The sequence below is a fragment of the Vulpes lagopus genome, chromosome 16 (genome assembly GCF_018345385.1).
Source record: "Vulpes lagopus strain Blue_001 chromosome 16, ASM1834538v1, whole genome shotgun sequence".
Classification (NCBI taxonomy): domain Eukaryota; kingdom Metazoa; phylum Chordata; class Mammalia; order Carnivora; family Canidae; genus Vulpes; species Vulpes lagopus.
The window spans coordinates 51,651,870-51,723,958 of NC_054839.1; the positions used below are offsets into that span (position 1 = coordinate 51,651,870).

Genomic DNA, 72,089 nt, shown 5'->3' on the forward strand with positions numbered 1-72,089 from the left:
TCATGGATTGTGACATCCATCACAGTTGGACACCACTTTCAGATCTGAGCTAAACAGCCAACACTTCAAAGCTCCCATGTTCTTCTCCCTTCCACTTGCCTGATGCAGACAAGCACAATGACCTTGAAGGTTACTAGTGGAGATGGTGGAGCCAGAGGGTGGAATAGAATGAGCCTGGGTCCCTGCATCACTCTTTGGAAGAGAAGCTCTTGGCCATCATGGTGGCACCAGACAAAACCACAACCAGTGGGTGAAGGGAAGAGAAAGGTGTTAGAGATGAGGAAGGGGTTGTGGACACAATGACTGAGGACAAAATGGTTGAAAGCAGTGGTCACTGAAGGGAGAGTGAAAAAAATGCCTGCTATCGTGGTGTCACCAAGGCTGGGAGGTTAATCTAATACAGCAGTTAGCAGCACCCCAGTTAAGAGAAGTTGTTTCTGTTTCTGCACTGAACTGACTCATGACAAGAGCTCTCAAGGTGAAAGTCAGAGCAAATCACTAATAATACAGGGATCCCTGGGTGGCGCAGCGGTTTGGCGCCTGTCTTTGGCCCGGGGCGCGATCCTGGAGACCCGGGATCGGGTCCCACGTCGGGCTCCCGGTGCATGGAGCCTGCTTCTCCCTCTGCCTGTGTCTCTGCCTCTCTCTCTCTCTGTGACTATCATAAATAAAATAAAAAAATTAAAAAAAAAATCACTAATAATACATAAAAACAGTATAGGCCCCAACCAAAAAGAACACATGAGCTGGCCAGAATCTACCTAAAAAGAAAGATTTGGAGTCCGTTTAAAGTTCCTGGGTGGACAAACTCAGGAATAAAATTCCTTTGATGTCACATGAACCCTGGCCCCTGTCTATCATTCCATCCTTATCCTCTTGCACCTGCCATGCACACTGAGCTCCAGAAAAAAACACAGAAAAGCCCCCAAACACACCATAGGTCTTTCTTTCATATTCCACAGAGGGGCTGGGGCTCTGTGGAATATGATGGGAAATCATCACAGATGGGAAATCATCCTTCCAGGTTCCAAGACATCCAGAGGTGGCACCCAGGGAGAAGCCTCCCCACTGGACAGATGAAAGGCCATCTTTCTCCACAGTGGACCTTGATTCCAAGAGCTGTTCCCTTTGAATGAGCTCCAGGAGCAGATGCAGATCTCAGAGACAAGTGGGCACATCCCAAGCTACAGATGTGAGGCCTGGCAACTGAACTGACAACTCAAATAGCATCTCTCATGGATGAGCCAGGCCAGCTGGTCTGTTCCACTGGCTGGTAACATCGTGCCTTAGAAACGTGCCTGCCTCTTATTTTCTGATGTGTCACAATTTACCCTTTTGTGAATGTTTCAGAACATTCTGGAGTGTAGGAGGCTAATCATCCCTCATGGTGTGACATCTGTTTGGGAAGACTGAGGGCTCAGGCCCAGAACCTCGCTACGTCATCCTGATGGCAGCCACATGGTCACCGTTGGTCCATCCACTGCCATTTCCCTTTCAATGGTTCACAAATCAAGAAGAAAGGGATAACACATTCTTCAGGCTGGCCATGTAAACAAACCCTGAGAAAGAAATACACTGTACTAAAACAGTACAAAATAAACACCAATCCATGCTCTGAGAAGATTGATGTTCTTATTGACAACAGCAAAGCCAGTAGAAGAACCATGCATCTATTTTGGTCCCACCCTTGATGAAAGATGGCCTTCATTTAAGTTTTCATTGGCTCCGAAGAAAGGGAAAGGAGCCTCAGTTTCTGCTGCTCATGTCAGTTTGTGTTTTGGCTTCAGAACATAATAAACATCAGCTCTGAGGGCCTGTCTTGGAGTTGAGGACAAAGAGAGGGGGCTTCAGCCTTTGGAACTCTTTCATGACCAAATGGCACCTGCTTAAAGAGTTCCTACTCGCAACATGTCTTATAGGGGAGAAGATAAAAACTCTGATCCCAATCAGCTTTATATCTTATCAACCCAAGGATCACTCTGAACCTAAGATTCAAAATGAAAAACTAGGATAGTAACTCTTTTTTGAAGGCAGAGCATGTGCTGTAAACTGTACAAAACACTTTCTATATATAATATCATTTAATTCACCCAACAGGGCCCAGAGGTAGGTTGTTCTATTCTATTATGCAGAGAATGACATTGGGTCTCAGAAAAATTAAGGAAACTACCTGAAGCCCTATCACTTCTAAGCAGTAGAACCAATAGTTAAATCTGGTTTTGCTTGACCCCAAATTCTGGGCTCTTACCCAGAGCTTTAATTAGTATCAGGACTCAGGACTGAGTAAAGATGCTTATAGCTCAGACGTAGAGATTGGAGAACGAACATTGAATAAGAGTGGGAGCAAGGAAAGTTTCAGGTTTGGGGAGTGCTGAAAGGTAGGTAGGCTTGATTGACACCCAGAACTAGGCCCCTCACATGGGAATTTCAGGCCAAGAGGGAATACTCATAAGGCAGAAGGTCACCTTGGCTCTCCAGACCTCTCTCTCCCCTCCACTTCCCCCAAAATAATAAAAAAGGAGGGAACTCTGAGAGCACCTTATAATACTCAGTTACCCCCTGGGGTAATTTGTGTCTACAAGGTCTCTTTTTCAAGAGGAAACTTAAAGAAACCCGACTCAAAGGTTACAAATGGATTGTATGATTCCATGAAGATAGAAAACAGATCAGTGGTTGGCAGGAGCTAGAAGATGAGAGGAGGATTTGACTACAGAAGGGCAGGAGAGCACTTTGGGGGGATGATGGAAATCTTTTACACCCTAATTGTGGTAGCCTTTATACAACCATATGTGTTTGCCAAAAATCATTTAAGTGCACACTTAAAATTGGCAGATTTTACCTCATGTAAATTACATCTCAATAAAGCTGATTTAAATATATATATTTAATAAAATAATACATATTTATACACAACTTTTTCCCCAAAGGGTACTAGCTAATGAATCCTGAGCTAGCATTTCCATTGTGTAACTGCATTGCAGTAAACCCCGGAAGCTGAATCCCTCAACTAGTTGTTCAACCTTCGCAGTAGGGAAATTTCCTGCAGGCAGCCACTGCAGGCTGCTATGCCACGTCCAGTGGGAAAAAGGTTCTGAAGGGAAATGTCAGGCAGATGCTTCTGTAACCATTGAAATAAGAAGCTGATTGTTAGGGTTATCTTGGCTTCCTGCCTTCTTTCCCAGATCTTCAGAGGTCATACTGTGTATGTGGTAAAAAAAAAAAAAAAAAAAAAAATTCATCTGGAAAGTTGCCCAGAGCCAGATTAATATAACATCACTGTTTTTAACTTGTATCTCCCACGACATACCCATCTTTATCTTCATATCTTGTTGCATTGTGAAGGCCATACCTGTCTCTATGCTCAGCCTGAAAAATACAGAATAATATTACTGAAAATACTATTTTAGCTACTGCCTGCCTCAAAAAGTGTGGCATGGCTTAAAAAAATGAGCATTTCGCTAAGACTAACTATACTAGCCTAATCTATCTATGCTTCTAGCTCCAGGTCACCTGTCCCCCTACACATTCTCTTTAATAAAAGTATTTCTCTCCCCAGTATGGCCAGTTAGTCCCTTTGCTTTATGCCCAAAACCTTCTGTTTGGGGAAGATCTGGAGGCTTCTAACCCATGTTAATTGCTCAGTTGGAAAAGGAACATAAGCCACACAAATATAGTCTAACATTGAAAATAATCAGATCAGTCATGCAAATTAATAAGTACATAAGGTCATATCCCAAAAGAAAAGAGTGCAGTCTCACACCAAAAAAAGCTGCCAGAAAGAATGGATTTTAAAGGGAAATGAAAACTAAAGAGCCAGCCCTGACTTTGGACTCCTTTAAAAGCTCCTGATGCTCTCTGCTGTGAGCTGTATGATCTCCTGGGCATTGCTGTTTGGGAGGTAGTCACACTCTGTACCGCACAACAAGGTGGGGACCAGCCTATTAAGAGGCTTTTTAATAATAAAAATAAGAATTTAAAAAAAAACCCAAAGGCAACATTTTTATCAAAACACAATTTAATCATTCATTAAAAGGGGACAATTACAGCATTGAAGGAGCCAATCCTATAGACTAGGACTTTGAACAACAAAGGGAAAGAGACCAAGACCAGATGACAAAGCCACCCAAAAGTACAGAAGCACAGAAACCTGCAGGGTTTTCAAACTGCACTGATTTACTAGACACTAACAATAGTTTTTAAAATATTTCTTCCCCGAAAAAAAAAAACTATTTTCTCACAGCTTTCAAGCTTAAACAAAGATAAAACTGCATGAAACAATTGATACAAGTGTCACATATGCTCCAAGGGCTTTATCATATAACCACATTTACTATTATATTATCTGCCATCTGATCTTCCTTTGGCCTTAGAGTCATGGAAGTGAAATTTCATGAAGAGACAAAAAATTTGTCTTTGTAATTCTGTTTTTCTTGTATCCACTCCATTTAAAAAACTGGTTAATTTTCATTAAAAGCAGGAGGTAGGAAACAAGGAGACCAGGGGGTGGGGTGGGAATCAGTTGGTAAGTTTGGTTCTAATCTTATGAGCTGCCTTGGAATAAAGTTATAAGGTAGGAGGGCTCTACTGACTCTTATATAGGTGGACAGAGGGAGCAAAGAAAAATCAAGTGCCTTATCTGCAGGTCCATCTGGGACCGATTTACAATGTACAATTTAATGCATAAAAGAGCCTTTCTTCAGAAAACTCTCAGCACTTTACAGATATCATATAAGCATGCTAAATTTACTAATCTGCTTCATATAAAACATTGTTTCAGGTGCTAGTAAGAAAAACAAAGACGGAGATTTGATTCCTCGAGGAGCTTCAGATAATAGCCTGCCTAATTGAGCCCAGGCTTTTTTCAAGTATGGATGAATTAGCCTGGCTACATGGGGGAGAACTGGTCATTGAGACACATTGGTACAAAGAATCCCCCAAAGCCCTTAATTTCCAGATGCTGCTTGGACCACCGACACCTTCCTGGGACGCATAATACCCCTAGACCTCCACATCCCATCCACCCTGAAAGAACCTTCTTTTCACTAGGGAAATGCATCTCTGGAGGCAGGCAGCTTCCAAAAGAACTCATCAAATCAGGGCAGATATCCTATGTCTCCAGAGCGTGACAGAACTATGCTCCCAAATAAGCACACTTCCAAATCCCACTCCCCACCACCACCACCACCACTCGCAGATAGCTAAATAAGTGGAAAAGACCATTTTTTTTCAAAGAACATTCTCTTCCTCTCTCACCCTAACACATTTACTTGGGTTTCTGGTTAAAGATCAGATCATAGTTCAGAAGGTAACCATCATTATAGACAAAAAGTTTCTGCTCAATAGGGTGGTAGTTAATGCTCTGCACTCTTTCCTGCATCTTCTGCATTGTAATGGCTAGTCGGCCTTCTCTCCCTGTGTTTGTGTCATAGTAGTAGAAAATCTCTTCTTCTCTGGTGTTCAGAGTGCGGGTGGCATACAGAACCCCACATATCATGAAGGCATTAGAAACAGATGGTTTATACTGCCTGGTGTACCAAGTGTTTAGCACCACAAGTGTGGTGTCGTTGAGTTTACTAATCACCATGTTACCAGTGCTGGCTTCAGTTGAATAAATCACCCACAGTCCCTGCTCATCCACAGCCAAGTCAATATCTTGCCAACCAACATTAGCATATGAAAAGCGATTATTATAGGCGGCATTAGGGAGAGTTTGAGTCACTTCAGCCCTGTTGTTACTCAGGTTAATTTTGGCAATGTTCCCAGTGTTGTACCAGTTGACATACATGTAGTTGTTATAAACTACTGTACCACCACCTTGGCCATAGGTAATCCGATAATCTCGGGCATTTATGTACAATAGCAAATCATCCAGTGTCTTGTGGAGTCTGTAATATTCCAGGGTTCTTCCATCTGTATTCAAAGGGGCCACCCAATACAGACCCCCTTCTGGATTCTGGGGAGAGTAATCCCGACCCCAGGCACCATACTTGTAGGCAAACCCTCTCCAGTTGAGCTGAACTACAGCCGGCTTGCTGACATTCATGATACCACCATGGCCACAGCTCCCTGTACAAACAAGAACATAAAAGGGCATTCTTAGATAAAAATGAATGACAAGACACAAATGGCATAGTAGCCTAAGAACCAAAAGAATCCGTAAATATATTTCTTGTCAAGGTTCAGTGACGACAGTGGTTCTGATGGAGAAAAGCCAAAGACCTCTCGGTGTCAGTCTCAATGCAGACCCGCTGTTGGCTCTAGAGAAAACAACCCTCTATATCTATGAGTAGGCTTTCCTTCTGAAAATGGAAATGCTAAAGCTGCCAATAGCCATATTCAAAAGGTTTGAGGGCCCTGAAAGAGGAAAGGAGGACTTGGTGGATTTAATAGATTTTCTTCTATCATGATAGGAAAGCATTTTGCAAATTTTTTTAAAATTTCATTCTTCTTACAGAGAAATCAAGAAAGCAAGGTCATCCCAGACCCTACTTTTTTTTCCCCATGAAGCCTGCTATTCTCTAGGATCAAGGACAATTGTGATGAAGAAGACTGTCCTGGGCAAGTGTCCATGCCCTTCACCTTTCTGCCCCTCCCGGGAACCCTAAGTGCATATCTACACCAGGTACCAGTGCTGCTCCAAGCCAATCTCAGAAGAGGAACTTTTAAATATGATATTTTAAAGATACAAATAGATGGTGGGATTTCAGCCTCGAGAAGCCATTGAAGTTATTTTAAGGCAATGTAGCCTGCTCTGTGCCCAAAGCATAGCCCGTTACACAGATCACTTGGTGACCATCTTGCCGCAGAGTTATAAGGTAGATCTCACATATTGTGCTGGGCATCAGAATGCCAGGCAAGTACTTTACCTTTCCCATCCGGACAGTGCCATCACAGTGTGTACAATCAAGTGGGACCAGACTCACTAATCCACTGAAAGCACCTTCCCTGTAATACCAGTAAATGACCCAGGCTGGGTAACTGACCCTTCACATTGCACTCTGAAATGCCTGCCAACCCAAACCATTTATGAGCTACAGAAATTAAAGAAAATTCTTCTAGGATTTCTATAATAACTATCCAGAGTTGAACACACATTTTCTGGGATCTTAATAAACCCTCTCTTGGATGACAAAGAAAATTCAACTGCAAGTACATTTGAGGTCATTTTCCCTCATCCTACTGCCTGGAGCAGAGCAGGTGAGGGAAGGAGGAACAGAACCTGAATCACTTGATCTGGCTTTGAACGCTCGGAGGGAATCAGGGAGCCGTGGAGAGCACATGATGTGAGCTGGAGCCAAAAGCAGAGCTCCAAAGAATTACCTGATTTATCATAGGGGGCGGGAGGGGGGTGGTTAAGGGGGAGCAAAGCTTTGCCTGTAAGTCTGTGCCTCTGACCTATATGGAAAGACTCATTCCTTTCCTTGCTAAATGTCCCCCCTTCTCCCCTCCTTACTCAAGGACTGCTCAGAGGTGAAACCATTACTAGAAACCCTGCTTTTATTTTTCCAATCTGCTGGGGCTTTTTGGTCCCAGAATTACATACGTGCTCCTTAAATGCTCTCATAAATCCGCAGTTGGTGGGAAAGCCAGCCAACCATACAACAGGTAGAGAAATGAAACCATTCTGTACCCAACCTCAAATAATTTTGCATATCATTAAGCAGAACACAGTCGCAGGTTTATTTTAATAATGCATGCACCATTTCATAAATAAAAAAGCAAAGTGTGTTCAGCCAAGAGACTGTTCTCCACCAAAGAAATAATAAATAAAATTATAAATTATTATTTCTTCTCCTAAAAGTGATCTCTCAGATGAATGCTTGTTTGCTTTTGTTTATGAAACAATGCATGAATTATTAAAATAAAGTTAGCGGTGTGTTCAGTTTAATGATAACAAAAACTGTTTGAGTTTCCATATGCTACAAACTGGATTTTCTAGTTAGAATATCTTCCCGAGAACTTATTTATTTAACTACATTTCACTCTGAGGATATGAAAGAAAGTCACGTTTTTCTTGCAGGTTGGAAGACTTAGGAATTGTTTGCTTAATTGAATCTTGCTTTCCTGGAAAGAAAATACCCCAAACCAACAGCAACAAACTACTTAAAGGAAAGTTATGATGCATGAACACATCCAAGCATTATCATAGGTTTAAAGATCATAAACTACTCTGTCTTGGATGTGCAAATCCTTAGATATAAAGGAACCAAAATATACTTCTCTTAAAAATGATTACTTCTACTACTGTTAATAACAGTAATAATGGCACATCATTTTCCACGCTGACCAGGAAATTAAAAATTATACCTGGTATAAATACCAAAACTGTATAAAGCCATAATCTCTGTTTCTCACTTCCCAACCATTCCTAAACATTCTCCTGTCCTTCTTTTCATACTCTTCTTCTCCTCCATGTCCTTTGGGCCATTTTTAGGGCCCTGGCTATGGTCAAAGGAGGTGTAAATAGAGGAGAGAACTGAGCATCCCTGCCAATACTATAGATGTGGCTACAGCCATGGTGGACCAGAGAAAAGGCAATGGTGGGCTTCCTCGACTCCTGATGGAAACAATACTGAAACTGACAGCCATCCCAGTGCCCTCTGTTCATCCAGCCCAGCTAGAGCCCCCAACCCCCTTCACTGCATCTACACCAAGCGTCCCCCCCCACCACCACTTATCTCATATCCCTTCCCTGCCCTCTCCTTCATCTCAAAGTCTTAGTGGTACTCCATTCCCTTCCTCAACCACCACAAGTTTACCCTAACACTGGAATCACCACTCATGCCCAACCTAATCCAAGAATGTGAAAGACCAATAAACCATTTTGCATTTTCTGGTAGAAAAGAGCATGCCACAGAAATAAGTACCCTTTTTAGCTACTTGTACTTTCAGTTACAAGCAAGGAAGCCAAGATAACATGGTGTTAATCAGGTTGGTGAGGTGTTGGAACTTTCTTGTTACTCTGGGAATCACAGGTGCACCCTTCTATCAGAGCATCTATGGAAGACTGCCTGGTACAGCGAAAATAGTGGCAGACAGATGCCAAGTCAAATCCTGACTCCAGTACTTGCTGACTATGTAACCTTCTGAGTTTCAGTTTCCTTATATCAAAAAAAAAATCATAATAGCTACTCTGTAGAACTGCTAAGAAGAAGAGAGAAGGCATATGCACGTAACCCAACAAATGGTAACTATCAGCATTATAATCACGTCATGTTAGAACTTTAAGGTTCATGTGACTATCTCTCTTCCAACATAGTGGACGTTCCTATATACATCCTGGTAGCCCTGTTTCCCAGAACAGGACCAGCCAAGTAGTGGCACCAAATTAGGATTATGGAATAAGGGAACGAAAGACTGATCAAATCTCCCATACCCAGCTTACCTTATTTATAAAATCCTAGCCCTCTACCCTGCTACACATCTTGGGTTTTCAAAAAGCCTAGTATCCACTCCACAAAACATAATGCAAGGAACCCTCTACACAAGAGTGGCCGTGGTTGGCAATCTCTTCATCATGCAATTCATTAGCTATTGCCATGGTATTCTACAAATACCCCAGGAAGCCACCAGATAAGACTTTAACATACTCTACCTTGGCTTTTAAAAGTCTCTTGGTTGTATTTGTGTGTGCAACGGAGTAGAAAGCTTTGAATTTGCATCAACAAATGTGAATTCAAATTTGTATTGCCCAATTTTTGAAATTGGGTGAAAAAAGTTAGAAGCTAGGTGCCAAACTCCAGAATTATAACCCGTAAAGATATTCTAGTTTATCTGATGGAAATGTTTACTACAAAAAAAAAAAAAGTCTTATGGCTGGTACCATTTTTTCTTAATGCTATACACAGGGGAAATTTAATCTGGGATCTATGAGTGCAGTCTCTATCTCCTACCCGGAAAACTGAACTTTGAGCAAAGAAGAGACTACAATTCGCTTGTGAGAATTAGGCAATTAACCTAGTCACAATCATAAAATGATAAAAACCAAATTGACTCTGAGTTATTGAGTATTTCTTACCCAACACTCTGCCTTTCCTAAAGCTTGGGATTTGGGCAGGTCACCCCATATCTCTCATCAACCATTTACCAAGCACCTACTATGTGTAAGCACAGAGCACAGCATCATCGCCAAGCACAAAGGCGACTCGTCCCAGAGCATGTGTGCACATCTTGCCTCTCTGCACTCATTTAGATTCAGGGGGAGATCAGAGAGAGAGTCCGTTGCTTTCAGGAAAAAAAGTTAATGAGCAGAAGGCCAATTATTTTAGATTAGAAAGTTCTATGAAATGAAGCAGAAAAGGATGCCATTTGCAGAATAAACCAAATATAAAGAATGTTTTATTGAACCCTAATGACATGTACTGGTTCTAAGACCAAGCTGACCATAGGGGTAGCACACTGCAACTGCAAGGGAGGGGCCCAGAGAACATAGAATTGCGTTAGAGCTGAGAATTGCACACGGTCTTTTGTTCTACGCAACTCTGCAGTGAAAAAAGCAGACAGGCCAGATTTTAAAGTCCCATAATAGTGAGTAACTTTAATTAAAGTCTCCACAGGCTCACAACTTTGTGGTGCCTGGGGAGTTTCCAATTCTGCATTATCAACCAATCCAAACAGAAAGAGAGCAAGTAAAAAGAAATTGATTTAAAAACATGACAAAAAGTCAGTTTAATATAAACATCATAAATATAATATGAACAAAGCTGGAGGAGGGCCAAGTGGCTTGGCCAGGATCCAGGTACAGCCAAGGTTGTGGGAAAGTGAGAGGAAATCTGGGTCCAATTTGCTTAAACAACACAGCTGGGCTGGGATGGCTCACAAAAGTCTAAGTGTGAGGACCCAGGGGAAAGTTCTAGAAAAAAAAATTCTAACAAAAATAGTCCAACAGACTCATTTGTTTTCCTTCTTAGATATACCAAGCAGTGTACTTTCTCTCCCACCACCATCTTTGAGTTACTGCCATTGGACACTCTAGGTCCTGAGATACCCGCAGAGCAAAGGGCCTTGCATTTCAGCTTCAGCTCTGCCACTAACTATCTGTGTGGCCTTCTGAAAAGCAGCATCCTCACCACCTAAGTCCCCTCCTTTGAGACATGATGGACCTGAGCCAGATGGCTTTGAATGTCCCTTCCAGTTCTAAAATGTCCTCACTCTAAGAAATGTAAAGAAAACTGTGCTGGAAAAATCTATTCCATGAGGAAAATTTCCTGTGGAGAAAGACAGAAAGAAGGGAAGGGTCGAGGGAGAGGGGAAGGAAGGATGGAAGGAAGGAAGGATGGATGGATGGATGGACGGAAGGAAGGAAGGAAGGAAGGAAGGAAGGAAGGAGGAAGCCTTGCTCAAGTGTTACCAGGAGTTGTCACTGCTTTGACCCCTGTCCTCAAAGGGTCCTGCATGGCCCAGCTGAATGAGCTCACATGTTTTTTTAATTTTTATTTATTTATGATAGTCACACAAAGAGAGAGAGAGGCAGAGACACAGGCAGAGGGAGAAGCAGGCTCCATGCACCGGGAGCCCGACGTGGGACTCGATCCCGGGTCTCCAGGATCGCGCCCTGGGCCAAAGGAAGGCACTAAACTGCTGCACCACCCAGGGATCCCTGAGCTCACATTTTCAATGCACATCAACACCACCAATCCCAGAAGGAATTTCACCTTAGCTTGTTATAGAGGACGAGACATGGCCTTTGTCCCGAACCTCCACTGTCTGTCATACTATAACAGATTGCCAAGAGCAGAGGGAGGGATGAGTCTCCTAAACAGCACCAAGAGGCTTATAACTATGGCAGTATCTAATTAAAGCCCTAAAGAAACCAGCTACCTTGACAAGGATCCAGAAACACACAGCCTAAAAGGAAACCGGTTGTGGAAGGAGGAATTAATGAAAATAACAAAAAAGAGCTGAATTATTTGATCAGAAGATATGGGCCCTTTTCAGGATGAGACACTCACAACCCGCAGAGAGAGCTTCCCTGTGCCAGGGCTACACACTGAGGCAGAGAGGCAAGCTTTAGTTCACCTGGAGGGATGTGCTCAAGCACACGAGGACCTTGCACTGCTTTTGTTCACAGCAAGGTTTTCACTTCAGTTATCATCATTAATAATAAAAACAAATTCCAGTGTATAAGTGCCAATCAGAGCTCTGTGCTTTCCCAGACTTGTTTCATTAACCCTCACAGCAACCCTGCAAAGTAGAGACCATCCTCCCATTTTATCAATGATGAGATGAAGGATCCTCTGCTGTGGCCACATAGTTTGGAAGTTCAGGGCTTTGGGGTCCCAAAGCCATACTCCTGAGCCCTACACTCCACTGTCTCCATGCATGGAGGTATTTTGGAGCACCCACCTCTATACTATACCTAGCCCCAAGGATGATCATTAATTCGAGAGTAAGAGGCCATCCCTGCCCTCAAGGAACTCACGTCTAAGAGGGATGCCAGGCCACACCCATAAGTACTGGACATGAGGGGCCATCCGTTAAATCCTCCCTGAATCTCAAGACACACTTGCAGGTGCATTTAAGGAAAGCATAAAGGAAAAATAAAGAGATGGAAGCAGGGAGGGAAAGAGAGAAGGAGGGAAGGAAGATTCAAGGCACAACCTAGCTCATCAGATACAAGAGCCAATCACCCTTGCAATCCTCAGGACAGCACTGATGCCATGCACATTCCAGAGGCTTTCCCCAGCCCCTCTGACAATAACCCCATCACCACAGAGATGTTTTTCTTGTTAGCAAATGCAAAGAGGACACATGTAATGTGTGTTGGTTTTCAACTCATCATTGGTGCTTTTCCTGTATGAGTCCCAGAACGTGATGGCAAGTGGAGCTACTAAGGGAGAGATTTCAAAGCGTAGAAGAGTAAGCTCAAAGCTGCAACAATCCCATCCTCTCTTCACCACTGCAATCCCAAATCCCTTCTCCACCCCACTCTCAGTTCCTAACTAGGCCTGGCTCAAGTGGTTAAAAAAAAAAAGAAAAAGAAAAAGAAAAAAAATGCTTTTTTCCATGCTTACCAGGAGCAGGAGGTGGTGGGGAGACAGGACCATTGTCACCTTTAGAAGCTTCACATTCCTTTAGCCGGGTCTTCAGAGCCAGGATTTCTCGGCGAATGGCAAGGACATTGTTTTTGTCTAGTGTCTCCAGCTTCTCTACCAGGAGAGTCATATTCCTTATCTAAGGAAATAAAAATTCAGAGTGACTTTATATTATTGTGCAATTTCTTTCATAAACATTCCAGGGCTGAATTTGTCATTTAGTGAAACATTGCTAGAGAATACACCCGAGATTCTTCTGAATGGTTTCATTTGGAAGAATACATTTTATGGTTTAGCGTAAACGCCTGTCACATCTCAGGCAGATGTGTGTGACAAGATGAAAATGGCAACGATTTTAACAGATTTAATAATAGAGCACAGGCTCTGTCTAAGCATCCACAAAGGTCCATTAAAGTTCATTTCTAATAACCTTCCCCTATAAACTCGTGTTTACTCATGTTGTATTTTAATTAAGTTTCTAACGAATGGTGAGGGCCAGAGTAAACCTAAAGTCTGAAATATGTAACTAGAATTCTTAATTATAGCCCACGTCATGACCTTACTAGTAAATTCTCTTTGATATGAATTACCCAACCATAACATAACTGTGATGGTCTTTATCCATAGAGCTTAAAAGGCTTCACTAAAACATACTCACAACAAACCCTTTCAGAGACAGTTGCCAGTATGTGGAGAAGTGTTCCAAGAGGGATCAAAGATCACATGATCATTCAAAAAGAGAAACAGACCTAGCAAGTCCAAAATCAGGTAAACTGTAGCTTTCGAGTCCCACGAGCATACCTCTAGAACAGAGAAGGCACTTTATCTAACTTGGCCATGGAGTTGTTCAGATTTATATCTCTCCTTCCTAGAGACATTGAAAGACCACTTGGGTCCGTTGGCTGACACCTGCTCTTCAATGAACATGTTCCCATTGCACATAACTTACTATTTAAAGAGAGATGCCCACTGAAAGCAGAACACAGGACATGCCACGTGGTCATGAGAGAGTGCAGAATTAGAAGTTGGGAGAGAGATCCTTAGCCGGGTCCTTACACCTGCCCACTGAGGAGAATTTATTTTTAAAGCTCTCAGAAATGAGCTCACACCTTACCTCCACTTCCAGCTGGTCAACAATTACTGTGCTTCCGACAAAACTGCCCTTCAGCTGTACGATCAGTTTCTCCATCTCCTTCACTTCCATCTTGATCAGCTCAAAGTCCAGTTCGGTGTAAGAAATGGTATCCTTTTCCATGATCTCTATGCGGATGGTTAGGTTGGAGAGCTTTTTTTCATACACGCTGATTAATTGGACATACTCCTTCACCTGAAAGGGAATCAAAATGCTGAAGTCAATTCCCAAAGTAATACCATACAGTCTTCCTCCACTACCAAGCCCTTGGGGACTATTTGATTGCTGCCAAACTTTTTTTTTTCTTTTTTGGTAAAGAAATGGACCAAAAATATATATTTTTTTAATCTATCTAAATGCAAACAAAAAAATTATTACAAGTGGTGGGGTGAATTTTGCACTTGCCCAGACTAAAAATTATTTTGCTTCAGAGTCATCACTCACAAAGATATTTTAATTTCCATTTTAATGTTTGAAGATATTAGGTCTCCAAACTAAATTGGCTTGAACCAGACTCCATTGGCCTCCCTCCTCCCCTCAATGCACACACCGTATCTAAATTAGGGTTTCCCAGCCTCAGCATTATTGATATTTTAGGCTAGATCATTCTTTCTTGGTAGGGGGAGGGGGCTTTCTTGTGTACTATAGGATGTTTACCAGCATTCCTGGCTGCTAGATGCCACTAACACCCACAGACCATTCAACTGTAACAACCAAAAGTGTCCCAGACATTGTTAATGTTCCCTGGGGGCAAAATCACCACCACCACCACCCTCCTTCCATTTAGAACACCGCTCTAAATCAAAGTATTTTCTAGAAGAGGGAGAAATGCACTAAAGTAGAATTCCTCCTCTCATTGTCATGTGCATTGAGTTTTGAGCCCCTCTACCTTTCACAAAGTGGCAGAAAGACCCAATTTTACCACACAATATGTGAGTGTATATGCAACTGTAAAGTGCACATTTCATTAGGCGCACTCACATTTATTCCAAGAACTGATTATTGCAATCAGACCTTTACGCATTTGTTGCATATATTTGAATGTCTGATCATTAAGCTAAAATACTTGCAAAAATTCCCTTGGTGGTTTAGTGTATAATTGGAAGCTCCAAATGGATATTTCAATAAACACATTTGGTGGTTCTTTTTGTATGTGATCTCTAAAAGAAATGCCATGGCTTTTTTAAGGACCTGCTCATTAAAAGTTACTGGTTTTACATTCTTTTTAAAAATTCGAACATAAGTGATACTTTTCCCCAAGCCATGCTAATGTCAAGTAGCTGATCCATGGTGCCGGGATGAATTCAGAGCCAGATGTTGGCCTATAATCCTCCTAATACCAAAGGCAGCCCTAACTTCTGTCATTTTAGCCCTTCCACTTAACCCCACTGTGCAAATTAGAGCAGACTCATAGGCCACAGACCTAAAGGGCTAGGGCTTCAGGCAAAGAGGATTTTAATGAAAGTTGAAAATGCAGCCGTTGGCACTGCTAGTGTATCTCCTCAGGCAACTGATGCTCACTGCCATCAGATGTGCCATCACTCGGAGGCTGATAAGGCTGGTGACATTTTGGTGGATAAGGAGGTTAGAAATATATATATATGTATATATACATATTTATATATATATATATATATATCCTAAGAAGTTACCCTCTCAAAAGTATAAACACAAATATAAGGTAGCCAAGTTTTAATTTCTATAAAAATCAAGCATAAAACCTTGCCTGTGATAAAAAAAAATAGTAATAATAAAGTGCCGATCCATTGCAGAAATGGAAGTTTGCAAAATGAATATTCTTGTTGGCATTTGGCCTTGCCAGCACTTGGAACAAATGAAACACCCTCTGCTTTCCTGGAACATGTTGGTGGCACATCGCAGCTGTTGTTCTACAAAAATGAGTGATCCAACTGTCATCTCCGCTAAATAAAATGTGGCTCTTCCAGATTCTCACTGAAAACCAAGGCATAACCTAGAGTTTGCCACCTATGAGAATGTGTGGCATGCCTGCCCTAGTTCAGCCACAAAATGAAGTCTCTAAAAATCTGTTGGGGGATAATTTGGGGTTCTTTCAGCTGGCATTTAAAGGAAAGCTCAGTGATATTCAGGAAAACTAGAATCATCCATGGAGTTATAAGAAAGCAGGAAGGAGGGGAACCTGGATGGCTCAGTCAGTTATGTGTCCAATTCTTGATTTCAGCTCATGCCATGATCTCAGGGTCATGAGATTGAGCCTCCTGTGCCAGGCTCTGAGGGGAGCATGGAGTCTGCTTAAGATTTTCTCTCTCCCTCTCTTTCTGTTTCTCCCTCCTACCCTCCCTACCGTCACGCCATTCCCCACTCACACACACACACACACACACACACACACACACACACACACACTTAAAAAAAAGGCAGGAAGGAATTTGAGGACTTTACTGACTTAAGTAGATTGTACATATAAACCCTCTTTTACATGTACAGATCTCTAGTGTTGCGATGGTGTGAGCAATTCTGAGCAATCCAGCTCTCCCTGGAAGTGCAGTGTCAGCAGAGGCAGCCTGATTTGCCCAGAGATATGCAGCAAGAATATGGGTCTAGCCCTAAGGGGACACCTCCCTGGGTCAACATCTTTACTGCAAGCTCCTTATCACTACATGCTTGAGCTTTAAAAGACTCGTCTATGCTTGCCTTCAAACCAACAACCTGACACGCAGAGCTTCCATTTTTTTGTTTGTTATGCACATACTACGTCATCGGTGGGTTCTAAGAATCAAAGTTTGTTTGAGGGTTTGTTTTTGGGTGTTATTGTTCCATACAGTAAATGTAGTCTCGTAATAGATAGGGATGCAACACGGCTGGCTATTAAGCTTAAGAATCAGTCTGGCTCATGCTTCTGCCTCAAAACCTGTGATCATAATTATGGCCAGATTATTTGACGTAAATGACTATACTCAGCAACATACTGTTACTTTAATATATCATTAACAACAAGATTAGTTGAGCTTGAATTGACTGTGAAGACATGAAATACTTTGGAGCTGGGATCCCTGGGTGGCTCAGTGGTTTAGCATCTGCCTTCAGCCCAGGGCATAATCTTGGAGTCTTGGGATCGAGTCCCACATCGGGCTCCCTGCATGAAGCCTGCTTCTCCCTCTGCCTGTGTCTCTGCCTCTCTCTCTCTCTCTCTCTCTCTCTCTCTCTCTGTGTGTGTGTGTGTGTGTGTGTGTTTGTGTGTGTGTGCGTCTCTCATGAATAAATAAACAAAATATTTTTTTAAAAAAAAGAAATACTTTGGAGCTGCAGCTACCTAAATTCAAATCTGCCTTCAGTACTTAGTAGGCAAATCACTTAATTTCTCTAAACCTTAGTTCCCTCCTCTAAACTGGGGGTAATGGTATCAAGCTTACAAGATTATTGTTATGATTAGAGATAATGCATATTAAGTGCCTCACTTAGGGGCTTCTGGCTCACTCCATCAGTAGAGCACGCAACTCTTGATCTCAAGGTTGCAAGTTTGAGCCCAACATTGTGTGTAGAGATTACTTAAAAACAATAAAATCTTTAAAAAAAAAAAAAAGTGCCTCACTATGGGATGTCTATAAACTGCAGCAATTATTAGAAAAATAGTGACTTCAAGGTTTTTTTCAATCTGATCTTTTAATTTATTATATTTCACTACATAAAACATTGTCTAATCAATGTCGTTTATTTATAAGTTGCCTAAATGTCTCCAAGACTGCCCCAACCTTCTCATGAATGAGGATCTATTAGCAAATGTGTCAGATTAAATAACTGCCCCAAAGATGGTAACCCTCCAGAGAAAGCATATCCTGAGCTGCCTTTTGTGTCATCCTCTCTTGAGTCTCGTCACAAGAGGACATATCATAAACAACGGAAAAGCATAAAATGCTTGCAGCATCTTATGCAGAGGCAGCTCCCTGTCTTGCCTCTGTACTGACAGATAATGAATCAATGTAAAGCAGTCAAAACCCTCTTCTGCTAGCCTGTCCAATCGACCATTCCCCCCCAGGCATCCAGATAAACGGTGATTTCCAAGACAACTTAGGAACAACTGTAATAATTCAATACCTGAAAATTCAAAAGCCCTCAGCTGAAGAGATAACTCTGGATTGAAGGCATTACTGACTTCCTGCATTTCTTCTTGGAGGTTGATAACAGCATGGCAGAGAGAAAAGGAACCGGAAGGATTTCGAAGACCCAAATTCCTGACCTGGCTCGCCCAGCCAAGAGAGGAATGCCCTATTTATATGTCTTGACTTTTATGAACCTCCATTTTTCCATCCCTAAAATGGGAAGAACACCAGCCTATCTGCCTTAAAAAGTTGCTTGAGAGTAGAACAGACCTGGAAGCACTTAGAAAAGCACAAAAGGAAGCTGGTTGGGTTTTCAAATAAATAAATAAAGATCGATTGATTATTTATTTATTTATTTATTTATTTGAAAGAGAGAAAGAGCATGACCAAGGGGAGGGGCAGAGGAAGAGGGAGAAGCAGACTCCCCTACTGAGCAGGGAGGCTGACATGGGGCTCAATCCCAGGGACTTGATCCCAGGACCTTGAGATCATGACATGAGCGGAAAGCATATGCTTAACTGACTGAGCCACTCAGAGACCCCAAAAGGAAGCTGTTCAAACCACTGTTGTTATTATCATCTGTCACACAGAATATATGATGCAAATCTCAACTGGCAGGTCAATTCCTTTCTTAGGCCTCAATCACAGATTCCTTTAGGACCAGCTACTGATACTTTCAGAACTAAAAGTTCTCCCATCTACTTCATACTTCCTCCCTGCTATTTATTAGCAAGGCAGATGCCACCTGCCCCCTTTAAAAGACCTGAATTAAATGTCCCATACTCTCAACCCTGACAAGCTGCACACTTCCCTGGAGCAGCATGGGGTTGCAAACTGCCCTTCACACTCCTGCCAGCAAAGAAGACATGCAAATCAGGAGCTTCCACTATTTCAAAGCAAATGACTCTAACTGAAAAGATCTTTACTTAGGATTTTCCTCCACTTGTTATGTTTTTATGCATAACTTCTTATCTGTACTTGATTATGCTGGAATAAGGCTATGAATATTAATGGTTGGAATTTATAATTTAGTGCTGTGCCTTTTCTGCTGATTAATTCAAGGACATTTTATTTCTTAAGAAGCTAGGTTCCTAGAGTAGTCAAACACATTTTTCTGGACATTCATTTAAACATAGAATATTTATCTACCAATTCAAGTTGAAAGCAGGGTCCCAGCCTCATCATAATTTTTGTCTTAAAGGATAACTGTGCTGGATGTTGAGGTAGCTAAGTTTAAATTTCTCAGGAAAACTTATTTTGAATCTTGTAGGAAAGCCAGAGCTCCTTGTAAATTAATGGAGTTGTACTAAATAATGCATAATATGATTATAGCCTTGCTTGGACTTCACCTGTGCAGAAAATGGGAGCCTTTCTAATTGATTTTTAACTTGGCTAAAAATGTAGCAGGGGTCAAAACTGGAATGCCAGGTCACATTGCTCCAGCCAGCTCAGAGAAAGGCAAACCCTGTGGGATAACTTTCTCTGGGAGAGAAAAGCCGTAATCAGGGGGTTGGAGTCAGGGTTTTTACCAAGGCTGCGTGACCTATTAGGATTGATTCAGATTCCCAGGGAAGCCTTCAGTTTCCGTGTAATGCTAGACATGTCTAATGGAATGTTCCTGCTGAGACAACAGAGGATAACACACGAGAGAGAGAATGGGATAGAGACACACACAAAGAGACAGAAGGAAGGAGGGAGGGAGGGAAGAGAGTAAACTGGAAAGACAAAATCAGAGGAAGAGAAAGGAAAAGACAAAAGGATAATAAGACAAGCTTCCAAGAGGGGAGGAGTGGAAGGAAAAGGTGAAAAAGGAGATGGGGCTTTCCAAAAGTAAGGGAGGACCAAAAGTTAACAAACAAACAAAAAACAACCCAATTAGGAAGGAAAGGGAGAGAAAGATTAGAAGGGATGGATCAGGGAAGGGGGAGTGAAGAGGAATAAGAAGGAAAATTGAAGGCGAAGGAAGAGAGAACAGAGGATAGAGGAGAGGAAAGATGTGGCAAAGCCGGGGGCGGGGGGAATGAGGAAGAAGACTTATAGGAAGAAGAAACATTGGAACCAAAACCAAATAAAAATTGCAGGGTTGGGTTTCTCAGGGGGAGCTCAAGGTTTCTTTCCAACTGCACCCGCACAATATTGAAGTGAGTTTATCCGTGGCATGCACAATCTCTCTCCATCCCATTTTCTTACTGTGCCCTCATTTTTCCTGCTATCAAGATCCCTGCAGGTGTCCTGTAAAATACATGCTAACACCCCCCTGGGACAGAAGCATGCTGGCTTTGGCACAACCAAGAAGGCTGCCGATCAAGCCCTGAATAAGAGGGGTTTTGTTTTGTCGGTTAGTTTGTTCTTATCAAGATTTGGTTGGAAGAGGAAGAAAGCAATGCTTACTTTAGAAAGCTCTTTCTCGAACTTCTGGGAGAGAACGTGGGCCGTGAGTTCCAAGCGTTCCACTCTCTGCACGGGAAAGGTGGTGTCTGGGAGCACGATGGAGCACTGGCAGGTCCCGTGGTCATCCTCGAAGCCAGTGAAATTGGAAAGCGACTGGAAATGAAAATAAGTTCAACATCAGTAATGAGTTAGGAAATGAGCTTTTTGGTAACTGGAGTGACAGAAATTGGCCTGTCAAGAGTGCTCAGAGGCAATCAAGTGGAGTTCAATCCATGAATGAACAGAAATCAGGGGCGCCTGGGTGGCACCTTCAGGGAAGCCCCTGCTTCTTGATTTTGGGTCAGGTCTTGATCTCAGGGTCATCAGATCGAGCCCCCACCAGGCTCACGCTCAGTGAGAAGTCTGCTTGAGCTGCTCTCTCTCCCTCTGCCCCTCCCCCCACACACATTTTCTCTCTCTTTCTCTCTCTCTCAAATAAATAAGTAAATCTTTAATGAATGGATGGATGGATGGATGGATGAAGGGAATCAGAGACACAAACCAAAACTCCCATGTTTCCCAGGCAGTGATTTACACTTACTTCAGCCACATTTCCACCAACCAGGCTTAAACATTGCCAGACACCTTACCTAAAGGAAGATTCTCCTTTCTTGAGGAGGCTTCCAGGAAATTATTACTGTTGCCACGTAAGGAAAGACAAATAAAGAAGTGATGGGCAGCCTAAGTTTGAATTCCAATTCTAGCACTTATTGGACATGAACCCTCTGTAAGTCTTGCTTTCCTCATCTGCCAAATAGAGATAACCCACTTCACAGGGTCATCCCCAAGAGTAACCAAGTACCATAAATCAAGTCCACCGGCACGTGGTCAGTGATCAGTAAGTGTCATTTTCCCTTTCTTTCCATGTACTCATTTTCTTTACCCCAAGCCCAACCCAGTGCCTTCCAACAGAATGGGAAAACTATCACAGATATGGGCTACAGGCAAAACATACAGTGCAAATTCCATACTCTCTTCACCTGGGAAATTGTATAATTAACATTCTTCAAAATAGAAATAAACCAGCCATTTTTAAAAGACTGAATAATGTAGGAGTTTGAAGGTTTTGTGCAAAAAAAAAATTTTTTTTAAGTTTTCCAGCTTACCACTTGCAGAAAAGCCATTTTAAAATATTTGATGTTTCTTTAAGATATTCAGGCTCACATTTTGGTGCCGCTGCATATTTTAAAATGACAGGTTTGAAAGATCCTGTTTTTCTTTTGTCCCCTTTGAACTTCCCCAAGGGGATCCCAGCACAATTAGCATTTTTTTATTACTACTATTGCCTTCCAGAGGAACTCTTGGCAGCTGACTGGCTGAGCTTTACAATGATCTCATCTGATGGCCAGCCCAAAGATCACCTGTGGAACATCAGACCAAACTGTCTCTCTGGAACTACCAAGGGCAGAGCAATGGTCTGCAGAATTTGAAGATGCAGGCCACACCTCTCGAAGTTTAGGTCAGCTGGCTGCAGCTAAGGTTGTGTGCTCTCTGCATTTAATATCTATCAACCTCCGTGATTTCCAAACAAACTGGACCTAGATGCTTCTATAACCAAGATCCATTCTGTCAGTGAACTCTAGGTGAATTAATTCAGGCTTTTGCAACTAAATTGCTTGTCAATTTAACCTAATCTTCTTTAAGATGAGCAAAAATACACACACACACACACACACACACACACACCACAGAGGTTATGGATATATATATGCCAGGTCAGTTCTTGACATTGGCCTAAATTTTCTTTGCCAATCACAATCGACACCTGCAGGATCTGGGGAATAAGGAGGAGAGACAAGCAAGTATATCCTGAACACAAGGGCTGTGGGAGGGGGTTAAGGGAAGGGTCTTTGCCAGGGATGAGGAAGGCCTGGACAAGCTACACCAGAAGTCTGTCAGAAAGACCAGCTTCCCTAAGAATCAGATTTATCACTCCCACTGAATCTAGAAAGACTCTGGTTCAAGAGTGCCAAAGCTTTTTCAGGAGGACCAATGTATTGTGGACTTTCCAAAAAAATAGCTTATTATAACAACTATCTACCCACCCCCAAAATGTCCTGTGTTGCATTTTGACAAGAGGAGGTTAATTAGCTGCACAAGACGGGTTTGAACCATTCTTAGAGTTTGCTGGAAACCTCTGTCAAATCAGAAAATAGTGGAGATCCTCAAGCAGTCTCTAGACAATCAACTAGAAACCACTAGCTAACAACTTTTAGTCCTGAAGTTCACCTGAAAGACAGGCAAATAATTATAAGCCCTGCTGACAGCCATTCCACTGTCTTCTATTGAATATCTCCGTCCCAGCACTGTGGACTCCCCAGCTTCCATCCTGCTTATCATCAGCCCAGCATGCTCAGCTGACATCAAAATGGTCCATAAGTTTGATCAGTGTCTCCCATTAGAGATATTTCTGCTTCTCACATTCAAAGACAATGAAGCTAATGGTGATGGGTCTCTCTCTCTTTGCAGTGAATAAACTCTACGTGAAGGTAACATGAGGAATGGGAGACGCACACGTGTGCTTATTATCCGCTTGGCCTTTGAGAGGATATGCAATCCCCCTCGTGGAGGACAAATAGGACCCTCTGTACCTTACAAGACACCTCACACTGATGAGTTCTCCTCTAGCACGTGTTCAATTAACATTTAGTGATGTCTACAGTTCGCCAGGCTTTGGTGTTCAGGAGACAATTAAGACCCAATTCCTGCCCAGTGAATCAGGCCCATTGTCATTAGAGAGGCTTTCATGTCTTTTTTTTTTTTTTCCAACAAACCCAAACCCCTTAGCCTGATGACATAAGCACACGACTCCTGGTTCCGACTCTGCCAGTCACTGTGCAGAACAAAGCATGGAGCTTTTTCTTGTCTGTGAAATGAGGACTGTGAGAGCGGCCCCTTCTTGAAGGGGTGAGGGTGGGGTGGAGGGGGACATCTGAGGCATGTGGAGTGCTCTGAGTGCTAGAGCTGAAGGTGTGACTCACATTTGTGATTTAAGGTTGCAATTGGCTCTAATTAGCAGCCAGGTCTAAGTGCCTGTAAAGATTCAAGGCATAAAATAATGGTACTCAACATTTTCAAAGTACAGAAAATGATACGTTTGGAACTTACTCAATGACAGTTATAAAGGGGTTTTCCACCACTTTCCAAAGATCTCATCAAGCTGACAGCCAGCCCTAGAAAATTGGGTTTATAGTAGAAGTGACACCTTGCCTGCTATAAAAAAGAAGTTGGGGTAGTGATACTGACTCACCAGAGGGAGATAAGTAAACCAGGAAGGAGATTAAAACCTCTAAGTACAATTTAACTACCACTCCTTATCTACTTTTAAATAGTTATCTTTTTAAGAGACAACACGCATGTTGGATTTCTCTGTTTCTTGACCTATATTTTATTTTCTGTTATTTTAGCTGATGGTCTTCCCCAAATGCTGGTTTCTGATTAGTGGTGAGGCTTCAAAAGAAATGATTTATTGTTAACCTCTTTCTTCAATGTTAACCAGTTCTAATTGTCCCCAGAGATCACATAATATCATGAAATAAAATGATGCATCTGATTCCTGGCTACAAAGAATATCTGAACATATTTATGACTCCCAAACCATTCTCCTCCTAAAAATAAGCAATTTTCAGGCACCTGGGTGGCTCAGTGACTGAGCGTCTGCCTTTGGCTCGGCTCGTGATCCTGAGGTCCTGGGATCAAGTCCCATATCAGGCTCCCCACAGGGCGCCTGCTTCTCCATCTGCCTATGTCTCTACTTCTCTCTGTGTGTCTCTCATGAATAAATAAATAAAATCTTTTTTAAAAAGCATTTTTCATCTACACTCCCCCAAAACACAGAAAGCTGCCTAGGGAGAGTGGTGAAAAGGATGGGCAGACTAAGTCTGAGCTATATAATCTGCTGATTTAGTAGCTTTAAGTCAGTGACATCACCTCTCTAAGCCTCCATTTCCACATCTCTAAAATGGGATGGTTAATTTTACCGACCTCTGAGAGTTAAATGAGATAACACATATTATGTACTTAACCATGTCTAGTCATTTATTAGGCACTCAATGAACTGTTGTGGCAGTTCCTATCTGGGCCCTATCCAAACCATTCATTAATCGACAAATTTCTATTGCCTACATAGTTCTCTTTTTAAGATTTATTATTTACTTTAGAGAGGGAGAGCTCACTCGAGCAGGGGGAGGCAGAGGGAGACAGAGAGGGACAAGCAGACTCCCAGCTGAGCACAGAGACCCAACACTACAATGTGGGGTTCCATCCCATGACCCCAAGATCAGGACCTGAGACAAAATCAAGAGCCAGTCGCCTAACCCGCTATGCCACCCAGGTGCCCTTGCACTGCCTACATAGTTCTGATGGAAAAATGGAAACTACAAAAAAGCCTTTTCCTCCCCATTTCCCAGTGGCCCTTCCATTCAACCTGACCTGTGAATAAAGATCATAAAAGTGCACAGGGACAGCTTTTGGGGGAGTTAAGACTCCTCCACCCCAAGGCACACCGTAGCAAGGAAAGTTTGGGTTTTACAGAGGGGGGTCCTACAGAGAGACTCAGAGCCCACAGGGGCAGAGTTGGAATGAGGAAATGTTTCCTGACCCCTAATGTCTCACCCCTCCGTGCTTCTTCCCAACTCCTCAAAGGAGATACAAAGAGGACTGGGCTGTCAAGGAATGAGGCTCATGGAGCAGCCTAGTCACGGGGCCTAGCTGGGACAGTCCCTTTCTAGCATATTCTTTGGTTTTTGTTGTTGTTTGTTTTGTTTTGTTTTGCCTGCTTATTGCTATTGAGGCTGTTGTTGTTTTTGGAAATAACTCTTAGGATTCCCTGTAGGGAAGATAGAAGAGAGTTAATACTTTTTGGGGGGGCATATCCACTGTAAAAGCACCTTCCTGAAGACCTCTCCTACTTCCGAAATCCACTTCCTTTACAAATTAGACCCAGAGAAACCCTCGTGGCTGCAGCTGGAACAATGTGGCTCTCACTCCCTCAAGGCTATTCTTGATGGTCCTCAGGGTCCCAATGGGCAGCAAATCAAACTTTTCTGTAGCCTCCATTGGTAGGGCACCTTCCCTAAGAGTTCTCATCTGAGATAGAACCTGGATCCTCCCATCTCCACCCCCAACCCCCATTCTAAAGCACAGGCAAGTTTAAGAACTTCTTAAATACTTAGATTCTTTCCCTGAAGTCCCCAGGGGAAGAACCAAGATGTTGTCTCCCTTGCAAGCAATTTAATTATTTTACCCAGGTTTTAATTCATTTCCAGGGCACCTACAGTTAACAAAGGGAACTGTAAATCTTTTAGAGTGCTCCGGGTTAGCCATCCATGAAATTGTATTCAGGTCCCCAAAAATCGAGGGGAAGGGAATGAACACAGCTCCCAGACTGTGGAGCCTCCTCACCTGAGACACGGAGCCAGGACCGGGATGAGAGCCGCTGCTGGAGCTGAATGCAGAGTCAGAGAAAGAGCTGGAGGTGGGACTGGAGGTCCACAAACTCCCTGTGGTCTGGCAAAAGAGGAATGGAAGGCCTAGGAGGCAGAAGAGGCCTGGACTCATCTTGTGCTCTTAGCTGGAGCCACTGCCTTCTGCCCAGAGCCCAGGGCTTCTTATAGGGCCCAATGGGGATTTCCCCACATCCAGTTTGTAGGAAGAGGAAGCCACCAAGGAGCATGTCACCACCCTAGGATGGTCAGGACACCTGGGAACCTGAATCACCTTCACACCTTGTCACTGAGCCCCACTCTGCCAGCTGCCCTTTGATCTAGATATCTCCTGCCAAATATTAACTCAAATGTGTTTTTTGAAGCCCAATATCGGTTTCTAACTTATTACTTCCTTGAAAGAGATGGGTTCAAAGCAATCTTTGTGGATGAAACAGAGCTTGGAGGTCCCAGGAGGGAAAAATAAGCCTCAGTCCTTTGCCCAGAAGTTTTTTTCTAGTTGTTTCCCTGGACCTGCCCCACCTCTCATTTTACTTTCCAGAGAAAATTAGGGAACTTGCTTTAGAGGCTGTGAATCTCCCCACAGGGACTCCCTCTTTAGCTGCTACTGCCCAGGTTGTCTCTGACCTTCCCCTTACAGAGTCTGCTTCTGGACAATTTTTCTCCAACCACCTCCCACTGAGGGAGAGACCAGCAGTGTTTTCGCCCTGGATGCTCAGTTATGGCTTTCTACGACCAAGCACTCACCACTGTGAGCCTGATAAAGAAGAAGGAATCCAAACAGGAGGCTGCCCAGACTAGTTAGGGAGGTCCATGTTGAGCAGTTTTTCTCACCAGAAGGCTCTAGCTGACTTCCGTTGTCCCAGACCCTCTTGTGAGCTGGTCAAGGCATGTTCATCATGAAACTGAGAAATAGGGATGCATCTTTAGGCTGCATTTGGAAAATCTGCTTCCTCCCTATAGAGTAAAAAAGTATTGGCCTGAATATTAAAAACCAGTTTTCTCACTCATTAGTTAGTGGCCTTAGGCAAACCACTTAGCCCCTCTAGTGTTGTAACAATTCCTAAGTTGTTAGAATTAAATGAAGTATTATATGAGAAGTTGCTTATAAGCTTTGAAGCACTATACAGATGTCACATTTTATGCTTTTTGGTTTTATCTTTAATTTCCTAAAATCTGGCTCAATATGTAAGATTGTTCAGTTCACAGCAGGGAAAGAAGGCCCCTGCCCCCCACTCCATTCCCCACCCTACCACAGGAATGCTTTGGAAAACCTGAAGAGTTCTTTCACCACATAAAGTCTCAGATTGGGAAACACAGAGCCTAAAATCCTTGGTACACAATTCAGATACTCAGGGGAGGGGACAGGAAGGAAAAATATGAATGAATGGATGAAGGAAGGAAGGAAGGAAGGAAGGAAGGAAGGAAGGACGGAAGGAAGGAAAGAGGATAGGAGGAACAGGGAAATGAAGTCTCTCTCTTTGTGGTGTACCCAAGGCTGCGTCCTTGAATCAATGCCCCACATTGCCCCTTGCTTCAGAGGCCTGAGCAGAAACCCCACCTAAATCAGTCTCCCCAGCTTTAGGATCCCATCCGCCAGACTATCACTGCTACCTCCCCATTGAAACACACTACCTGAGCCACAGGATGACCTCACAGGCCACTCTTCCACCCATATCCATGTGGTTGGGTGATGAGAGGCAGTTAGAGTAGAACCAGGAAGACACAGGAGCATTTTCTTAGAAGCTTTCTGGAAACAACAGCTTTCACCTATATTATCTGCTCCAAAGACAATCAATCTGTGGTGGAGACTGAGGACTTGGACAGGTAATCCATGGCCGGGTGCTAGGGGAGTAGGAGGAGTATTTTGTAGCCCCCTCCTCTCATAGTCTACCCTATGTAGAGTTATTAGATTTAACAAATAAAGATACAAGACACTCAGTCCAATCTGAATTTCAGATACATAACAAATCATTTTTTTAATATAAGTATATCCCATGCAATATTTGGGACATACTTACACTAAAATAACTGTATGCTGTTTATTTGACATTCAAATTGAACTGGATTGGATGCCCTGTATTTTATCTGGAACCCTCCTATTGAAGGCTGCTTGCTCCACCTGGACAGAGCCTCCTGGGGCAGGATATGAGCTGCAAAGTTCACTGGTCACTGTGGGAAGCAATTCATCCTTGGCCTCTTTGGCTGAATGTTCTAGCCATTAGATGCCCAGTCCAAAATAGGAAAAGCATAGGACATGTGTGAGAATGAACACTGGCATGCCAAATGTATTTTCTTGGGTCTGAATGCTATGAATATCGATATGAGGAGGAGAGCTTCCCTCTCCCTTCCATCACATTTTCCCTCTTCCTCCAGATCCCCACCAAAGCAAAGGGCAAAATCTCTTCTCATTTGCCAGTAGCCTCTGCCTGTGGCCATAATGAGCTTTTCTTGTCCCTTTTATCAAGGAGCATGTCGGTGCCCTTGTCAGGAAAAAAAAAAAAAAAACTCATTAACAATAATAGTCTGTAGTCATGACTACCTTTAGGGACTTCTATGACCAATCCTTTAGGAGACCCCTTTCCAGAGGGGTTGTGTTCAGACAGGAATGAGGCAGCAATTCTCCTAAACACAAATGTGCCCCAGCCAGAAAAAACAACGCCCAACCCTCACACGGTGCTCTTAAGCTGCTTTGCTCCTGTGTACCTCCAGTTCTCAGAATAAAACTTTAATCTATTTGGTAGCCTCAAATGCACAAAAGAATTGGTGATGCCTCAATAATGAGATTATTAATAATAATAGTTTGATCAGTTCCTCTGCAAACGTCTTTGTCCTAAGAAAAAAACAAGCCTCCAGGTTATTTGACAGCCTCAAAGACAGAAGAAAATTATCGGCACTGCAAAGCAAACAGTGTATTATTTATAAAAATTTGTTCTGACACTGGGTTCTCTCTAGAGGAAGAGGTCACCGAAATTCACTTGAGTAACACAGCATTCCTCACTGACAGCTTGAAGGAAAGTTACTGTTTATGCACTTCATTAGGGGAAATCCCTAAAGCTGTACTTCTTGAACAGTTGTAACACACAGGAAAGATGTCCATATAAATATAACCTTAATTTAATTCCCTTGTCATTAAAAACCAATGCCAAGCATAACTGTGGTACTTTCAGAAGACAGTGTCTTTAGGATCTATAAAAAGACAATAGGAGTCGTGTTTAGTCCACGACTGATTACAGAGATTGTGCTGGGGTGACCATTGTCATGTCTGTTGATTCTGTCCCCCAAAACCGTCAAATGTCTATTAGTAATGCCAGTAATCCTGTGTAAAAATAATGATCAACTGACACCACTCATGCTCCATGGAAAGGTTAGCAATGTGTATTAGGCCCTCACTAACAATGTGTAGTAGGCCCGACTCTGGGCCAGATATCAGGCCCTACAAAGAGTTGTCAAGTGAGAGAAAAGTATAATTTTTACTAATGACAGTGTCTAAGCCCCCTGGGGAGACAGGACACATCAAAGAACATTCTAGAAAAAATAACAACAAATTAAACACAAAACCAATTACATTAATACTGAGGAATGGCTGGATAGACTATGGTGATCCAATCCAGGTAGTGATAGGGAAACACTTGCCAGGTGGTGAGCTTCTTAAGAATGGAGATGAAGGCCTTGTTGGTTTTGAGCCTAAAAACCTAGCCCAGTGCTTGTCACTTGGTGTTAAATAAATATTTGCTAATTGGAAAAATGTATTTAATAAATATATAAATGAATGAATGAATGAATGAATGAGTTGATTTAAAAAGAATTATGAGGGAGGGGTGCCTGGGTGGCTCAGTCAGTTGAGTGTCCAACTCGATTTCAGCTCAGGTCATGATCTCAGCGTCATGAGATCCAGCCCCGCACCAGGCTTTGCACTGGGCGGGAAGCCTGCTTCAGATTCTCCCTCTCTCTCTTCCTCTGTCCTTCCCACCCCCTCCTCAACAAAGAGTTGTGAAGGGAATTCCTAAATTAATGTTGAAAAAAAACAGGAATTGTTTCAATGACTGTTAGGGAAAGAGAATAGGTTCCCATCAAGAGAAATTGCATAAGTGAAAGAACTCAGGCCATCTCAGTTCTCTCCAGGGTCACGATTATGCCTATGCCTCTGTAATCTCATGTAGCCAGCCCTAGCAATTTATTCTCAGATCAGAGTTCCTCAGATTATTCCTCAGCCTGACCCAAAAGCCCAAGTCAACATTCCAATTCCATAAGCAATTATATATCAGGAGCTAACTAGCTTTGGGCATCCCATAAGGGTTAGAAGATTCAAACCCCAAATTATGGAATTTTCAACTAAAAACTTGTATTTTCAATCTTCAGGGAAATCATCAAAGTTGACAAAATGCAGAACCAAGCTAGTAAAAAATTTAAAAAATTAAAAAAATTAAAAAAAAAAACATAACTAATGAAACCAGTGCAAGGTTCTGTGCAAATGCTGAAAAGTATCAACAACAAAAACACATCAGAAGGTAACATATAATGTATTAACTTTTCAGTAATAAGAGAAACTATATCCTTTTTACAGAGAAAGTTTGGACTAGAGAGCCATAGGCATGCTCAGAGTATTTCCTTCAGGGATGCTGATGTGCAAGTCAGGAAATACTCACCTCCACCAGGGCGGATGGCCTCAGGCTTATCTCTGGATCCCACAGGATCTTCTCAGTGGACCTAGGACCATGGACAGCCCCCTAAATTCCTCTTGTTTTTTATTTTAGATTTTTATTTATTTATTCATGAGAGGCAGAGACATAACGGGAGAAGCAGGCTTCTTGCGGGGAGCCCAGTGTGGGACTTCATCTCCAGACCTGGGATCACGCCCTCAGCTGAAAGCAGATGCTCAACCACTGAGCCACCCAGGCATCTCCCCTAAATTCCTCTTGCCATCTCCTGGCCACTGCATTAAGGCATCCCCTCACTGCATCTCCATAGCAACACCTGAGTTTGCTATTGGATATTATAAGTCATCCACCATCCCTCAAAGGCCAGGTGAGTTGGTTTTCCCAACCAGAGGTGAAGGTGCTTCTTCCTCTTGCTTATCTGCCCCACTGCAGAAACTTGCCTCACATCCAAATTATGGATGTGAGTTATGACACCAGGCTTCTCCACTAGGTTTATAATTAGTTGTACTTGTCTACCTTCATACATCTATTACTTTGAGAAAAGTCAAACTCTTTCCACATCCGAGAAAAGTTGTCACCTGGAAATTCTACATGTGACCACTGCAACCACTACAGCATTTTCAGATTTAGTCATATCTTTTAATTTTTGTTGGTGTGTTTGTTTCCATTACTTCCCTGGCCTGAATCCTTTCAAACCCTACAAATGCTAAGTCCAAGCTAGAAATTCTGCACTTAGGGATAAGTCAATGTAGTAAGAAGGACAAAGAGTTCAAAATATGCAGCAAAACTATTGGATCTGCCAACTTCCTAGCTGAGTGACTTTGGACACTTAAGCACATCAGGACATGTCAAACCTGAGCTGTCCAACATGGTAGCCACTAGCCACATGTGTCTATCAAGCCATTGAAATGTGGCTAGAACTGAGTTGTGTTATATGTACTGGGTTTCAAAGACTTAGTATGAAAGAAAACAATGTAGAATATCTCATTAGTAATTTTTATATGGTAATATTTTTAGATATATTGTGTTAAATAAAATATTTTATTAAAATCAATTTTACCTGTCTCTACTTTTGTTTAATGTGGCTTCTAGAAAAATTTTAATTACATGTGTGGTCTATATTATATTTCTATTGCACAGTATTGTGGCAGATCATACAGCATTATTAACTGTAATGGAGAAGCTTCTGGAGGTTACTGAAACATCAAAAGTTGTACCAAATGGCTCTTCCCACTGACAGGAGGTTAGCTAACCAGGTGAGCTACTGTCTTGGATTTCAAATTTAATATTTCTTCATGAGTGTTATATGTTAAAAAAAATCTCTAAAGAGCCTCAAAATGAAATTATAGGTAATTTTTTCTTTTTCTTAAAAAGTTTATCATGTCAGAAAAAGGAAAGATATTTCAGAGCTATTTGGAACAAAGCAAAGGAATCATGTTAATACCTCTACGACAGCAGTCACATGGGTTTTATTTGAGCTCAAGAGATTAAAGAACAAGATATTTCACATAAATTTCTATGTTTAGAGTTCCTCTGGGGGAGAAAGAAGGACACAGTAGTGGCAGGCCTACATTCCCTGTCTCACAGAGCAGCAACTAGGAAGTGGCTGCCCCTTTAAATCACATACCTACTCCCCAGCTGGCCATTGTCCATATCATTCACCTCGTCTCCTTTCTCTATGTGAGTGGCCTATCTAGCTTTTACAGGCCTTTTGGATATACAATTATTATTCTAAAGATTTCACATTTGAAAAACCAGCTTTTCAGAGGCCAAGAAAATCTGCTTTAAAAAAAAAAAAAAAACACCAAATCAAGAATGTGGCAATTTGGATATTGCATTTCCCCTGTTTGATCAGAAGAACAGCATAATGTTAAAATATATTACCACAGATTACATGCCATATTACTAAACTTAGATTTATGAGTTTTGGAAAACAATCAGAACACAATGAGACAAATTTTGAAACTGCTATTTAAATAGAACAAAATTTAATGAATCATAAAATGAAGCAATAGCCAAACATGTGCAGGAAATTTATGCAAATATGATCCCAGAACTATCAAACAACTCAACCTCATCTATGATCATTTAAACATAATTGAAGTTGGCTGTTGGCTTGTCCATCCTGAGCCTCACTTAACACATCCTACCTAAACCAGCCATGACTTATCAGTGATCTGGCCAATGTGGGGCACAGGGAAAAATGAAAATATGGGCCTCCTGTTCAAAAATGATTGCGAATTTTAAGTCATAGCAAACCATCAAAGCAAGTGTGAACCCCTTGTAACCATGGACCCTGAGGGATTGTACAGGATACGTGCCCATGAAGCTGTCCGTGACTATGAAAAGGGGCATTTAATCAATTCTAGAGGGGGGTGAAGCCTTCCTACAGCAGAATAAGTCCCAAGACAATCAATACCTGAAACATTATTTTCTAATCTGTATCATCTAAAAATGGACTTGGCAGCAGCGAGATAGAAAAGCTACTCTTGGAGCTGTCACCTGTGCCTATCAAGCAGCAATTGGCAACTAACTGCTACAACCTGAGAGGCCCCACAATATTGTGATGAGCAGGACAGAGCCTTCTCTAATTTCATCTTACTTTTAAGAAGTTTGCACTTTGGGGTGCCTAGGTGACACCTGGCTTCGGCTCTAGATCATGATGTCAGGGTCCTGGGATCAAGCTCTGTGAGGGGCTCTCTGCTCAGTGGAGAGTCTACCTCTCCCTCTCCTTTTGCCCCTTGCTTGTGTTCTCTCAATCTCTCTCTCAGATAAATGAATAAAATCATTTTTTAATTTTTGCACTTCAATTGCTGCATAATGATATTTTACAGTTTCAACATGCCTTATATGAAAGCTTGCTACTAAGGATGATGGTGACTTTGATGTCATTGAGAAAATTAATATTTAATGAAAAGTTTTCAAGATTATTTTTTAAATAACACTTATAGAAGATTAACCTGAAATTTTTTAAGGGTATTGCTTCATTACAACCCTCTAGTGACTAGATCAACTACTACCAAATCAAGTAGTCTCTGCATAATCTTGAACCAGAGTCCCCCACCATTTCCTGGGCCAAACACATTGATCATGCTCTACCTATTCTTAGCTGAGTTTTGTTTTATATGAGTAGGTATCTATGTGTGCATGTTAATGGTTGGTGTTATTGAGTTCCCAATTCTTCCATTCAATGAATGGAAGAATGAATGATAATAATAATGCTTATTTAGTAGGACTATTCATTTATTGATGAATCTTCAATGATCAAGTCTTATGTGTCAGGCACAGTTCTAGGCATCAGGAGCCATAGTAACAAAAATAAAATCTCTACCTTCATGGATCTAACAGTTTAATAGCAGACAGATAACAAATAATATAAATAAGTAAAATATGCAGTATGTCTGATGGTGTTAAGTACTATGGAGAAAAATAATGTAGGAAAGAGAAATAGGAAAATTTCAAGGCAGGGGTTGTATGTTAAATAGGTTGGCCAGGGAAGGCCTTTGCAGTAAGAAGACTTTTGTGTAAAGGTGTAGATAAGGTAAGGGAGAAAGACTTGAGGCTATCTGTGGGGAGCACATTCCCAGGAAAAGCAAATGCAGGACCCCAGGGCAGGCATGTCACCTTGAATTAAATGCCACAGCAAGGAGGCCATATGGCTGACAGGGAATGAAATGGAAGAGAGTTTGTGGGTCAAAGGGAATGCCACACTGCACTGTGCCTCAAGATCACTAACAGGACATTGGCTTTTACTCTGGATAAGTGGGAGCCATTTGAGTAGAAGGGCAATGTGGTCTGATGTATATTTTAACAGGATCATTATGACTAGAGTGTTGAGAACAGATTGTGCTAAGAAAGTTGTGGATGCTTCTGAGAGAATCCAGGCAGGAAACAATGTGGTTTGGACCAGAGTGACAGCAGTGGAGACAGTGAGACATGGTGTTAAAGATGAAAATATTTGCTGTGGGCTAAGGAAGAAAGAGAGAAGTTAAGGCTGCTCCTGAGGTCTCTGGTCTTAGCAAATAGAAGGATGAAGTTGACATTAACTAGAAGGAGCACATTTAATGTGGAAGTTCAGGGATGTTTGGGAATGCAAAGTTGGAGATGTTTTTTAGACCTCCAAGTTGTGATGTTGTGTAGGTAACTGGATATATGAGTCTAAAATTAAGAGGAGAGGCCTAGGTCCATAATAAATATTTAGAAATTGTTAGCATAGCAATGATACTTAAAACCATGAGACTCCGTGAATCACCAATGAAGTGATTATAGATCACTACAGGAGATCTGAGATCAGGAAGGTTCCAAAGTTAATCATCAGGAAGTTGCAAAGGTAACAATAGCCAGGGATATAGAGAAGGAGCCACTTGTAAGGTTAGAAGGAAGCCAGGCGAGTATGACATCTTAAAACCAAATGAAGAAAGAATTTCAAGGAAAGAGCGATCAACTATGTCAAATAACTCAATAGGGTCAAGTAAAATGAGAAGCCTGAGAATTGGCGACAGGATTTAGCAATGTGTGGGTCAGGGTGACCCTTTGTGAGAGCAGTTTCAACAAAGAGGTAAGCTGGAAAGCAAGTGAGGAGATTTACAGAGTGAGAAGAAAGAAATCAAAGACAGTAAGAACAGACAACTCGACCAAAGAGATTTGTTTATAAGGATGCCAAATAAATACAAGGACCAAATGAGATACTGTATGTGCAAGCATATTTTGAAAATTATAAAAGCATTTTGTAAATGCCGTCTAAGAATGTAGAAACCTAAACGTGTTGTGTTCTAAGAATATGGCTTTCAAAATGTCAGCCAGACTCAAAAATTTCTGTGCCCAGTTTGAGCTTTAGCACCTCAAAAGACTGTGTTCTCATTATGCCTATTGCGGTTCCAAATAACGACTAAACTCTCAAAAAATCCAAGTTCAAAGACTCCTGACAGTGATAAGCAGGGTCTACTAAACTCACCTTTCCAACCTACTTTTACAAGCAACTTGAAAAGTACATGATGAGGAAGAAGTCAGATTATAGACACAAAGAAAAGCTACAGTTACACTTTAATGAAAGGTTCTTTGTTTTTCAAGGTTGTAGAGCCTTGGAAAGTTCCCAAAATAACCAATACATCTTACTTCATTACGGTATCAAGATATTACAAGACAAGAAATTTCCAGTAAGAAGATTGTCCTCACCTTCTGCTACTGAGAGTGAACACCTCTGATACTACCGAAGGGCGTTGCAATTGTTCAAAATGAGCATCTGTCCCGTTCCCAATTCAGGGCATCAAGTTAATATTTAATTTCTGGAGATATGCAGAAGATGCACATGTGCCTGCAGGAATGGATCCATGGGCTGAGGCATGGTGTTCCACTTGAGTTTGCTCCATCCCTTGGGGCCCCAGACCCACAGACCGCTTAGAGTCAGGCTGTCCAGATCAGAGCACCAAGCATGAGATGGGGGCGGTGAGGTCACACTTGGAGCAAAGCCAACACTTAGATCAACATGAGCTGAGGCTGAGGGGGGATCTATGCTCTTCTACAGATCCATCTACCAACTCATTTGCCTGACAGATGCACCGGGCACTACACTAAAGACCAGCACAGTCCCATATGGATATGATACAATCCACAAAAGGAAGCCTCATATGTGATTTTCAATATTCTAGTAGCCACCTTCAAAAGAATAAAAAGGGGGCGCATAGGTGGCTCAGTAGGTTAAGCATCTGACTCTTAATTTCAGTTCAGGGCATGATCTCAGGATCCTGGGATCCAGCCCCATGTTGGGCTCTGTGCTCAGCAGGGAGCCTTGCTTGGGGATTTCTCTTCCTCTCCCTCTGCCCCTCTCCCTGCTTACATGTGCTCTCTCTCAAATAAATAAATAAGTAAATCTCTTAAAAAAAGAATTAAAAATACAAGTGAAATTAATACTAATAATACACTTTATTGAACACTGTATATCCTAAGTTTTATCAGTCCAACAAGTAATACATATAAACAATTATGAATGAGAATGTAAAATTATTTCACATTCTTCTTTTTTTTTTTTTTTGGACCAAGCCTTTAAACCCAGTGTGTATTTTATACTTCTAACACATTTCAATTCAGAGTAGCCACATTTCAAGTGCTCAGGAGCCACCTGTGACTAGTAGCTACCATATTGGCCAGCACAGCTCTAGACATTGGGGATTCCACTATGAACAAATCATGTCTTGCCTTCAAGAAGATTTAACAAGTCTTCCAGAAAACTGTCAGGGCTCAGACAGAAGAGTAGGCCATCAGAAGCATGCCAAAAGAAGGACATGGGCAGCATGTTAGCAGCCTGCAAGGAAGTAGCATCTAATCAGATCTGAAGGGGCAGGGCCAGGAAGACTACTTCAGGGAGTGAAAGTCTTAGCTGAGCCCCTCAAAAGTAAGAATCAAAGGGAGAGAGAGGCAGGACAAGGGCACAGGAAATGTAAAGACAGAGGAGCTGCATCTGCAAAGTCCTGGCACTAGGAATGTTGCATGTCTGGGAGCTTTAAGTCATTTATTATTTCCAGAACTGAGAGTCTGAGGAGACTAAGAATGAAGTCCTCAAGGTAAAGAGGGAGCAGACCACAAAAGGCATTATGAGCCATAGTGAGGAGGTTGGGTTTCCTCCTGAGGGTGATGGGAATCCTGAAAGAATTAAGTGGGTGTTTTAGGTTACCCCATTTTGTAGGTCCATCTACTTGAAGCCCCTTTTTCCTCGCAGAATGAATAGCCCCTATGGGCGAGGTAAAGTTGCTTAGAGTTCTCAGCTGGCTGGTGACAGAGCTGAGACCAGAACCCTGGTCCTCCGAGATCCTTCTGCTCTTCCACCAGGCAGGACACAGGTGTGTCTGAGCAGAAGAGGAAATGCCAACAAACTGAGGGTTGCTGGAGTGGAGGCAGGTTGGGGAATAGGTAACTGAGTGATGAACATTAAGGAGGGCACATGATAGAGTGAGCCCTGGGTGTTATATGCAACTGATGAATCACTGAACTCTTCCTCTGAAACTAATAATATACCATATGTTGATTAATTGAATTTAAATAATATTTTAAAAAGAAAAAAGAAGGGGAAACGCCATTGTCACTGGCACACAGTAGATGTGTTAACAGAACAGATCACAGCAGGAGATGAGGCAAGAGAGTCAAGAACTAACCCCCCCAGGGGAGAAAAAGAGAGAAGTGTGATTGTCCAGAAGGGGAAGTGGGCAGCCAGCTCTGGTTCTGCTCACCTGTCTGAGCAGGATCAGGATAAAGAAAGAAGTCCCATCTGGTGAGAAGGGTAAGTGAAAATGTTAAAATAACATTTAAGATGGACACAGCGTAGGCACCTAGACCAGGATATTCTTACCCTCAATGTGCCAGGAGTGTGGAAAGCCACAGTATGACTATAGTGTATCTTCCAGTTTTATCCCTTTTAAGTGTTATTTTTATATTAAAATAAACATAGGAACATTCCAGACTCTGTCTCACTTGCTAAATTTCTGGGCAGGGTTGGGCCTCACCGCCCATCTCTGCAGGCAGCCTCTAGTTACAGCCTGTGAAATGGAGAGAGCTTATTAATCTATATCTCGGGCTCAGGGAGGTTAAGTGATTCCTCTAATGACTTCCAAGACTTTGGTGGAAAAATTGAGTGTAGGACCCACTGTCTCCTGGTTCCTTGATCCCCCAGAGTAGAAATGTGCAAGGGAGGTAACAATACAAGAGGAAGCTGGTTCAAGGCCACCAGCATCATCACCTAGCTCTTCCACTATGTGGCTTAAAACCTTTGGCTATGATGTGTTTATAGTTCTAAGGCTACCTTTGTAAACAAAAACATTTCCAGAAAGGGTCCAAACTTAAAATATTTTCTGTTAGCAAAGATTACACAAGATCGGGAATGGGATACAGAAAGAGTTGATGACCAGGGACCAGGATGAGAGCCCAAGAGGTCACAATGGGACACTAGCAGGGCTGTGGGGAGGCTTAAAGGCTGGCTCTGCCCTCTTCACTTTCCTGGAAACAACCTGTGGCCATACAGCAAACATTTACTGAGCACCTAATGTATATGAGACACTAAGCTACATACCCTGTGTGACACATAAAGAAGTATAAGGAATGTCTCTGCCCTCTACATACTTAAAATCTAGTTAGAGAGTATATTGGGTTTCTGTTGCTGTTGTTAAAAAAATAAAAAGCAAAAAATAAAAAATAATAAAAAATTAAAAAACAAAAAAAGACAAATAAATAAATAGCCAAAAAATGGAAAATGGGTGGTTTAAAACAACACAGATTCATTGTCTTGCAGTTCTAGAGCACATCTCAGTGGGCTAAAATCAAAGGCATTGTCAGGATTGTGTTCCTTTCTGGGGTCCTTGCAGGAGACTCCATGTCCCTATTGTTTCTGGCTTCTAGAGGTTGCCTGCATTGCTTGGCTCATGGCCACTTCCTCCATCTTTCCCGCTTCACATCCTTCTGACATGGACACTTTTCCTTGCCTCCTTCTTCTACTTTGAAGGACCCTTATGATTACATTGGGTCCACGTGGATAACCAGGATCATTCTCCTCATCTCGAGCTAATCTGCAACCTTAGTTCCATCTGCAACCTACTTCCCCTTTGCATGTAACATACTTATTCAGAGGTTGCAGGACATGGACATCTTTGGTAGACAGTGGAAAGCATTCTTCTGTCAACCACTGAGAGGTTAACCATCCAGATGTAAAATTAATTCTTACATAAGAGCCACATGGGCCATGAGTACAGCCAAGTTCAGGAAGGGAAAGACTACTCCCTGCAGGGGCATCTGGAAAGGGTCTCCAGGCCAATGGACAAATGAGGAACAGGAGACACCAGGACATGCCAGGAGATGAGGGGCTTGATCTCTGTGACCCCCTTGTGGCTGGCCAGTCCTAGAGCATTATGTCCTACAGAAGGGGTAGCAGCAAAAGAGCAGGGGTGGGAAAGGGTGTGCTGTGACTGTGGATGCTACAGAAACCACAAGACCTCTGCAGAGATGTGTTCCCTGGGGATGCGTTGCAGAGAGCGTGGATGCCTGGCCAATGAGTGAGGCTTTATCCCAAAGGCACTAAGCAGCAATCAAAGGCTAAAATATGCATCTGCGGGGCACCTGGGTGGTTCAGTCCATTAAGTGTCTGCCTTCAGCTCAGGCCATGGGTCCTCGGATGGAGCCCCACATTGGGTACCCTGCTCAATGAGGAATCTGCTCTCCCTCTGCCCTTCCTCCCCACCCTGGCTCTTGCACTCACTCATTTGCTCTCCTTGTCTTTCTCAAATCAAAAGCAATGTAAAAAAGAGGGGGGTGTAAGGACATGACCTTGGGTAACATCATTTTTAGGGGTCGGGAGGAAGAAAGCAGCCACTGAGGGAGGCAAAAGCAAATGAACTCTAAGGGCCACCGCACTGGAGCAGGGCTGCTATGTGGTTTATGGCATTGATAGGAGCACCTTATCAGAGAGATAATACAGTAACCTGTTATCAGCTAGGGTGCTTATCAGCACCTAGTCTATCAAACACACACACACACACACACACACACACACACAGACACAGAAAACCAGGAGAGTGCTAAGAGGTTAGAACAGGTGGGTTAGAAATGATAGAATGTCCCAGCCTGGAGCTCTGCCAGGAAACCAAAATTCCAGAGAGTGCCGCACCCCCCAAGTCCACCCCAATGCCATGTCTCCATAGGACAAGTCAGGAGTGCTGCCCTCACGTAGAATGGCCTTCTGAGAGGACAGACTAGGGGCTAGAACCAGTTTGAAGACTGCTGAGGCAGGGCCCCTTCTCAGTTTCCCCACAGAGCCTTCAGGTCACTGTTCTGTAATGTCTCCTTGGGCAACAGGGCATATCCGCAGTCTCTGGCACAATGTCCCATGTGTAACAGACCAGCCATGTTTGCCCATTGCAAGGACAGATGGAAGGAGGGGACAGAGCCAATGATAGTATTTCCCATCACAGGATTCCTCTATAAAAATCTGCTATAGTCAAAGAAGATATACTGTAGTGTCCCATTATATAAAACTCAAAATAGAGGCAAAGCTACCGTGTGGGGCTAGAGGTCAGGACAGAGGTAGCCCTTGGGACCAGGGAGTAGGGGCTGGGTTGTGGCACAAGAGAGGCTGCTGAGGGGTGGGAATACTGTTTCTTGGTCTGGGGTTGGTTACATGAGGAGGCAAAATTGGTGAAAATTCATCTGAAGTAGAGCCTCATGACTTATGCATTTTTCTGTATATATATCATATGTAGATGAAACAGTTTGATTTTTGAAAACACTATGGTAGAAGAGGGACCTGTGGTCCTGAGTGGGAGGTCAGGAGCCCTGGGACAGGAAGACAGAAGTGATGCCAAAGAAAGGTTGAGGAGCATGAGATGAAACCTTGGCCACCCTCCAAGGGCCACACTTAGCTTTTTTCCAAAGGAGGGAATCTGGCTGATGGAGGAAACTCGCCACGGACAAGCTCACCAGGCACGGTCAGGGCGACAGGCAGCCTTGGAGTTCATTGCTTGTCACATGAAGAAGGCACTAGGGCTCTGCAGTCAGCAGAATGCCAGTTTAGGAGAGGACCAAATTTATATGTCACCTTGGCTGGCTTAAGAGCACTTTCCCCCAAAAAAGAAGGAAATCTGCGTATAGAATGCAACATAGAAGCTGCACCAACCTTTTCAGACTCAAGACTGCAACATCAGCTCCTACTTGAATTTCCAACCTGCCCTACAGATTTTGGTTTAGACAGCCCCCCACAATCACATGAGCCCATTTTATATGGATATTGGATTTATAGTTCCTATTTATATTGGTTTACCCTGTGGGTTCTTCTTCTCTGCAGAACCTTGACTGAGGCGGTCTCTAGTAGTCTGCTTTTCAGAATCTCAAAGCATCTTTCTCAGGCCTCCCTGGAAAGCAGACAATGTGGGATGCAGCACTTCCATTTCACAGTTGGACCTAAAGTTAGAGGTTTTTCCATTAGGGAAAAGGAAGCCACAGCCAGTCCAAGCATCTAACTGCTCATTTTGTCCTCTCTCACCTCAGTGAATGTCACCGGGCACAATACAGCTAGTGCTGAGAAAAAGGAAGTGGTGGGAGAAGGAAATATTAAGAGAAACCAGCTAGGGTTACTTATTAGACTTATTCTGGGAGTCCCCAGAAATGCCAGACAAATAGCCAGATTCCTAGAGGGGTATCCAAACCCACCTCAACTCTGACCCAGTTAGATACAGCAAAGGAAACTGGGTGAAACAAACAGGAATGTTTGCAGGGCTTTAATCTTCTCCAAACACTGAAATATTGTTGAGATGTTTTATCTTCTATTGCACACGGAGGAGATTAAAAAGCTATGATAAATGGTGTGCTCTCTGGGAGGGAATGCCATATATAGGGCAATACATAATTTCCTGCTTCTGGTACCGTTCGGGATAATTGTCCTGGTAACGTGAAAACAGGAGGGATATTAATTTAAGATTAAAGCACAATTATAAGCCCTGTCATACTGTTAATTTCTTTTAAATGTTCCTCTGAATAATTCCACCTTGCAAGATGGAATAAGCACACAATTAAAAACTGCATTAAATAAATGAATAACTAATTAATGAATAAAAAGAACTCTGAAAATAAAATGGGCCATGCAAATTCTAAACAATAATTTTAACAGCAGGCCAGATCTTAGTCCTTCAGATCTTTGAAGGAACTGCACTTGGGTGCAGATAGATAGCATCTCTCTCTAGATTTAGCTCTCAAATCGCTGTGTTCTTTGCTCACACGCTGCCAGCAATAGCTTGAAGTGAAGGCACTGCAGGCACTGAGGCTGCATCGCTGACCAACTCTAACACTGTTCTATCTCTCCAAACCTTGGCACCATGGTCTTCTCCCCCCACCCCGTGGGCCTGAAATTCTATACTTCCCTTCGTCCCCCAGACAGAAATGGGGATGATTCTGCTGTTGATTAGGAACTCCATTACAAAATGCAAATATTCCTGCAAAGCTGAAAGGTGGACCATTCATTAGCACATTGATATGAATCGATTTAATTAGATTGCTTTCCTCCCAACACCTGATTGAGGCCAACCTCTTGGGGGGGGAGCGGAAGGAAGGAGAAAGGAATGGTCATTTTGCAGCAAAGGGTAATCATAGGCTGAGGAAGGTAGGAATGGTGCGGGAGCGTTCTGGGAGCCCAGGGAAGGTGAGAGAGTAAGATTCCATAAGGAGCCTCCTTGACCCGTCTACACAGGAACTAAGACTTTAAGGATGAGCCACGCAGATGAGGAAGAAAGGAAGGTCACTATCAACCAAAATTGCCTTTCATGAGCCAGATGAAGGTCACTGTGATTATATACATTTTACCAACTTAGGAAACTGAGACTCTTTTTTTAAAATATATATATTTTTTAAGTATTTAATTTATTTCTTTGAGAGATAGTGAGAGAGAGCATGAGCAGAGGGGAGAGGGAGAAGCAGGCTCCCCACTGAGCAGGGAAGCCTTACTGAGCAGGGAAGTCCATCCCAGGACTTGTATATGTATCATAGATCATGGACCTGAGCCGAAGGTAGACTCTCAACTGACTGAGCTACCCAAGTGCCCCTAAAAAATCTTATTTAAATTCCATTAATTAACATATAATGTATTACCAGTCTCAGAGGTAGAGTTCAGTGATTCACTGGTCTTATATGATACCCGGTGCTCATTACATCACATGCCCTCCTTAAGACTCTTCAAAAACGTATTAATAACAGAAACCACATGGTAATTGGTAAATGGGAGAGAAGAAATTAAAACCTCCATCCAACTGACTCCAAAAACCATGCTCTTTCAACCACACCACACTTCCCCACAGCAACTTATGAGTTAGAAATGATTGCCCCCATTTTTTAAATGAGCACAACAAGGCATTCGGAGGCTAGAGAAGTGGAATCATTTGGTAGTTCCAGGTTTGAAAACATCAGGCATGTGCATTACCAGCAAACACTCTGGCTCCTTGTATTGAAGACTGGAAAGGCAGGAGACGAGGCTGAAATGTTGCAAGTGAGATGGGAACCAGGAAAAACCGTTAATGCTACCAGCAAATCTGAGTCAAACTCAAATCCTCACCTCCAGGCTCTAACAGGATGCTCTGACCTTGAACTAACACAAGTCGCCAAACCTGGGAGAGAGTCCAAGTTAACACCCAAAAGCATTGCTTTCACTTCAAACCACCTTCCCCGAAAAGCCATTGATAAGAGCTGCAGTTAACAGCTCTGTTATCAGGGGCAAATTACCAACATAAAAGCCTGCAGTTATTAAAATTATCACTTAATTCTGGGAGGATTGTGAGATAACCCTTTTCACCAGGTGCCAGGAAATTCTCAGAACACGGGGCTCAGGAAAAAGCCTGTTACCCATACCCAAGGAACTTTCTCATGAGGCCAACTACAGAATCAGAGTTCAGTGCCGCCTGCATGTCCAGCCTCTGTGGCTCTCGGCTTGCCTGGTAACATTGTCTGGGAAGCCCTCCCAGTCTAGAACACTGCTGGCAGCCCCTCCTGAGGGCTCACCTGGCACAGCCTCCACAGCCAGCCACCACCAGCCCCTCTGGGTCCCCAGAACCATTCTGCCATCTACTCCGCTCCAGGAGGTTCCCCCAATTCCTGCTTTTACCTGGCTCCCCTGCTCACTGACATCTTCCTCCCCCAGGGACTCTACCACTCATGCTCCCCAGACCTGCTGGGGAAAGGGGTTCCCAGCAGGATCTTCTCTTTCCTCATCAACCCCCAGCCCCTGGCCCTTCTACCTGTGTCCTTCTCCCCAGTCTCCTCTCCCTTCTAGAAGTAATCTGAGAAACTCACCCACAGTCCCCACTACAGCTCACTTCCTGCATCTGTCACGTATTGCAAAGGGTTGTGGCAATGCTTAGCTCTCGTCCATTTGTTACATTCCACTGTTTGGGATAAGGTGGGGGACCAGGTATCCAGTGATGAACAAAAAGGCAGCACCTTGGCCCTTACAGTCAAACACTTTGAAGGCAGGGTCAAGTTGTATTCATGGATGTAATCCCAGCCCCTGTTAAGGTACCTGATACATAGTAGGTAGTCAAATTGCAATATTAAAGCTAAAGGGTATAATTACAGTTCACAGAGTTTTTTGATTACTGTCTTAAAATGCTTAAGTGCAAATGGCCAAAAGAGAATCAATAGGTTTTCCAAAAAAAAAAAAAAAATAGGTTTTCCATTATAGATAACATATATACATCTTAATGCGAACCATTAATCCCTTAATTAATCATCACTGCTCCCCTCTCACCCCCTCACCCTCCTCCCCATACACCAATGGTTAGGATTTCAGTTCCTGGAAGTAGCCTAAGAGGGAGATATTTGAAGGAGAAGCCCCTGCAAACCACACTAAATTATCAGCCTTCTTCTCTAGGCACATAAAAAACAGGCCTTGGGGGGATCCCTGGGTGGCGCAGTGGTTTGGCGCTTGCCTTTGGCCCAGGGCGCGATCCTGGAGACCCAGGATCGAATCCCACATCGGGCTCCCGGTGCATGGAGCCTGCTTCTCCCTCTGCCTGTGTCTCTGCCTCTCTCTCTCTCTCTGTGTGACTATAATAAATAAAAATTAAAAAAAAAAAAAAACAGGCCTTGGTTGTCCCATCTGGACTCCCCACACAACAGCTAATAGAGTGCCCTTCTTAACATTTTTCAGGAATCTAAAATTTGTGGCCCAAAGCCAAATTCACCCCCATAGATGTTTTGTAACATCCACAATTGACTCCACCTTATTTCATAAAATTTGAATTTTACAAAATGCTGTCTCAAATGTGCCACAGTCCCCACCACTCCCTATTGTCTTACATCTGGCCCCAATTAACAGGTACATGTGGGGATCCCTGGGTGGCTCAGCAGTTTAGTGCCTGCCTTTGCCCCAGGGCGCGATCCTGGAGTCCCCGGATTGAGTCCCACATTGGGCTCCCAGCATGGAGCCTGCCTCTCCTTCTGCCTGTGTCTCTGCCTCTCTCTCTCTCTCTCTCTCTCTGTCTATCATGAATAAATTTTTAAAAATAAAGAATAAAATCTTTAAAAAAAAAAGAAAGTTAAAAAAAAAACAGGTACATGTTACTTGCCTGGCCCCCACCCTCAACCCCAAGGGGCAGTTGTATTTTTGATTCTCGAATGATATGCAACAGTTTAAAACTACTTTGATGCTCACAATAACCTTATGAGCTAAGGTATTATTAGTCCCGTTTTGTGGTTGAAGACCCTGAGGCTCAGGGAGGAAGTAAACAATTCCATTTTCAATCTTTTTTTTTTGGTGTGTGTCAGCCTGGTTTGTGGGGTTTTGATAGGTTATGTCAGTGGCAATGACCAGTGACTGCCACCAAGGCAGTGATGGCCTGTAGGATCTAGCTTCCTTCAGAGATTCTCAGCCTGCATAGGTTTCTATGTACCCCTAGAGGTTCAGAGATGGAACCTATTAAAATCAATCACACAATTTTGGTGGATATGCATATGCTGGGGGAAGTATCCACAGCCTTCCTTAGTTCTCTCTCATGAATGTGTGAGATGACTATCTGGTTGGCAACGATTTCCTGGATAATATCTCCCTCCTACCCACCTTGCAAGCCCTATGAGGATCCCTGGGAGTTTATAGTTAACCAAGTAAAAGTACTTGCCCGTAGTATCTGTTCTTGTCCATAGTCCCCTGGATTATCTCTGTAACTGGTAGGTGACAGGGTAGCAGGGTGGAGGGGCCTAGCCAAAAGAAGAGTGTCTTACCTGGAAGAAGACCCAAGTTTTTCTGAATTACCTGGCAGGAAGAGCAACATAAAATATTGCCCAGGAACAGCTGAAGGAGGACAGTGTCTCAGCAAAATTTATCAAAACAGCAAATAAAGGCACTGAAAGTTTCCTGAAGATGTGGAGGGAGAGGAAAACCTAGAAGGTGAAAACGGCCACACAATACAAATTCAGTAGGTCTCAGCAAGACTGCCATACAAGACCCTTCCTCCTTGCTAGAGCTTCTCCCTAGACCTTGCCCTGTCTCTCACATTCATAATTTTCATGACCCAGCCACCTTTCCTCTATTCATTTTTATAAGGCTCTTGAGTGGTCTATTTGAAAATGAAAAGTAAGTTGCATACTTCTGATCCTTTAAATCTATTGTTCATACCCAAACTTTTACCAGAGCCAATAAAACCTTGTATCATCCAACTCTTGATTACGTCTCCATCTTCATCTTCCACCTGCGCTCAGATTCACTTCCTTCCTTGTACTTACCGATATATGAATTTATCTTTCTCATTCATTTATTTAGTAAATACTTATTGAGCACCCATTATCTGGCTGTCAGGGCTTACTTCTAGGTGCTGGCAACACAGCAATGAGCGAAATAGATTTAAGGAAACAAACAACCTGCCCTTGTAGAGCTTACGTTCAGATATAGACAAATTAGGGAGTTTGTTTACTTATTTATTGGCGGTCTCTTCTGCTGGAATGCAAGCTCCTTGGGAATAAAGACTTTGACCATCCTGGTCAGCCGTATCTTCGCTATTTAAAACTATGACCAATCATAGATGCTGAATAAATGTGTATTAAATGAAAAAAAAACGATAGAAATTTTCTTGATTCAAGATCTTGTCCTCTGTTCAGAACAGGTGTCTGATTATGCTTTCCTCTGAAAGTGTGGAAGTCCATTTGAGAAGATTCTTCTCATCCTGGGCCTCACCACACACTGGGATACTGGAGGGTAGAGCTGTTCTACTCTGGGCTTACTTCTAAGCTTGGACAGTGAAGAAGAGTTGACTTTTCCAAGCCAAGGTGTTCCAGTCTGACCTTCGGCCTTTCAAGAAGACAGAGAGAAACTCCCATTTGGAGTCTTCTGGTTGCCCCATTCTCAGTCATGATGCCCCCTCCCCTTTTCACCAATCCCTAACACAAGAAGTCTCAGAGGTGCCCTGCCTGCCCTCACCCTGGCTGCACCTGCTGTCTCTTTCAGGTGTGTTCAACCACAGCCCTCAGGTTATGATAAGGTTCTTCTGTTGGAAGTGAACAAGCGAAATTGACCTCTGTTTCCACCATCAGACCCCCACTACCACCACCACCCTACCAGCCATTTTACTTTGGAGAATGGGCAGCATCCACCCAGACTCCGATTCATGGATGAAGATCCCTAATACACAGAATGGGTTAAAGAAGCTAACTTTAGAAATAATGCTTAGCTCCTTCCTCTGCCAGAGCTTAAAACACTTCATAGGCAGCATCTAATTAATCTTCACCAAGTCCCCAAGAGGGGGAAGAAGAAAAAAAAAGGCTTTTATTATCCTCTTCCAGCAGCAGAGAAAACATGGAGAATCAGCATTTTCCTCCTCAGAGCGGATCTGGACCCAAAGTACAGGGCTGCTACCTCCACCAGCCAAATGCTGACCATCAAACCCTGCCCCGTCCTTGGAAACTGCAGAAGAAGAAGAGACACGAAACAGAAATCTAAAGGTCCCTCCAACGGTGATGGGAGAAGGTGTCAATGACATGGCATGTCACAGCAGCTCTTGTGACTCTACTTTCTCGCTCTGTCCTTGGAAAGCACCAGTGTGCTTTGAGATGTAACAAGCTTTCATACTGAAAGATTCTTTTTCATCTCCCTGGGAAGTTGGGATACCTGGAGACTCTGTTTTGAAATACATATATTGACAACCAATTATACAGCTCTGCCTCCATGGTATAACTCCCTTTGTCAGATCACTCCCCCTGCTAGGACTGCTCAGACTCTCTTCACTTTCACCAAGATGAATCTCTTCATCTCACCACTTCTCAGCAGCTGGATGCCTCCAGGGAGAAGTGACTGGATATAGGAGGAGGCCGAAGGGGAGAATGTCAGACTTACCCCTGGCTTCGGAGCAGAACCAGGCAGCTGGAAGGCGGTGAGAGGGGCTACCTCAGGAGAGTGATGATGTGAGGAAAGCTGGTCTCTATAGACACCTGTTCCACTGTCTGTGTCCCCTCTGTCTACTTCAAGTTGTTCCTCGCAAATCCCTCAAGGGACACAGCACAATCCCCTGAGTGTGCCCTTCCAGTGACACAGGTTCTAGATGGGACAGGTCAAATTACTCCTGCCAGCGTAGTCACACATATCGGAGCCGTAATGTGATGGTTTGCCCAGGACAATCTAACCTCAGCTTCTGGGAAGCACAATCCTCTCACCCGGAGATTCTTGATCTGGACATCAGGAATTTATAACCTTCCTGAAATTATAAGCAAAAAAAAAAAATGTATGCACATGTGAATATGCCTGTTGTTCTGGAGAAAGAATCCACAGCTTTCGTCTGATTTTCCGAAGGTTCTATTCCCTGACAACATGAAAATTATATATCCAAAGGAGGCAATCCAAGGAGAAATTTTCCAATAGTCTAACCAAAAAAATCAAAGGAGAGATGAGAGACAAGCAGGTTGGTTCACTGTTCCCTAATACAAACAGCTGGTACACGAGGGAGGCTTCCCAGGTGCCAGGAATTGCTCTAAGCACTTGCCACTTAGAAATTCATTCCTTTCTCACCGGTGTCCTATAAGAAGCTATTACTTACCCCATTTTACAGATGATAAAAATGAGGCACCAAGAGTCCCAACACGTAAGAGGCAAAAGTGGATTTGAAAGCAGGCAGCATGGCAATCAGGTCTGTGCTCTGGCTGCAGCACCATGTTGTGTGGCTGCCGAGCGCATCCCCCACCCCAGTTCTGGGTTCCTCCTCACCCACGCAACATTGAACGGATTGCCTCCGGGGCTACAGAACCCAACTCTACATACCAACTACAACGGGAGAGACAATGGCTTTGGCAAATCTTTTCCCAGAGACTATACACTTGAGATGATCTATTATAAGCAAATGCTTTGTAAGCTGCACGATGCTATACAAATGTGAATTAGGATGACAACTATGGTCTACGTTTTGCCTGATAAAGTACAATAAGAAAAAACCATGCCAAGTGCTGCAGGATATTTCTGCTTGAACCAATCAGCTTTCTGCTTTCTTCACTATTGACCACATTTTACCCTTAACAGCCACTCCTCACGAAGTTAATTTAAATGCACGAGATCTGACATTCCTGTTTAGAAGTACTGGAAACATAAAACTCCCACAACTAGAACATCTGGCCTCACAGCAGCACAGATGTGTGTGCCACCCATTTAATGGGTTTTTTTTTCCACTGCTCTGCACCCAGTGGGCGCTCAAATATTTTGTCAGTGTCAATGGTAACATTATAAGAGGGTACACTTTTCCTAATGCTATTCCACTTAATTTCAAATTTCAAAATTTCTAATATGCTCCAACAAGACAGAACTTAACAGGAATTATTCAAATAAAAATCCTCCTCATCTAACTGAATTTCTTTTGCCCAAGATCTCCAAACTTTGCAGACATAGGAAATACAGCTTGAATCCAATTCAATATATCTTATTTTCCAGAGTTAAAAACAAACATATAAGAAAAATCAGACTGCAAAAATATCCAACTGTGAAAGCAAAATTGAGTTGGTCCTGCATCTCACTTCAGTATTCAATCTATTTTAGGTTGGCTTTTAGCAGACTTCCTATTCATTCATTCATTCATTCATTCATTGAACAAGCAATACAGAGCACTCTCAGTGTGCCAGGCACTGTCCTAGACTTTTGGGCTCCATCAATAAGCTGAACAGGAAGATTGCAGCCCTTGCAGAGCTTACATTCAAATGAGGGAGTCAGAAAAAAACATAGTAAATAAGTGAATTAGACAACATATCAAAAAGTAACAGGTGCTCTGAGAAGAGCAGAGATGGATATGGAGGGTCAGGAGCATTTGAGAGGCTTGAAGGGGTTACAGCATTAAAGAGGTAGTCAGACTGGACCTCAGTTGTGAAGGCGAGAGTGAGCAAAACAATAAAATTGGTCAAGGAGCCAGCCACACGGATATCCGGGAAAAGAGCCATGCAAGCAGAAGCACCAAGGCAGAAGAGAAAAAGTTAGGAGACTGACAAGGCTGCAGCAAAAGCTCCAGAAATGCGGTAGTAGGAGCAGAGTTCAGAGAGTGGGGATGCCTAGAGAGGCCCTGGCTGTGGAAGGCCTCGTGAGTCATTCTATGACTTTTGCTTCACTCTGCATGAGATAGGGAGCCACTGGCTGGTTGGAGCAGAGTGGAGGCAGCATCTGACTTTTATTCTAAAAGCATCCCCCTCGGCTGCTGTGTTAAGCCCAGATTGGAAATGTAGGTGTGGAGGTTGGAAGGGAGGAGAATCAGGAGTAGAAGCAGGAAGACCAATTAGGATACCATTGAAGTTACCCAGGCAAAGAGAGGAGAGGTGGCTGATGCAGAAAGGTAGCAATGGAGATAGGGGAAAAGTGGAGAGATTCTAGAGCTATTTTGAAAATTGAGCCTATGGGATTTCCTGATAGGGAAACTCCTATGGGATTAGATCTGGGATACAAGAGAAAAAGAGGCAAGAAGACTCGGGGTTTGGGCCTGCACATTTTATTATCAAAGAAAACCAATTCCTCGGTTCTCTCAATGAAGAAGCAAAGAGATCCGTGGGAGGCAGGGATGGTCTGAGCTTATAATGGCAGATATGGACTGTCCGATGGCCAAGGGACAGGTACCATGGATATCCTTCTCTGCCCACTGCCCCACCCTGGAGAAGGCACTTATTCCCTCCATCCCTCTCCTCTCCATCCTCCTATACCCAGAGCAAGAACTCATAGTCTTAAAGGGTGTCCTGCATAATCAGATTCAGCATTTCTTTTCTTTTCTGATGTCATTTGTCTTAATCATCATTCTTCAAGCTTCTGGGAGTGCTCAGAGTCCTGATCTGGTGGGAGCCATGAACAAATGTACCATTCATGGTTTTGGAAATGGTGGTTCAACTTCCCTTCCACCTTCAACTCTATAGAAGCAGAATAGGTTAGACACAAATTTTGTGGATTATGAATTTTCATAGACTTTTCTGAATACATCTGAAAAACTGGTTGAGTAGGTGGCATTTCAGTTACACCCTAACCAAAGCCCAGAAGTTCATATTTGCTCTTTTTACAGAAGGCACCTCATTAAATCACTGTCTAGTCCGTAACCGGCTTTATTGGGACATAAATTCATTTCACTAAACCAATAAATGTTAATTCTTCACCCTGGAGATTCTAGTCGGTCTGGTTTTATTCTGCTCAAGCTCCTGAGGCTGCCATCAATTACTCATGTTTGGGTTTATATGTCATTATGGAATCACTTTAGCTAGAACTAACGGGAAGTGAAAGGACAATAAAGCTAAGCCTCATTCCAAAGAGAATATACAGAAGAGGGCAGTCACCTGAACCCCATTATTCTTTTCTATAAATTAAAATATCCTGGCATTCTGCAGCAGCAATCCATTATATTTAGATTTTCTGCAAAAGCCCGGCCGGCAAGTGGCGGGGACAAATGGCAGGAGCTGGAGGGCCTGGACTCTGAAGACTCAGGCTGGAGACCTGCTTTGCCATGACGAAGTGTGTGTGACTTTCAGCAGGTCGCTGATGTCACAGAAACTCAGTCTTCTCTTGTGCAACACGAGCACAAAGCAGCACTAGTCTCACAAACTGGGGAGACTGTAGGGGAGGCGGTGGGAGAGGAGGAGCGTGTGGCCCAGAGGTGCTCTCGCTCTTTCTGTTCCCCAGCATTAACCTCAATTTGCCCCAGCAGCCTTCCACTACGCTCTTAAACAACTGATTTAACCTCGGGGGCTTCCATTTTTCCCATTTGAAAAATGGGCCTGATCATATCTCCCCCTCCTTTTCCCCTCCCAAGGAACCCCGATACAGATCGCCTTGGTAATGCTCTTAGCCTCTGACCGGAAATGGGGTCAATTTCAGAAGGATGTAATACCACTGAAGCAGGATTCCATTTTTAAAAACAAAGGCATTATCTCTCCAACCAAATGTTCTCTCCTATGATGGAAGGTTTCTCTTTAAAGCCATCAGCTCTTTTTTTTTTTCCCCCTCAGATAGAAAATGGCCTCCTCTCTCAGAACCATATATAACTTCAGAAGCAAGGGGGGAAAAGAGCAGAGTTGGCAAAAAGTAGAGGTGAATTGAATGCCTGTACAGCCCATTCAGGATAAACTGCCCTTGGTGTAAAACAGTCAGTAACATTTTACAAGGAAAAAGTGTGGATAAATGACTGCAGTCCCAGGACAGTGCTCCTGATGGCTTTTTATAAACCATGCACGCTGCCTGGACGCCTCTGTGCATGCTTCCCCCCTCCTCCGGCCCACCCCCCTCCTGCCTCCACCCCAGAGAGAGATCCTGAGCGGGGGCTTCAAGCCAGCCATGCCATGCGCCAGCAGGCTCCGGCCAGACCTCGCTCCATCTGCAGGCCAGAGAGGCTCCTGTTAGCATGGACTCCTTCCTGGGGCTGGAGCAGGTCCTACTGCCAGACTTGGACCTGGAAAGGTGGAGACAGCCCAGTGCTGAGCACTGAACAAAAGAGGAACCGAGCCATAGGTGAAATGGGACGGGCATGAGTCGCCTTGGGAGGTCAGTCCTGCCAGTTACAAACAGTGTGACCTTGAACCACTTCCTCCTTCTTCTCTAAAATGGAGATTTGTAAAACCTACCATATAGGTTGCTGGCAGGACCAAGTGCTGCGACAAATGCACTTAAAACAGAGCTGGTATTCAATATATTATTATCCTCTTCCCTAGTTACTGGGGTTGTCTATTAGTCCTCACCTGGGATGCTGCCAAGTAATGAGGATTTGTAAATGAGGAAACAGAGGCACAAAGGGACTTGCTCAACAGCCCACCTGTCTGTCTCCAAACCCACCCTCATGACTGCAATAGAGTTCAGCCTCTTTATCCAATAAGGAAACTGAGACTCAGAGGAGTAAATGGGTTAAATGTCTTTCCCAATCTCTCTGCAGGTCAAGGTCAGGACTGCATGTTTCCAGTTGAATGCTCTTTGCATTAGCCTGGAGTCTTAGAAATCATCTTCATTTTGCAGATGAAAAAACTGAAACCCCAAAAGACTTTGCTCAAGGCCAGATTCCAAATATCAACAAAGGACCTTGAGCTCTTTCAGAATACTCTAATATGTCTTCATGCCCTATGAATTCCAAACCTATAGTTTCTAATTAATTCATTGAGAGCAGGCTATGCACCAGACACAGTCCCCGCTCTGAAGGAGTTAACAGCCCCATAGGAAAAATCCACAGGCAAGGACACCTGAGTGGCAGGTGCTACTGCAGGGATAAGCCTGAGATGAGAGGGAATGCTTGGGAAGGACACATAATCCAGCCTGGAAACACAGGTTAGCATTCTTGAAGAAGATAGGTCTAAGCTGACAGATGTGCAGGAGCTAATCAAATAAAGAGGATGGAGAAGAATGTCCAGTGTCCAGGAAGTGGGAGGAAGGTATCCATAGCCAGAAGTTTAGGGAATGTGGCCCATGAAGAGAATTGAAGCAGGAAGGGAAAGCAAAGAAGGAGCAGGCTGGAAAGGGAAGCCAACTGGTTAAGGATGTGTAAGCTGCTTCAAGAGTGTGAATCGATGCTGTGAAAGGCAGTTCTTGCCTGTTACACAATGAACATGCCCATCAGTGGGGGTGCAAGACCTCTATCACCCAGAGACAGCAACATTTGTCTGCTGAAATACACTTTCAGTCTCCCATCAAGTCCAATTTCCCATGAATATCAGATAAAAAAAGGAAAAAAATTCAAACTATTGCATAATGTATCTTGATTTCAGTGGTCTTTCTATTTCTGTGAACAAGACGGAAGAACAGAGATGGGACAATCATCCCACTCTGAATGAATTTTATTTTCATTCTGGACATTTTAATACAAAGAGTCGATTAAAAGGCGAGCTGATGTCTCACTCAAGAGATGTCTCGTGCAGCATGCCACCAAACTCTCTCTCCCCCCAATCCTTTTCTGGTAGGCCTGTGCTTTGGGGGAAGAAATGGAAGTCTTGTTTATCAAAAAGTGAAGATGACTCTAAGGTAGCAGGAATATCCAGTACCTCATAATAAACCATTTTAAAAACATCAGTAAAATCGTATAAAAATAAAATTAAATGTAGCAAGGATAAATGTAAAATCCTGCATTTAGACTCAAAGAATCTACCGCAACATGAGGAAGAACTTGATAGTGGTTGGTGTGGGGGGAAAAAAAGTATTTTCATTAACTGCATGACAAGATTGCTGAACAACACAAACAGAAAAGAGCAGTTTTTTTGGAAAAAGGAAAGAACTGAACAAATGAGTAAAATTTGGCTTGTATTTTCAGGCTGCTGAGGTCTGGGGAAGGATGGTCCCAGTAGGGTCATGAAGAATGTTTCATGAGTCACTCCTGCCCACCCCCATAGGAACACCTCAAGTACACTCCCAGATTCAGTGCCCTTCAAAGCCCCCTCTCCTGCTCCCACTAGCAATGGCCTACTGGGAAGATGTGACACAGAAAGCCATGGGGACATCTCCTGCATTGCCACATTTCACCCCATATATAGGTTCACAAAGCAGCTTTGGAGTTTGCCCTCATTGGAGAAACTAGAGATCCAACCCTCTCTAACCCCTGGAGCTCTGCTGCAATGTCCTTTCTTGGGAGTCCATCAGCTTGCCAAATTGGTGCTTATCAAAGTTTTTTTTTTTTTTTTTACATTAGTGTGGGTTTCTCTCTGTGGCCCCTTGATCCCACATGTAGAAAGATCAAATGGATCTGCCGGCCCAGCCTTCCAGACACGCTGGACTGGTCTGAATGCTCCATCTTGGTGGCACATCCTGTATGCACAACCTCCGTGTGGCAAGACTCTGTCCGGATCCAAAGAGGATGTAACCCAGCTGTAGTTCATGATGATCAGCCCAGACTCACTGGATGAGTGAACTTTCTAGAGATGGACAATAGGAAAAGTGGCTGAAGGAGTCAGACTCCTCATCTTGGGGAAGCATTAGTGCAGAAATGATATTTGTCTTTGGACCTCTGAATGGCCATTTCATAGGGGGAAAAGTAACAAGCGTACTCTGTGGAGCTCCAACACACATACCTAGGTCTGAAATGCTACGCATCTCTTACGATGAGATGAAACATATTTTGACTCATGGCCTAACAATTGAAGCTATCCATAAGTGCAATGAGCTGCCTAGAGAAGTAATGACTTCTCTGGCACTGGAGGTGTTCCCAGTGTATTCCTGAAGGCTGGGGGGGAGGAGTGTTGCCAAAAATACTCCTGCTTTGGTAGGAAGTTGGACCAGAGGTTGGGCTCCTTCCAAATCTATGGTTCTATAAGTTGCTGGATCTTCGTTCAGATTGCGAGGCTGCTCTGTGGTGCCTGTGTGAGTGTGTAGATCCCTGAATATGCAAAGACAGAGAAGAAAAGGCAGGGGACTTGACTTGTTATGTAGGCTCCCTTTCTGATTTTATTCCTTGAAATGAATGAGACTCTGGAAATTGCGTTATTTCCCTAGATAAACTATTCTAGTTTATAACCTTCTCAGAAAGATTTCTGCTTTCTTCCTCTTAAATCTCTAGGCCTAACTCTTAAGCCCATTCCTTCTGGCTTGATGCTCAGCGAATATGAAGAACAATCAATCATAACCCTCATTATACCAATTCCTATAACGAAAAATGCATTGCGTAAGGCTTCTCTCCTCTAGGCTGAGAAATTCCAGTTCATTTCCTGCTCCTCTTAAGTGCTCTTTCTAATGATTACTTCCCCAAGTTCCTCTAAAAGTCCTCTCAAACTGAGCACAGGACTCATAATAACCCCATTTGCTATAGCAGTGTTTCCCAAAATGTGTTCCGTGGAACATTAGGTAATAGGGATTTTTTTTGAAGTGCCCTGTGATCAAATAAATTTGGAACATTCCAGTCTAAAGGAAGTTAATCAGATTCCTTGTAGCTCTCAATGTATATTATGAATCTCCTAAACCATGATGCAGTATGTAGCATCTCCCAAATTTATGTACACGGAGATCTCTTTAAGAGCATCTCAAAGGCCTCGTGTTCCACAGAACACAGTTTAGCAAGTGCTCCTCTATAAAGTGATGTTACACACACACACACACACACACACACACACACACACACACACAGCTCTCCATTCTGGAGCCCTTTTCTAGCCATGTGACCAGGCCTCCCTCTCCTTCCCTCAGAAATGGGCTACCCAGCCAGGTTCATCTTATGGCCCTGTCTTCCCACCACCGCTTCTGTTAGCCCTTCCCTCATTTCCCAGCCAGACTTTATCCAAACTTCAGTTCCAGCCTGAACTGAACTGGTATAACAGAGTGATTATGAACCATGTGGGTGCCCAGCATCTCAACCAGTGCTACCCCTTCAAGAGACAGATGAGGGGTGCCTGGGTGCCTCAGTCAGTTGAGCAACTGGCTCTTGATTTCCACATAGGTCATGATCTCAGGGTCCTGAGATGGAGCCCCACATGCAGTTCCGTGCTGAGCGCGCAGAATCTGCTTGTCCCACTCCCTCTCCTCACCTGTGCGCTCTCTCTCTCTCTCTCTCTCTCTCTCTGAGTAAATAAAATATTTGAGAGAGAAATATGAGAAGACCAAGAATGGCCAGGTTGGCTTTCCCACAACAGGAGAGAGAAAGAACTAGGCTCCCAGCTCCCAGCTCAGTTGCTCCTTATGCTCACCAGAAAACTGGTCTGCAACCCAGAACTCACTACAAAAAAAAAAAATCTCATCCTGGCCTCTCTTCCTCCCTCATGAATCAGACTCTCTTGAAAGCCTATCTTTTTAAAAAGACTCACAAGATATCCTAATGCTCCACCAGATATGATCACACAAATCATATCACGTAGCACCAGCTCCAAAACCAGGGTCATGTGTCAAATCCAACTGGGCTCTGCTCCCAATTTATTTACTAGTGTGGGCAAGACAACTTATCTGAGCCTCTGTTTCTGATTGGTAGGATGCATCAGTTGGACCAGATAATTTGTAAGATTCCCTCTGGTAAGATTCCTTGATTCTGTCATTTCTAAGTGCTACATTAGTTATGCTCAACATTTACCCATCTATTCTGGTTGGCACTATTCTCTCCCGACTCTGGGTATTTGCATAACTATCTTTGCATAACTCTAACTGAATCATATGTGTAAAATATTCCACCTTATAATAATATTTTTGGAGTGTCTCTGATGGGCCAGATGCTTTACAAAGTTATTGCTAATGCTTACAACAATCTTAATAGTATTAATATCCTGTTTTAATAAAAAGAAACCAGGTGCCTACAATGTGAAATAAAATTCTCAAGGTCACGGCACTTTTAAGCTGTGGAACTGGATTTCTAAACCAGGTCTGCCTGATTCCAGATGCTGTGCTCTGTCCACAGTGCCATGCTGCTTGTAATGTGAGTCATGTTTTCTCATTAAAGGTGTAAGTTTTCTCATCATGCATCCCTTCCAGCACTAGCACCTAGCTGAGTATCAAGTAGGCACTCAATAAATATTTGTTGGCTTGATTAGTGGATTAACTCTCTCCTTCTACCTGGAGCACAGACCACATCTTTTCCGTGTTGTGAAAAAAGTGCTAAACCCAGAGCCCATCTGCAAGTTTTCAGTTAGCTCAGAGCGGAAAATTGCATCTGTGTAGACGGCACCTGTAGACGAAAGCTTAATTAATAGGCTTATCTTGGATTGCACGAGTCAAAGATACAGTACCTCATGCAAAAGGCACTGGGGAATATGTTGACTTGGAGGGGGCATGTTTCATTTCTCTTGCTTCATACTATTAAAACCATGTTAATGAAAATGTATTATTAGTAGTAATAATAATAAAGATGAAAATCCTCCCTTTCCTGATCCCTTACAAATGTTGTTTTTCATTTTGAATCCTAAATCCTCCAGAGAGAAGAGGGAGGGAGTGTCACAAATCCAGATAATGATCTTGGGTATTACACTGTTCATTTGGAGCTCTGATTTAGCTAAGCTGACAGATGTTGGGGAAAAACATGTCTAGCCTGAAAACTCTCTGGTGGCCGCCCAGCTGTGGCTGCAAACAGGAATGAGGTTTTCTCCAACAGAGCTTCACATTCATTTAAATTCAGGATTTGACATGCAGAAGCGCCCTGCTCTAAAGGTAGAAGTTGAAGCTCAGTGATGTTAGGAACTGACTCCAGCCTGATGCTTTAGGGACCCACAACTGAGTCTAACCACACAGCTCACTCAAAGTCCTTGAAATTACTGTCGCTGGTTATGCCCCGCTGTCTTGACAAAACTGCCTTTCTTATTACCCGGTTACCATTTACACTAGAAAAAAAAAGCACCTTTGTGTTAACCGCCATCATGTGACACTTCCTTTGTTCTCTCCCCACAGCAGTTTAGAAGAGGGGAATATTTAATTCACCTTTAAATGATACCAATTTCCCTAACGACAGTCTGAACTTGTGTTTTTTCCAAAATAAATAGGCGAGAGGCACCCTGGGAAAAGACTCACTTCAGAGAGACAGAACAACATAAAGGGTGACCTTTGATGTCCTTGGGCCTTAGTTTTCCCACCTGAAAAAAATTTTCTAAAGCCATTTTGATCTCAAAGGGGAAAATCTGCTCATGAAATATAAGGCATGGGGGTCTGCTCCTTCTCATCTACTGTGGAGAGGTCAGCACTTGGCCTTGGCTTCAGAGAGCAGAGCTCAGAACGTTGCAGGGGGCTCTTCTCAGGGCTCTAAACCCCAAGTAAACAAATGAGTCTGGATTTCAGAAATGCTTAGCACAAAATTTATGGCACCTAAATAGCCTAAATGTTTTCTGAGAAGCAGAAGCTTTCCCGTAATCTAGAATACGTGGCTTAGAGCTTTGAGTGCTAATTTTTATTACAATGAGGGTTGTGGGCAGGAAAAAATGAGGGAGGTACTTGTCAACACATTTAAACTAATTCATAGAAAATAAAAAAGGCATCAATAGTTAATTTGGTCCCTGTAAATGAGTTCTAACAACTGGTCCCTTAGAAATATTAGTGTCCTAAACATTCTTTTAGAAATACTAGCTTCATGGGGAATCTGGCTGGCTCATTCAGAAGAGTGCATGACCCTTGATCTCAGGGTTGTAAGTTCAAGCCCCACATTGGGTGTAAGATTACTTAAAAATAAATCTTAAAAAAAAAAAAAAAAGATACTAACCTCCTTACACCTAAACCCTATGCCCAAATAAATAAATGCTTTTGCAAATAGGGTTTGAAAAGAGAAATTTAATGAAAGAGTCACTTAGAGGTCAACCATGCCATGGGACAGAGGACTGTGAGGAAACCCCTGACATTTGGTAGCCTTGAGGCTATCCTCTTGGACTTTTTTTTTTTCCCTCAGACTCTGGTCCCTAGCTGTGTTCTGAAATGCTTTAAAAGTCAACCATCTCATTTAGATGACATTAGTAGACTCATTGTGCCAGCATCAGCTCTGCTATATAATCTCATCAAAATTCACTCGTGTCTTGATACAAAATGGGAGAACAAAGGTATTACTCCAGGGTCAATCGTCCATGAGAATGCCTAAAATTTGTACTGCACCTTTATTTTAAAAGGGCTCCAAAGTCATCAGAGGAAGGCATCCACATCTAATGTAGCCCCACAGAATGATAGCATAATTTCTCCTTTCCCCCATCTTTATGATGGAGACAAAGACCCCTAATCAGAGAGTTTATGTATTTTGTTCAAGGTCAACTAGCTCATTCCTTCACTCTGTCATCCAACAAATGTTTGTGGAGCATCTTTTCAGTGCCAAGTTCTAGGAAGAAAAGGATAACTAGAACTCTGTCCCTACCCTCTGAGGGGCAACTAAGTGGAATGAAGAGATCTGTGGGAAGATTATCACAGGGTGGTGGTGAGACTATCATTGAGATGTGTACAGGGAGCTACTGGAGTAAAGAAAGCTTCTATTTATCTGGAGAGGGACAAAGTCCAGAGTAGAATCTAAATGTTAATTTAAAAAAAAAATGCTTGATCATCTGTCCCCTAGACCAGCAGCCCTCAGCTCTAGCAGAACATTAGAATTACCTAGGGAGCCTTCTCAGTACCAAAGCCCAAACTCTCCATAGATTCACTGAATCACAGTCCCTGGTAACAGGACCTGTTATGGACTGAAAGTTTATGTCCTTCTAAATTCATATGTTAAAATTCTATCCTCAGTGCAATGGTGTTAGAAGATGGTGCCTTTGGGAGGTAATTAGGTCATGAGGGTGGAGCCCCCATGAGTGGGATTAGTGCCCTTATCGAAATAAATAAAAGAGTTCTCTTCCTCTCTCTCTCTCTCTCTCTCTCTCTCTCTCTCTCTCTCTGACTCTGTCTTTCTCTCCCTCCCTCCCTCCCTTCTCTGCCATGTGAGGCTACACTGGGAAGCTAGCCATCTGCAAGCCAAGAAGTGGGCTCTCACAACATAACAGATCTGCTAACACCTTGAGCATAGACTTCTCAGCCTCCATTGTTTAAGCCCAGCCCATGATGTTCTTGTTAAAGCTGCCCTAACAGGCTAAGACAGCATTTGAACATTTCATCTTTTTTGAAAGCTTCTCAGGTCATCCTGTGGTGTGATACCCTGTGGAGAACTATCATATGAGACTAAACCAAGGCCATCTTGACAAAAGCCCCTAGCTTATGTAATAAAGCAGTGTTGTTTATCTCTTTATATGTGTGCCATGTCTCACCTTCTAGATCATCAGCCCCTTCAGGACAGGAACTTGACTTTTAACTCTTGCACAGCTCTATTCAATCCCAGGGGACCAAGCATGCCATAGTTACTTGATAAATACTCAGCAAACACCTCCACTTCCATATGGAAGATAACAAAATGATGTTTGAACTGGTCCATGAATGTCTTATGTTCATACCTCAAAGGCTGAAGTTGTGCCAACATGATAATGAAGTATAACAGGTAGGTTTATTCAGCTGGATCAGAAAGATGTGTATGATTAAATCCAAAGACAATGATTGACTTGATGACCAGCCACCATCTACTAATGAGTTTTTCCTCTGGAAAAGTGAAAAACAAAAATGTTGCCCAAGACAGCACATTGCCATTTATCAGAGGGCAAAGGACTTCAATTCCAGTGAAATGGAATTTTTTTTAAAAAAAGCAAGTTGATAGCATCCAGCTCTCAGTTGGCAATCAATGGATATAGAGGGAAATGAATTCAGGCTTTTGTTGGATTAACTGCTGGCCTTGTAAAACGGAAGCCACGGGGAAGCTGTGCCAAGTTTGGGGTCCTCTAAATCAGTCAGAAGTTTTCAGTGCTAAAGTTGCCCTGACAATGGTTGTCTGGGACCGCAGGACAAATGGGGGCTGCTGGCTGAAGCCTGTCTCCTGAGATGCTGCTCAGTGAGGTGCCCATGCCAGCTCACTTCTCTTATGCCCAAGACACAGTGGAACTTTTCTGACTGAACTAAATCCTCCAAGCCTCATTAAATCACGCTTTAGTACCACATTGTTCGGCCATTGCAGCTCTCAGTGTTGTATGTCAAACCTGTCCCCTCACCGTCTCGGATAATAAAATGTTTTATGGTTTTGCTGGATGATTGCTCCGCGTCCCTTTTATTTTCAAAATGGCACATAATAAATACCCCCACAGAGGAAAGACTGATTTAATGGAAAACACTGCACTGGATAGAGCCAAAAGCAATCAGGCTCACCCAGAAAAGACAGCACAGCTGGTGGGGGTTCTGGAACCATGTCATTTGCAAATGTTTCCTCATCCATTCATGAAAAGCACAACTAGCAGGATGTAATTCAATGCCCCCAAATAAGTGGTCTAAGAAGAGTCAATCAAGCCGATTGGTGCCCCTATAAGATCATTCCTAACTTGGTTGCAATGACCAAACCTCAACTCAGCCAAAGACACCTTGTAGAAAGATCCAATGTACACGTATATGCTGTGCTAAAGGAGAACTGACAGCTCCCGCTCACCTCAGGAGGGCAAGAGAGCACCTTGTCATTCTCAGCACATCTGTACCCTCCCCCTGAAGGCTAATCCTGTGAGTCCTATCATTTTGTTGTCTGATAGCGTAACTGCCATTCTCTCTCAAAAAGTCCAATTTAGCTTATAAAGGAGGCACCCATTATCTACCATCGAGAATATATGGAGTTCTGATTCGAGTTCAGTCTGATATTTTGATATCCCAATTCAATTATTTTAATAATACATAGGCTTTAATTTCAATCCAACCTAGTTCAGTCGACTTTTAAAAAATGAAACTTTGATGCCTTTTTGTAAAAATTAGCATTCGACTTTGGTTTTAGGTTCCAAAATTGGGTGTGATATATTCCATTTTGGCTTTGAAGCTTTTGCTAAGTACTTTGTAATAGTCAGACTCATTATCAGGGATATCACCATGCTTGTGAACTGTACCTTAATAACATGATCACTGCCAGGAGGTTCCTCATGTAACTTAGCCAAAAGTTAGCACTGCTTCCAATTTAAAGGGTACAAATGAATATCTCCAGATCTATTCATTAAACTCAGGTGTATTTAAATAATCTCTCCTTTGATTATTAATATTTAGAACTATGAGACCTAAGGTAATTTGGAGACATATAGGTTAGCCAAAGAACTGTCTGTTTTGCTTTCTAGCATAAAATTCAAACGTCAAACATCTTTGAAGGGTGAACAGATACGTTTATTAGTGGTCACTAATGGCCCTCTTTAATCAATGACACCATCTTTTTAAGGAAACAAATGAGTCAAATTTGTCTTGTAAGTAGGAGATAATTCATTAATGAAGTTATTGCTCTTCCCAGTCATGACATTAGCCAGCAACTGGCAAAATGGACTTTGTTTGCCAAGGTCCTATCAGTCAAAGAAAGCAAGTAATTCTCTGTCAAAAGCATCATCTCCAATATCAAAACCTTTTACAGAGTGAAAGAGATTCGTCTCAAGTAAGATCAGCCAGGGCAGTGCAATGGAGAGGAGTAGGAGCACAGAGCTGCCTGAGCTGCTGGCTTTATCTAGAAAGCCAATTGTCCAAGTCATCAATGGTCAGCATTGCAGGCCTGTGTCCTATTAATCCATGGAGTGATCTCCACCAACCTGCTACTACCTCGGTGAAGAGGTGGATATACCTCCCTACAAAGCTTTCAAGACTCTGAGGAAATCATAAATAACCAGTCATATTTGCATAATTTTCCTAGACTCTGCCCCATAATAGGAAAGCAAGAGAAAAGCTTGGAGATCCCCAAGACATTGAAGGCTTTGCAAGCCTCTCTTCTGCTGTGGTCGCTTCCCCAGATATTAAGAAGGAGGGAATGGCCCATGTTGTGATACTAAAATGGGTTCCCAAACTTTCTTTATTGCACACCCCAGCCATAAACATTCTGAGCATACACTCCTGGTAAGTTTATATTTGTTTATTCATTTATAAATTAAACTAAATTCAACTATATTACTATATCTTATGCATTTTTTAACTTATACATAAAAGGACATTTTATAAAATAAATATAGAACTCTTGTTTCTACACAGACTAGCTATCCTGAACCATCTCTCTGGTGAAAACAACTAAAGATGCTAGATATATATTTCCTTAATCTATGTAAATGTGAGAATAAAGTGGCAAGAAAGTGATAAGTTTTCAGAGGCCAAAAACTAACTGAAGTTGGAGCCCAGGGAAAATAATGGAGCATGAAGGCAGCTACCACCTGAGGGCATCTGCTTGGTCTGGTGAAGTTAAGCTTCAGTTTTCATGACCTTGGGAATTAAAAGGCATAGGAGATAAAGCCCTTCAGACCTCTCCAGTTATGGAAAGTCTGATGTGAATCCCCACTTACAATGCTGGGATCCCAAAGGGCTATATTCTCCATGGAGGGATAGACTCAAAGTAAAATCACCTCCCCACTTAGGGGACAGAAGAAGAATTTGCTTGTTTTAAAGCTTCACATGAAGTAGATAGAGAAGAAAAGTCTTGAGAATTCCTAACCAGCATTTGACTCTCACATAGCTTTTCAGTCCAAGTTCGCTGAACTTTAAGCTAAGACTTTAGTTTAAAGTGGTCTTAGGTACATAGCATCCCTGATGCCCGATAAAACAAATCAAGGATTCTCTGAAATAACCTCAACTCGTCTTAAAGAATTCCAGCTGACAAAGTTCAAAGAAATAGGATATCATGGGGGGAAAAATCAAAATGATCACTTCTTGGCCTTTTGGCTAAGATCCAGTGTTAAAATTACAAAATGCACAAGGAAATAGGCACTCTGAGCAAGAGTCTACAGAAACAATTATTTGACAGAATCAATCATGGAAAAACCTGAAATGCTAGAATAATCAGACTCAGACTACAAAATAAAAATACATGTTTAAAAAAATAAAAGATTTAAGATAATGTATAAGGGAGAGGAAACTAGTAACCAAACTTATTTGGGGAAAAAAGTGCATGCAGAACTCTTAGAAATTATATTTAAGGTGTTTTTTTAAGATTTATTTATTTATCTTAGAGAGAAACAGAAGAGAAGCAGAGGAAGAAGGAGAGAAGGTCTTAAGCAGACTCCCCACTGAGTGCAGAGCCCAAGAGGGGCTTGATCTCACAACCCTGAGACCATGGCCTGAGCCAAAACCAAGTCAGACACTTACCTGACTGCACCATCCAGGCACCTCTAGAAATTATATTTGGAATTAAATCTCAGTGGATAGCTTTAACAGCAGATTGGACATAGCTAATAACATAACTAACAATGAAGAAATCTTTAGAAATTACCTGAATTTCATCACAGAGAGACAAAAAGTTGGAAAAGGTGTTAAGTGACATTAAAAGCCAGAACAGATAGAGTGAAGGGGTTTATCATACATCCAATCAGAGTTGTAGAAGAAAAGAGTAACAAGAAGAAAATAATAGAATTTTTTTTGCCAGAGTTCATGAAAGACATCAGCCTAAAATTCAGGGTATCTAAGGACTCTCAAGCAGCAGGTTAAATTTTTTTAAAAATCCATACCTAGACACATCATAGTGAACTTGTAGAACACCAAAAACAGAGATGAGTGAAGAGCCATGTTGCCTACAAAGGAACAACTAGGAGACAGAGACACAGACTTCTCAACAGTAGCCAAAAGACAAGGGGATGGTATGGCAATGCACTTAAATGGAAATAACAAATAACCTAGGATTGTATACCCAGCAAAAATATCTTTCAAGATAAAAGTGAAATTTTCAGAGGAAAAAATAGAAAAAAAGAATGTGCTACAACAGACTCTCACTAAAGCAAATCTTAAGGTACTTCAGTCAGAAAAGAACATTATTTGAATGAAATATCTTATATGGAAGAAAAATCTGATGAGGAAAGAAAACAGTATATATGTGGTTAACCCCAAGCACATGCTATATAAAATACATAAAAACAAACTATCTTGTTGCATGGTGAAGGAAGAAAATAGAGAGTCTATGTCCCTGGTATCTTATAACTTTTCAATCTCTGAGAGCACATACTTGGACTCTTCCCAAACTATTGTGAGTGGGTGGGATTAAGGTATAATTTATATATAATAATATGTATGCATCTTAAAAATTAGTACAATGAACTGTGACAATTTTATACAACCACACAATCGCCACTGACGCAAGATATAAAACATTTCCCTCACTCAAAAAAGTTCCCTCATGCTCCTCAATTTCCCTCCTTAAAAGGCAACCACTCTTCTGATTCCCATATTTCTAGATTAGTTTTGCTCATACCTGAAACTTCATATAAATGGAATTATGTGAATTATTCTTTTGTGTTTTGAGTATTTTGCTCAACATAATGGTTTTGAAATTCACCCATGTTGTGTATCAGCTGCATGTCCTTTTTTTTGCCTAGTAGTATCACATTATATAAATATACAAAAAACTTGTTTATTTTCCTATTGATGGACATTCAGGCTGATATTCTCCCACTGATAGACATTTTAGTTTGGGATTATTGTAATAAGGTTGTTATGAACCATCTTGTATAACATTTTTGGGAACACATTTCCTTTTCAATAAATACATAGGAATGGAATTTCTGGTGTCATATGACATTGAATGTATTACTGCCAGTTTTCCAAAGAGATTATATCATTACAGGGTTACCAGCAATGTAGAAGAATTCCAGATGCTCCAACACTTGACATTATCAGCTTTTTAAAAAATTTTTGCTACTTTACTGGGGCTTTAATCTTCATTTCCTTGATGACTAATGATGTCATGTGCTTATTAGCTATTAATGTATCTTCTTTTGTGAAATAGCTTTTTAAGTATTTTGTCCATTTTTGTTGATTTGTTTCTCTTTCTATTGTTGATTAATAATAGTTCTTTGTATATTCTAAATATGAGTATTTTTCCAAGTATTAGCAGTCAAATGAATAGAAATTTTTAATTTTGATGAAGTAAAATTCAGTGTATTTTTGTGTTCTATCCAGAATTCCTTGCCAACTTTCTTCTGGAAGCTTTATGATTCTTTAAGTTTTAAGTATGTGATCCATCATGAATTAATTTTTGTGGATGATATGACCAAGGGGTTAAGGTTCATTTTTTCATACAAATATCCAGTCATTCCAACATCTTTGAAAACACTTACCTTTCTCCAAATGAATTGCATCAGGGCCTTTATTAAAAATCAGTTGACCATATATATGTGGGTCTGTTTTTAGTTTCTGTTCTATTTCATTGACCCATCTGTCTATCCTATATCAATATAATACTATCTTTACATAAATACTCAACTTTCTTGACTATTACAGTTGTATAATGTTTGAAATCATCTGTGTAAATCCTCCAAGTTTGTTTCATTTTTCAAGATCATTCTGTTAGACCTTTTGTATTTTCATAAAAATCACAGATTCATCTTGGCAATTTCATCGTAAGGATCTGCTGAGCTATGGATTGAAAGTTCATTGAGTCAGTAGGTCATTTTGAGAAAAATATCTTAACACTATTTATGCAATCCATTAACATTCTACCTGGACTTAGTTTATTTCTATCCATTTAAGGTTTTGTCACTCAGTCAAAACTAACTCTAATTATTACATTGATAAAGAAATATAGGTAGAATGTCTAATTTTCAGATAATCAGGAGAGAAAGATGAAAAAATGTTTACTCAATCTAAAGAGAGAAAGAAAGAAAGAAAGAAAGAAAGAAAGAAAGAAAGAAAGAAAGAAAGAAAGAAGAAACGGAGAGAGAGCAAGAATATAGGAAAAATAATCATCATTGAAAGCATAAAACAAGATGGTAGATATATATCCAAATAATAGCCATTACAATAAATATGAATAGGCAGCCAGAATGTCAAACTAGAATGTGTTACTGGCTCCCTCCACCAAAAACAATTGCAAAGAAACTATAGAAGTAAAATGGGGAAGTAGACTTCAGAAACTAACCATAGAATTTGAGAAAATTATGGAACGATGGAAGTAATGACTTGAGTTGCTGTCAGAGGGTAGGTGGGAATGCAAGTGGTGTAGCCTCAGACTGGGAATAGGCAGAGATAGAAGTAAAGTATAGATTGGTGGGAAGATTTTTTAATTCTATGCTTACCTCTTCCCTACAACTGCCTTGATATACTTTGCTTGTCTCTTCTCTGTAGAAATCAATGGAAACAGTCCACACTGCATTGTCCATGAGGGAAAATAAGGGACATGCATATATACTCTACTAAAGTGAGCCATTGAGGAAAGCAAGCACTAACTGAGCATCTACCATCAGCCTTAATTCTTCCACAACTTGCCTTCCAAAGCCCCAGAGCTGGTGGATAACAAGCTGCCAAGGCTGCCTTTTCCCAGTGTGGCATTTCCCTAAAGTGTTAAACAGTGACCACAGTTGTTGTCTGGTGCTGTGACAGCAAAGCAGAGGCAGTTAGGAGTGACTTGTGGAGCTTGGACTCTCCTTACAGGCTGGTCCCCTCCCTTCTTTTTAAATTCAAAGACCTGACAGATTGGAGCCCAGCCTTCAGCCCCTTTTCAGTACACCCTCCTGGACCCTCAAAGAGCACAACTCCCCCCTCAAAAGTCAATCAGTTGGACTATATATATCATCTGAAGCAGAATTATCATATCTAATTCAAGAGAAGCTCAATGAATACATTAAGGAGATAAAGAAAGATATTAGCCAGTTGAAACAAGAATATGAATCCAATTTTAAAAAAGGAAGTATTACACATAAAATTATGAAAATTGTAATAGCAAATAAGATAATGAAATAAAGCTAGACTTTTGGAACTAAAGAAGGAATTGTTAACGTGTAAACTGGAAGTTCACATTGAGGAACTTTCAAGGAGGCAATAGTCAAGACACAGAGATAAAAACATATAAAACAAAGAGACATGGAGGGTAGAGGTAGAGGAAACAATATATAGGTAATAGAAATTACAAAAATGAAGAATCCAAATGAAAAAGAGAAAACATCTTAAGAATATTGGAGATAAACTTCCCCAAAATAACTCAGATTGAAAGAACTCATAGAGCAACCAATAGGAGAGATAATAAAAAATTCACATTTTAGAGAATTCTAAGAATATTAAAAAGAAAAAGAAAATTCCACAAGTTTCCAGGGGATGAAGATTATCTCTAAAAAAAATGAGAATCAAGCACGGTGAGATAGCACCTTATATCTATTAAAATGGCTATCATTTAAAAAGAAATCATAAGTGTTGGTGAGGACATGGAGAAAAAGGAACACTCATGCACTGTTAGTAGGAATGTAAATTAGTAGAGGTACTATAGAAAACAGTATGGAGATTCCTCAAAAAATTAAAAGTCAAACTACCATATGATCCAGCAAACCCACTTCTGGGTATTTATCCAAAGGAAATAAAAGCAAGATCTGGAAGATAAGCTGCACTCCCATGATTATTGCAACATTATTCCCAGAAGCCAAGATATGAAAACAACCTAAGTGTTCATCAACAGATGAATAGATGAAGAAGATGTGCTATGTAACACATAATGAAATATAATTCAGCTATGAGAGAAAAGGAAATCCTGCTGTGGATTCCCTACATGGTCCCACATGGATGAATTTTGAGGGCATCATGCTAAGCTAAATAAGTCAGGCAGAGAAATACAAATATTTTATGATATCACTTATATATGGACCCTAAAAAGGCCAAACTCAAAGAAACAGAGAGTAGAATGGTGGCTACCAAGGGCTGGGGCAGGGACTGGGGAGTGAAGGAGGGAAATGTTAGTAAATGGTACAAACCTCCAGTTATAAAATGAGTAAGTCCTGGAGATCTAACATACAGCATGGTGATTACGGTAATAATATTGTATTATATACTTGAAAACGGCTAAGAGTATAGATCTTATATGTTCTCACAGCAAAAAAGAATAGTAATTATGTGCCATGATGGAGGTGTTAACTAAAGCCATGATGGTAATCACTTTGCAACATATAAGTGCACCAAATCAACACATTGTATATATTAAACTCACACAATGTGATATGTCAATTATATTTTTCTTTCAGTTATATCTTCATAAAGCTGGGGAAAAATGAAAGAAATATCAAATTGACATCAGATTTCTCAACTATAATACAGGATGTAAGAAAATGATGGAATAACATTTTTAAAAATTTTAAATATATAGCCAACTTATTAGGTAGGTATGAAGAGGTAAAAAAAAAAATTCTCATACATCCTTACAAATTTACCACACAAAGACCCATATTTGTGGCAAAAATACTTAAATAGCTTGAAGAAAAGATTCTAGATGTTGCATCAGATGTGAAAACTAAGAGTCATTATACACTCTCATGAAATAGATTGCTATCTTAAAAAAAAGAGAGAGAGAAAAGGCTTATGACCCAAAAAAAGAAAAAGAAGAAAAAGAAATACGTATCCACAGTGTCTGGCACTAAAATTCTAGACAATTTTAACAAGATCAGAGGAAGAGGTTCAACACAAAGGAAGTATCAGCATCCCAAGCACTTGCAGTGTTAATAAGATATGGACGCTGATAAACTCAAGAAATCAGAGATAAATAATTATGAGTTTGAAGTTAAGGGAAGCTACCATATGAAAAAAAATAGAATATATGATGTTAAACCAATAGAAGAAAACTCAAACTATATGATGGAATAAAGGGAGAATTTTTTTATTTAAAATCAATTAATTAACATATACTGTATTATTAGTTTCAGAGCTAGAGTTTTAGTGATTCATCAGTTGCGTATAATACCCACTGCTCATTACATTAAGTGCCCTCCTTAATACTCATCACCCAGTTACCCTATCCCCCCACGCACCTCCCCTCCAGCACCCCCAGTTTGTTTACTATAGTTAAGAAAGAGAGAAAAATTAAGCAAAAAGAAAGCACATGCTACGGAAACATAAAATAATGTGCTAGAAATTATTTCTAATGTCACAATAATTAAAATAGAAGTCACTATGTTAAACTCATTAATTAGATAACACAAACCTTTAAACTAGATTTAAAAACTACAATGAAATAAAATGTCAAAACATGTAGATAAAAGTGGCATCTAAAATACTCATAGAAAGACAGTAAATAAAGGATTCATGAGCTACATATGAACTAAAACAGAGCTGAGTAGTAATCTTAGTGTTCAATAAGGTACATCATAAAGCAAAAAACATATATGTCATAAACGGCCAAAAAGTGATAAAATAAACAAGAGGAGAAAAAAAATACCAAGCATGAACCACATTTGCAGGTAACAACACTGTCTCAAAATATATCAGGCAAATAATAGTGAAAGGGAATATAAAGGAAGGGAAAAGAAATGTTGGGAAATATCAGGAAGGGAGACAGAACATAAAGACTCCTAACTCCGGGAAACGAACTAGGGGTGGTGGAAGGGGAGGAGGGCGGGTGTTGGAGGGGAATGGGTGACGGGCACTGAGGTGGACACTTGACGGGATGAGCACTGGGTGTTTTTCTGTATGTTGGTAAATTGAACACCAATAAAAGTTAATTAAAAAAAATATATCAGGCAACAATTGATAGAACTGCAAATGAAGTAAGTAAAGCAACAATTGTAGTTGGAGATTAAACTTAGTCTTCTCAGAAAACACAAAGTCAAAAAGTAAGAGGGCATTGAAGATATGAACTAAGTAGCAAATAAGTTTGATCTCAGAGCACTTGTCTTTTTACAAGATAGCTATGTATTAAGTCAGAAAGGAAAATACAAACCTCTAAATGATCAATATCTTAAAACTGTGTAATGTAATAAAATAAAAATAAATTGCAAAGGGTGGCTTTTAAAAAAATATCCTATGGGTTTGGAAACTAACATTATTAACAAATAATTCTTGAGTTACAAAAAATAGCAGAAGTAAGGGAAATTTTAAAATGATAATGAAAACACTATGTCAAGAATGTGGAACAGAAGAGGTACTTTTTTACAGCTTTCAAGTGCATAAAGTGATGGAGGTATGGTGATAATCATCTTGCAATTTGTAAGTG

The 72,089-nt window shown here is 41.9% G+C and overlaps 1 protein-coding gene across 1 annotated transcript; it reads right to left on the bottom strand.

Annotated features, from left to right (window-relative positions):
- Positions 1-3,997: 3,997 nt before the first annotated feature.
- Positions 3,998-26,272, bottom strand: OLFM4 (olfactomedin 4). The gene is made up of 5 exons (XM_041730834.1): positions 26,079-26,272; positions 20,637-20,789; positions 14,149-14,361; positions 13,014-13,173; positions 3,998-6,066 (listed from the first exon to the last, which is right to left on the bottom strand). Exons 1-5 carry the CDS (start codon positions 26,232-26,234, stop codon positions 5,264-5,266), a joined length of 1,485 nt encoding a protein of 494 aa, XP_041586768.1. The 5' UTR covers positions 26,235-26,272; the 3' UTR covers positions 3,998-5,263.
- Between the last annotated feature and the right edge of the window lie 45,817 nt (positions 26,273-72,089).

Bases quoted from the DNA above. Each gene is read 5' to 3' on its own strand.
- OLFM4 (XM_041730834.1), bottom strand. From the start codon at position 26,234: ATGAGTCCAGGCCTCTTCTGCCTCCTAGGCCTTCCATTCCTCTTTTGC. The intron at 20,790-26,078 runs GTGAGGAGGCTC...TTTCATTTCCAG, and splicing joins GTCCTGGCTCCGTGTCTCAG to TCGCTTTCCAATTTCACTGG. The intron at 6,067-13,013 runs GTAAGCATGGAA...TTGTTTGTACAG, and splicing joins CCCACCACCTCCTGCTCCTG to GGAGCTGTGGCCATGGTGGT.